General features: G+C 42.4%; 1 protein-coding gene across 2 annotated transcripts; it reads right to left on the reverse strand.

Moving 5' to 3' along the window:
• Nucleotides 1-2,493: 2,493 nt before the first annotated feature.
• LOC121166290 (THUMP domain-containing protein 2-like) lies at nt 2,494-38,866 on the reverse strand. Of its 2 annotated transcripts, none has more exons than XM_040995418.1 (10): nt 38,746-38,866; nt 34,647-34,782; nt 32,177-32,583; nt 31,159-31,236; nt 27,512-27,564; nt 20,026-20,113; nt 13,013-13,084; nt 12,405-12,519; nt 5,324-5,432; nt 2,494-3,202 (listed from the first exon to the last, which is right to left on the reverse strand). In XM_040995418.1, the coding sequence occupies exons 1-10, from the start codon at nt 38,779-38,781 to the stop codon at nt 2,878-2,880; spliced, it is 1,419 nt and encodes a 472-aa protein (XP_040851352.1). In that variant the 5' UTR covers nt 38,782-38,866; the 3' UTR covers nt 2,494-2,877. The 2 variants fall into 2 exon arrangements, with proteins under 2 accessions (XP_040851352.1, XP_040851350.1); XM_040995416.1 differs by having other exon boundaries at nt 34,641-34,782.
• Nucleotides 38,867-72,089: the final 33,223 nt, after the last annotated feature.

Here is a 72,089-nt window from a genome sequence, read left to right on the forward strand (position 1 = left end):
GGATTCTCTTCAACATGAAAATACAGGCTTGCTAAGAAAAACAAAACAGAAGCGTTCTCTCGATTCCTCCTCACTGCTCTCATTTCTCCGGGCCCCTGTCGCACAGAATGGCCCCCAGCTGCCTGGGTTCACTGTGTCCGGCTCTTTGTCCGGTTTCTTTTATAAGCCCACGTCAGCCAGTGTCAAGGCTTCCATAGTCTGTCTCATTACTAATCGCTCCATTTCCAGTCCCTGTCATGGTTGGCTGCTTAGCTGCAGTTACAGGGGGTGACCACTGGCCCCTGCATACCCTCCCAGGCTGTCACACCCTTGGTTTTCTTCCTACCTCGCTGGTTATTCTTTCTCCTTTGCAACGTCTGTCAGTGTTGCAGCAGAGTGGGAATCCAGGCCTCTACGCCGTCCTTTTCTTTATGACACTCAGTCCTTTGGAGGGCTCATCCTGCATAAACGCATGCCAATGCTGACAATTCCCCAAGAAGAGCTGAGCGCACCTTTGGCTTCAGCTGTAGCCTCATGCTTTCAATTGAGTACTTGACATCGCCTCTTTATGTTTAATGCACATTTCAAAATTAGCAAGTCTAAAACTGTCTAGCAAGTGACTCTCAACTAGACTTGCTATTTTAGTCTGTCTCAATTAGGCAGGTCTCTATTGGACTGTCTAGACGAGCAAGTCCAAATGTCAACTTCTGATATCTCCCCCAAAACTTCCCCCCACCACCACCCCACGCAGCTGATGGCAACCCCTCGGACTAGGTGCATGGTTAAAAACCCAACCCATTGCCATCTCTTCTTCCATCATAAGCAGATCCTGAGGGAGCTACGTAGAAAATACAACTGGAACATCCACTTGCCTCCTACCACCTGTACTGGAACCCCACCCAGCTGCTCAATTCTAGCAACTCCAGAACCTCTGCTGAAGGTACCCACATCAACAGATTCCCTCCGATGTAGCAGCACAGCTCTTTTCTCCTAGTATGATGTAATCCATCCTCTTAGATGTGCTGCGTGGATCAGTTGGCTGTGTTTGGAATTCTTCCTCCCAGGGCCTTAAGCCTTGCCAAGCACCGCCCTTAGCTGCAATGCTAGAAGCAATATAGAAAGGAACTGTGTCTGGCAGCATAGGAGGGTGAGTGGGGCTTGCAGCATGCGTCACCCAATCCCTTTCTGCTTCTGTTTCAGTGTTCCGGGTCCCCATTTCCTAATGAAACCCCAACATATCACAGGTACGCTGTGAGGTCTGGTGGTACACACACTCCACCACTCAGGCAGGCTCCGCCTCTGAGGTTGCTTTTCAGCCATCCCAGTCTTCTGTCTACCAGAGCTCCCCTGCTGTGGTCCTATCATCCCTGCTGGACCTTGACCCATCAGTAGCCCGGGTGCTGCTGGCATCCTGGACCCCGGTGATTCTTTGCTGCAGGGGCTGCCCCGCAAGGCCTTGCAGGACACTGGAGCAGTAACTGTGACCTTCACCCACTTGAAGTCAGTCACCTCACTCTTCTCCCCACAAGTTGCTGTAAACCAAACTGCCTGCAGGCATTGTCGGGCATTCCCTGGAGGACAGAAGAGCCCATGGCTGCAACCACTGCTTGAGCTCAAGGAGTGAGGACCGGGGAAACCGTGTTTTGTTCCAAGTTCTCGGAAGAGCACAGCCTGCCCCATAGTGCTCGTGTTCCAGGTTCTTGATGTATTTAGCATGACATAAATGCAGGAATAACCCATTGTTTCACTGTCATGTGCCATAGACTTTGTAAAATACAAGCTATACCCTTGCTGTCTTTAACCCAACTGAACAAAGCAGGCAATAAACAGATTCACATTTCTGGGGTGGCGGGAGGTTGCTTGAAACCTCTCTAAGTATCAATCAGACACAAGAGTTTCGGCTGCTGCTTAGCAGCCTCAATAGCAGAAATGGACCGTATTCAGAAATGACTTAAGCAGCTCTCTTGGCTGACAGGAAGGCCAGAGAGCAGGGCCTAGCTCCCCGGCCAGGGGCGCTGCTGCTCAGGCCAGCTGCTTTCTCGCTGGGTCTAGAGGATGCTCTGCTGCTGCCACTGGGCACAGTTGGCATAGCACACGCGGCTGAGTGCACCCTGACGCCAAGGACCCAGTTCCAGTCACACCCTGGCCGCATGGCAAGATTTCAGGCTTCTATGTCAGAGTGCCGAGATGCCTAAGAAGGGAGCAAGGGGGGTGTTCAGCTGGCCCCACGGCAGCCAGAGCCCCGAGCCACTCTGCCGGGCCACTGAAGGGAAGCAATTCGCAACTCGCACTTCCATCTTTTTCTCAGTGAACGTCAGAAACACACTGAGCTTCCTACATATGAAAGAGGTGACAGTGTATTAATGCTTTTAAGATAAAAGCAAATTCCGTTTTCTACCATGTTGAAACATACTGGCTTTACTCAAATTCCTCTTCTGATTGTTGCTCTATATAATGAGATATATAACCACAGACAGCAAATAAAAAATATTTTCATTCCAATGAAGGAGAAAATTAGGGGATCAAAAGTTAGGTTTAATATCAAAAGAAGTTCACATGTAAATTGTTCATCATTTCCAAACATCTGAAAGTTAAAATATCACCGAGCTGGTGTTGACCGTGACACGCTCATGTCAAGCCCTGAAAAGTTTAAAGTTGAAGTTTTGCAAAGGACCAATTTCTGGCCAAGCAGATCTTTCCACCTTGTGACAAAATACAAACTTCAGAGTCTCTTAAAATATTCAGTAACTCTTTTTTGTATGCATGTTATGCACTCGAGAGGAGAGATTCTAAGAACCTGTGTCAATCAGCCATGTCTCTGGGGAGTTTGCTCACTCAGAGCTCTGGGGCCGCCATGCCGCTGGCGTAGAGATGAGGACCTGGCTGGTGGCAGGCTTCCTACGAGCCGTAAGGATATGCCTTCTTATATTTACACAGGAAAGCGTCTGTTTTTCCAAGGCTAACTTTGTAGCATTCCGTCGGGACCAAAGAGCCAAATGGTGACATCTGATCTAAGTACTCCTGGTTACTGGTGTTGAAGGAGGATGCCACGGTCCCTGGGCTGTCCATCTTGTCTTCAGGCTTTAAGCACCTGCCAGTCCCAGGTCCGTCCATGTGGCTGCCCTTGGCATCCGGAGGAAGGCCGCTCTCCGCCTGGCTGGTGAGGCGCCTGTAGTGATTTTCACCAAGCAGCAGGACGATAGTCCCGCCAGCACGGAGCACTCTGTGGCAAAAAAGGAAAATGAGCACGAGTTCTTCTGTCTCCTTAGACAACAGCCCCACTTTACCTAAAATATTTGGTATTGCTGATTTGAAATCTCATGCTGTCCATTAAAATGCAAGGATGTTTGGCAGTTACGTAGCATCTGCCATAACGCACGTTCATTGGAATAATTATGAATTCTTAAGTACAAATCTCCTTTAATGATCTAGTTTTACTCAAAAGGCAGGCGTCAACGTAATTTCGACAACGTAATTTGTAGTTGCATCCTAATCCATGACTGTATAAAGGAAAAGGCACCTGGCAGAATCCTGAAGAATCTGCACATACTAAAGGCATAGGTCGATGGCAGGAGGAAGTCACGAGAGCTCGGGGCAAGGACGAAGGGAAGATGAGCAAAAAGCAGGCAGAGCTTGAGAGGGCAGCTCTCGGAGGAGAGTTCTCGGGCCGGCTCACTCAGCCCAGGGCTGCCCGGCTCTGCAGCTGAGGCAGTGAGCAACGCAACCCTGCACGTGGCTGAGAGCCTCCTAGGTGGGAGGAGGGGGCAAGTGACGGGTTTCTGGGCATACATACCACATGGCATGTGGAAGGAGGGTGGGGACACTCCCAGGAGAGGTGGGTCATTCCTAGAGGCTGGGATCTCAGTTCTGAGTCAAGGGACAAGCAGGAGGGATCCCAAAGGGACAGTGAGGGACTAGGGCAAGGTAGGGTGCAGGAAGCACAGCAAGGAGAGGAAGTCAAGGCACTGAATGTGGTCCATCGTGGCAGGTGATTCAGGGTGGCAGGAGGAGGGAGTGGTGGGCGGAACAGAGGGCAGGCTGGACGGGTCGATACCCTAAGTGTGGGTTCCAACAGACAGCCGGGTGTGCAGCCTGGAGTGGCTGAGCAAGACCAGTGTCCAGGGCACAGAGCGGATTTCCCAGGAGTAAAGGGTACACGCGGCTATGAGGGTGGATGGGATCACTGAGGTGGCAGAGAACAGGGACTGACGAACAGAGACTCCACATTTCAGGTGAGGACAGGAGGAGCAGCCTGAGCTGCTCAGATTTCCTAAGAGAAAAGTGGAACAGTCATTAATGTCACCGAGGCAGAGGGAGCCAGCCTCAAGCGGGGGAAGAAACAGGCTCCCCGGTGCCAGAGGCGGGGCAGTGGACATCCAGGTTTGTTATGAGCTCCGGTGATGACTGGAATGTGAAATCAAACAGAGCCCATCTGAGGGAACTGCGATCTTGGGCTGTGGGAGCAGAGAAGAGGTGTTTGACAGTTGTAGGAATCAGAAGTGTTGCTCAGAGAGAGGGGTCTCGGGTAATAAAATCAAGACTTAGGTCACTTAAACGCAGATGTGGGCGTGGCGGTATATAGGTTAATCCTCCACCTGTAAGTGTCAGCACCCCTAAGGAGCCAGATTATGTCTTAGCTGCTCCACTTCTGAGCCCGCTCCCTTCTCGTGGCGTGGGAAAGCAGGGGAGGATGGGCCAAGGCCTTGGAACCCTGTACCTACATGGAGGTCAGGAAGAAATTCCTGGCTCTTGGCTTCAGAGCAGCTCAGCTCTGGCCATTGCAGCCATTCGGGGAGTGAACCAGCAGACAGAGGAGCTCTTCCCTTGCCTCCTCTCCTCCCTCCTCTCTAAAAATCTGCCTTTCAAAAAAACTTAAAAAAAAAAAACAAAGGATAACCCCAAACAAGAATGAAGATCTGTCTCTGTCATTCTGCCTTTCAAGTAAGTGAAAACAGAAATACTGAAAAATACTGAAAAATGCAGCACAATGATCTTTTTTAATACGGGATATTCACTCAGCTAATAAGATGAAGTGAGGATCAGAAGCAAATATGCAAATTACCTAGCTCGGTGACTGAAATAATAGGTCACTGTTTCTTACATTCAAATGTCAGGCAGTACTGAAAAATAGTTTTTCTGAATCAAATTTAAAGAGTAAAAATGATAATGGCATAATTGTATCACAAGTATAAACTTCTCATATGAAATCTTAGAAAAATAAGCCACAAAAATCTGACATATTACTACGATGCAATCAGATCTTTAACTGAAGAATTATACGTTTTGGTTAAGTGTCCCAGAGCCAAAAAATTACAGAATTACAGAAATAAGTTCTATGACTCACCTCTCCATTTCTTGCAGAATTCTTTTAATGTCTTTTGCTAACTTAAACTTTTTCCCAAATGGAATGTCAGAAATAATAACATCAATGCTTTCTGATGGCAATGGCAAATCTGCAATATAGAAACCAGAGAGTCTGCTTACAATAAGGTTAAATATTTATAGCCTAAGTTATTAAAAATGGATTTTTTTTGCATTTTAAATAAAATTTAGGGCTGCCGGTTTTGTTTCTAAGCAATCACAGGATTCTCAAATGCTTTCAGAATTACTAATGATAAATACTAGTTACTATATTTTCTGTATTTTGTTACTGGGCAAATATTTTTTTCAGGTATGATAAAATATGTCGCAAGCAGAATTTAAATGAACCAGAAAACTCAACTGTCTAAACTGAATATGTGTATAGGAAGTTGCCAGGCCCACGAATATATTAAGTTACTTAGAAAAATACCATATTCTACAGATTCTATTCTGCTTTCCCAAATGACACAATTTTCAGTATTAGTATCTAATTCTGTAGGGATGTAATAATATTTAATAATCTTTCCTAAATACCACAAGAATTCCTGTTGACAAATTTTAAAATGAAACAATAAATTCTGTGTTTTGGCTAATGACCTCTCCTAGTTCAAACCCTGACGTGAAATTAGAGTGATAGTTAAATAAAACAAAACAGGGTCATTAATAGGTCTAAGCAGGAGTTTTTTCCCCCTAGAATTTAACTTTATGAACTTAATTGTAGAATTAACTTATGGGACACCCTAACTTACTTTAGAACTGAATTAGGACACAACTATGGCAGTCCTCTACAATTTTTCAGAATGACTGAAAACAGATAAGGAAATCATAGCACATCTTATTTATGACAAAGAATAATCTAATTGCAAGGTGTTTTTGCTTTATATAGCACATATACATACATAAAAAATACACTAGTTAGTTGACTAAAATAATTGCTTTGCTTGTCACCTTAATTGTAAAACAGTATTTCAAAAACTTTCCTGTGGGGAGGGTAGGTGCTATGGCTCAACAGGCTAATTCTCTTCCTGCCAGCGCCAGCATCCCGTATGATAATGGTTTGTGTCTTGGCTGTCTCGCTTCTGATTCCAGCTTCCTGCTTATGGCATGGGAAACCAGGCGAGGGTAGTTCAAGTTTTTGGAACCCTGAACCCATGTGCAAGATCGAGAGGACACTCCTGAGTTCAGGCTGGCTCAGCTTTGGCTGTTGCGGCCATTTAGGGAGTAGATTAGTGGATTAAAGATTTTTCTCTGTTTTTCCTTCTCTCTATTAATCTGCACTTCAAAATAAAAATTAGGTTTTTTTAAAAAAAGTTTTTTTTTAATAAAAATTCAGCATGTATAGATATTTATACACATATACTTTCAGGTTTACCATAAGAAGTTAAGAATTTAACTTATATTTCAAAATACCATACGCTGAATAATTTCTAGCACTTTCATTCTCAAAAATGTCCCTATTTGGATAATAACTCTACGATGATACACTCTAGATGGAGACTGCAGTTGGCGTGTGTAAGATTAAGCATTATGGATTTTTAGATTAGGAAGACATGGGAATTCCAAGGAAGGGTCTGGGACATCCCTGACCTTCTGGAATGAGAAAAAGAACAACAAAGACAGGAAAAACCTCAGCGGCAGCAGGCGAGTGCAGGAATGTCACACTCCAATGCAAAAACGTCCCAATGTGTTTAGATTGTGATGGAAACAAACAGAAAGTTACAGAGCCACTGTTGATAACTTACAAGGTGACATCGAAAAATATTATTGCCAACTGAGTGTCATTTTACCATAGACATTTTCAAATATGAAAAAGTTAAACATTTTACTAACCAGCCTTTTTTTGGGGGGAAATATAAATACAATCCAGACATTTAAGAGATGAATCAACTGAGGAATAAAAAAGTTAAGGCAATTTAACTCGAAGACCAACAGAAGTACTTTTAAATAATTGTGGACATTACTGTTGTGAGAGAGAATGTGAATTTTGTGAACTCGAATGCTACATGGAATGACAAGCAGCAGAAAGTGCCATGGGAAAGAGAGTAGATCTGATTTTGTTGTTGTTACTAACTTCAATTCTTCAAAAAAGCAAAGCTAATTCTTTCCACATCCCATCTGTCAGATCCTCCGCAGATTTTCAAAGAAGGCTGAAGAGCATGCAATCAAGGTTACACAACTAGTTCATGAAACAGAAGCGTTTATAACACCATTGTTGGACCCTGGTTGATACAGGGAGCAGTTATTTCAAAGTTCTTTCAACTGATAGCAGAAAAGCAGAGGTAATTTACTGCTATGTTGAGTTACTTAAAAAAAAAAAAGGAACTACTATTTATTTTTTTGAAAGACTTACAGAAAGGGAGAGTCAGAGAAAGAGATTTTCCATGTACTGCCTCACTCCCCAAATGATCACAATTGCCAGGACTGGGTCAGACCGAAGCCAGGACCAGGAGCTCCCTCTGGATTTGCAAAGTGGGTAGCAGAAGCCCAAACATTTGGATCATCATCCACAGCTTTTCCTAGGATATTAACCAGGAGTCAGATCAGAAGTGGAGCAGCCAGGCCCAGTGTGGTTTCCTGGGGTCTAAATCTTTGTCTTGCAAGCGCTAGGATCCCATATGGGTGCCAGTTCATGTCTAGGCTGCTCCACTTCCCATCCAACTCCCTGCTTGTGGTCTAGGAAAGCAGTCAAGGATGGCCCAAAGCCTTGGGACCCTGTGCCTGCATGGGAGACCTGGAAGAAGCTCCTGACTTTGGATTGACTCAGCTCCAGGTGTTGTGGCCACTTGGGGAGTGAACCAGCAGACAGATACTCTTTCTCTCTCTGTCTCCTTCTCTCTGTAAATCTGGCTTTCCAATAAAAATAAATGAATGTAAAAAAAGAAAGAAAGAGAGAAAGAAAGAAAGAAGAAAGAGAGAGAGAAAGAAAGAAAGAGCGAGCAGCAAGGACACGAAATGGCACCGGAGATACAGATGGTGGCTTTACTCACTAAGCCATCACATGCTGGCTCCTGAAACATTTTTTTGTATTCAACTGTCTTCATCACAGATTGAAATTTAGTGATGTTTTGTATATTATAAAAATATAAAAGGTGTTGGTTAAGTGCCTGCTTCACTTAACAAGCTGCCCCATGTTTCGGGGCAAGTATGATTGGCATGGGTGTCACATGAAATTCCAGGTACAGTTTTGCTCCAGGTTTAGTGATAATACTGAATTGTGTCAAAATGCTATAGTGGCCCAGATTCATGCCTAAATGGGCACTTGTACAGTGCTGGACTGAATTGACAATAGTACTCACTAGATGTTTCATCTCTGACTGAAAATGCTTTTCCTGAATTTCTAAGAATTGTGGGGGGTATGGGATGGGAAGGGGAGAGGAGGCTGAACTTGAACTGGAGTTGATGCAGCAGATTTCGTTTGCGAAGAAAGATGACAGTGATACAGAGTGGACAACATGTAACTGCCCACAAAGGCCTTCTGCTGACAACACCAGCCAGGTGTCAAGGCAGTAGGCAAGGTGGGCATCAGATAACATATTGTGTCTTAAGAAAAATGTACCCACTATGTTAGGGGATGCTTATTTAGCATGTCATCTTCACACATGGTGAAAAGAAGGGATGCTTGAGAACAAAGCACAATTGTTGCCAATAGTTTTGTTACAGAAATGAGAGGGTATCTTCAAAAATTTTATGAAAAATATATCCTATGAGAACACCATGCTTGGGTTAAAAAAATTATTTTGCACTAAAGTATACTTATCAGTGTACATTTTAAAAAATGTGTTTTTATGTTATTTGAAAGGCAGAGAGAAACGAGGACGGAAATGTCTTCCATCTACTGGTTCACTCCCCAGATGCCTGCCAACAGTCAGGGCTGGCCTAGGACCCTGAAACTCAGTGTAGATTTGCCATGTGGGTGGAAGAGATCCAAACATTTAAGCCATTGTCTGCTGGTAACCAGGGCACATATTGGCAGGAGCTGGATTGGAAGTAGGGGGGATAGGACTTGAATCACACATTTTGATAGGAGACATGAAAGTCCCAAGCAATGGTTTAACTGCATCAAACACTTGCCCCATTGACTTATTTTTCAATTCCATTTCTTCTATGAGAGGCTGAGTAGCTGAACTATCCTTGTTATCAAACAATGCGTGATAGACCACAGAAGATCTGACTGGAAGTAGTAAAAATATATCCTTTTACCTAGCTATCTCGCATTTTAATTCAATCCCCCTGAAATCTGCATGCCACAGTACCCATCTTCTACTAAGAATGTAAATATATCTGTAGATCAAAAACCAAAGGCCTAGCTAATAACTGTCACTTCCCAAGAGAACCCGCAACGTGACATTCATTTGATTCTGCATTTCCATGGTTACAATTTAAGAGTGCATTCATACAATTTCTGCATGTTAAGTGGTCATCTCTTCTTTTACACTAGCAGAGGGTGTACAACAAGTGGAGTGTTACCTTTAAGGAGACAGAAGTCACTACCGCACACAGAGGGAAAGAAGAGCATCACTGTGTAGAAACACAGCTCCTGTTGGGAACATGCCTAATTTCCTCACACTGTGGGAGCATTCTTAATTTTCCTATCCACTGTGAGAGGCATTAATTCATGCTGTGTGTCAACCACCATATTTGGTTTATGTAATAAACCTTCACTGTTGCCTTGGGAAGTGCATGTTAGCATCTCCATATTGTACGGCAGAAAATACAAAGATGTCTGTTCTTATTTTTTTTTTTTCTTGCAGGACACAGTGAAGACTCTATTCAGTCTGAGTGAGCCCATGGCATCCTGATGACTACATCCAAAGGTAGGAGACTCTCAAGCCCATCCATGTTGGAAAAGGGATTTGTGAGTGTCAACCCTCTAAGCCGCACTGATGACTACAGCCCTCCAGGCAAAACCCAGTTCATAAAGAAAATAAACACTCTTACGTAGCTATACTATCCACCCGTGCAAGAGATAAGCAATAGAGAAGTAATTATTCAATAGCTATATGGGTCCCTATTGTTCACAAGATGTAAAGTTTCCCCTGGTTGGAAATTCAGCCTGGAAAAATGTGGTAACCAAACACCTTAAAGTACACATGGTACTCTATTACACAAAGTTATCATAAAAATGGAGAACTCATCAAAGAGAAGACTTACAAATGACATCACATGAAAGACATTTAATCTCAGTAGTACAGAGGAAATTTTAAACCAATGTGCTGCATCTGTAATATTTTCAACAACTACAACAGAAAGAATCCACTCCGGTGCCAACATCGTTCTGGCATGTACACCATGGTGCCCTGCTGGCGTGGTGTGACCCACATCTGCTCTCCCCTCCACCTCCCCCTGTTCCCAGGGGGTACACGCTTCACACCCATGCCCTAGGTCTGGAATAGAGCACAGGAGTGATTCTCCCGTCTCCCGCAGTACCGAGTCCCTTCTGACATCATTCTCCAGTATTTAAACATACTGTAAAAAATTCTGTCAAAAAAGTCCCTGACTAATGCCCTAGATCTTTCCTTTTAGTTACTGACCCATTTCTCTCCTTCCTCCACCTTCCCAAGCAGAAGATTCTACCAGCTGCCACTATGTGAGTCCTGCCATGCTCTCAGGAACCCATTTGCAGTTGGCCTCTGCTCCCACCAGCCTCCAGACACAGCCTGACTTTGGCCATCACAAGGCAGAATATGCTATCAGTCTGGCCTAGGACGCCAGCGTTTCCTACTCGGATTACTGCAATACTCCCCTAGTTTGTCTCTTGTTCATTCTTCTCTCACTACATGTGCCTTTACCATGGCAGTTATGGTGTTCCTTTTGAATAGTAGGATTTAACTGGTTATCTGCTAACCAAAGGGAATGTTTAACAACCAAACAACAGTCAGGAACTTTGCCTGGTTTTTCAAAGTGAGCTCTTGTGGAGAATTCGATGAAAATGAAAACAGATAAAACTGCAGTTCAGTGTGTGGTAGAGGTCACACGGCCAAGTCAGGATTCTTCCCTTCACGCTCACAAGATGCCTGAGGATGGGAAGGCCGTGAAACCCACCAGAGTGGAACAACACACACCCAGTGTCAGTTTTCTTGATGGTGGTGGGGGGGTCTCATCCAATGGCTTTCTTACAGAAACCAGGGCTCCTGGAAGGCTTATTTCAGTGCAAGCACCGCTCTGAGTGCTTCAGGAACTTGTGTCACGTGCACATTCGCATTACAGAGTATGGCCTGGAGCCGCGAGAGGCCAACCGTGAGCACAGCTTCCTCTTCGGAGGAACCTTACTGTGCTTTTACATGGCGGTTCTTCTGGTATTTTCTTCTATGGAGACTCATCCTCACTGCTTCTCCCCTTTTGATTATACATCTCTACTATCCATTCACTTTGAAGACGGGCTAAGTTTTCACATTTTGCTTTTTTTTTTCTTTAAGAGAGACAGGCATAAGTAAACAGGAGGGAGAGAAAAAAAAAAAGGAATGAGAGGCGTGTATTAAGCAGCTAAAACCACGGGCCTAAGGGGTATCGGTCTGAGCTCAGCAGACTCGACTCCCAGCCAGGTTTTTCACTGCTCATTTGCCATGGAGGGAAGGGGCATGCCCAGGTCTGCCTTGCTCCAGACTTGCCTGGCTTTAGCACTGGCAGCACTGGCTAAGCAAACGGGACAGTTGGTTACCTCACTCCAATATGAGGCAAGAACATAGAATAATTCCGAATGTTTCGTCTGGTCTCTGAAAGCAATGAAGAGTGTTTGTTTTCATGAAACAGCTCTCCACATTTATCTTATATTAACCAATCCGGGTTATGATGTGAGGACTGGTTTAGATGCAACCAACAGATCTTTAAAAAAGTCATGCTTCTATCTCAGTGCTTCTACAGAAACACTGCTTCTACACTACAGAAACGCTGCTTACCAATCAGGAACGTTTGGAGAAACAGACAAGTTATGATAACTGGAAGTAAACTGGTTATTAGTCCACAGAGGATATAAGCAAAAAGTATTAAGTTAATTATTTTTGTATTAAGTTTCTAAATGTATTGATGTGTTCACTTCCCTCAATTTCTGCATTTTAATTTCTTACCTAAAACAGAGAGCTTCAGTAACTCAATTTTATCCTCGAGTCCTGCAGCTTTGAGGTTGTCATAGGCGCCAAGCAACTGGGAGTCGCTGACATCCGCACCCACATAAAACCCACCCTGGGGAAGGAAAGCCGTATTTCAAGTCATTTGAATAGGACTGTTCTAAGTAGTTAAGAAAACCTACTTGTATTTCCTCCACAATAGTAAGAATTAATGTGAAATGAATGGAGTTTGAAAATTCAATTTAAAACATTTATATTATTCACTTTAAATAGTATTTAGTAGAAAAAATTGAAGTTTTTCACAAAATTTAAAAATCTGTTAATATTTTACAATTGCATACGTTTGGAGAGTCTGAAGATACGTATGATTTAGGTAGTGACTGCTTATTAGAATCCTCACATTCTCCAAAATTGATCAGAGTACTGAAAGAAATAACACAATTTAATTAGCCTTTCATAATCTATTTGAAAAACCTCATGATCTACTTGAAAATAAATATGATTAAAATAACAATCCTTAACTGGCTTATCTACTTGAAAACAATCAGTAAGTGGCTGTACTTGATACAGCAAACACACTGCTTGGTTCACCAAGGGTTAGGACTTACTGGCCACTCCTTAGCAGCTTCCAGAAGTATAGTTCCAAGTCCACACATGGGATCTAAAACGAACACTCCAGCCTGCAAACAGAAATGTTCAGTCAGTACTGCCCAGTCCAGCACACCAGGTATCACAAAAGGAAGCTGAAACTTGAGGACTACCATTCCAAGAGCAAAGATTCCTCTTTATGCTGAACTAGGAATGCAGGTCAGTTAAAGCCCTAAGGTCAGGAATGTGCTTGGCAAGGTTAAGGTGAGGAGAAGGCCACTGCTTCAGAACAATAGTGAGTAGGACAGAAATGTGGTGATGACCTCGCAGAAGGAGCCAGACCGAATGGTGTGCTGCTGGGCTGGGTTATACTGCATGGTGCCACACCCCACACTGCAGAAGTTTAAAACAAAATGGCAAAGGGCCTCTGCTTCTCTCTTTGGAGGCCTAGCTCATGTGCGAGGCTGATGCTGCGCTGGTCTGGAGGGTGTCACCTGGATGTGACTCACTTCCATTAGCACATGGGATTCAGTCCCCAGGGAAGTATATCCTACCCATCCCCAGAAGGCAAACAGGAAGCCTGGAGGAAGAGCATGCATTAATGCGTCCTCTGGGAATGCCATCATGTCAGACGTAAGTGCTTTAAGGATGCCGGTTCTGCACGGAAGGCTGGGAAGCTCTTGGAGCCCGAGTGTATGTAGATGGGGTAATGTGACATCACATTTCCAAAGGATCATTCTGGCTGCCGGGTGCTGAACAGACCACACAGAAGTGAGAGTGGACAAGGAGGCTGGTCAGAGAATCCTGGCAAGCGATGACGTAGCTTGAATGCAGAGCACTTTCGGGGGAAGTGCAGAGATGGGCTTGTATTCTAGGTATACTGTAAGAGGCAGAGCCCCCAGGATGGACTGAATATGCACTACTGAAAAAAGACAACATTTGCAGAGATCCTGTCTTGAGCAAACGGAAGAGCTGCCAGTCACTGAGATGGGGGGGAGCTGGGCAGGTGGAAGGTCGAGGGAGACTTCATTTTGAGAGCCCTGTGGACGTCAAGTGAGTGAAGGTGAAGGGAGATGATCAGCCTCCAGAGATGAATCTGGGAAGTCTGTATCAGTCAGTTCATCAATCTCATTTAAGCAGCAGAACGGGTGAGATTATGTAGGCAGCAAGGGGCGTCCCTGGACCAGGCCTCTGTGGCCTCCCTTGTGGATGTCTGAAAGGCACAGGTTCATCTGCATGGACTGAGAGAGAAGAACCAGAGCGGTGGGCCTGAAACAAGGAGAAAAAAGGCTGTTTCCAGAAGGGGAGTGAGCACAGCATGAAAACACCGAGTGTGCAGACTCGGGGGCTGCTGCTGCTGCAGCCGGAGGGGCAGAGCTGAGAGGGAGGGAGGGAGAACATGCAGACCACTGCTCTGATTTTCTGCAAAGAGGAAGAGGCAGTGGTAGGTGAAAGAACATGTGAGTTTAGGAGATTTTTTTTTTTCCAAAGAGGTGTGTGCACTGACAGCTTTAGCCCAGCAGAAAAACAGACACAAGTGGATGGAACCCAGCACACAAAGGAAATAGAGTATTCACTTACTTTAATGACACAAAAGCAGAATATGTGGATCCAGGTTCCAATATGCTTGCAGATACAGCAGACAGAACATATTGAGGCTCTCTTGTGATTCTAGTGTTTAAGTCCAACATGGAGCAAAGGAGTTAAAAGTATGGGCCAGGAGCTGGGTGGAATGACATCAGGTGCAATCCACAATGTGTTTGACAGCTGAGGACAGGTGGAGGGTGACACACCGTGGTCAGAGCAGACACCTGATCTCCTGGGAGATGAGCTGTGCATTACGGGACTAGAAGAAGCAAGTAGGAACAGCAAAGTAATGAACAGGACTCCCGAACCTTGACATATACAGGAAAACCCTTCTGGGTATGACAAGGCCCAGGATACCACTAAGCCAGGAAGCTGAGAGGCAGATTCTTCGTGGCCATGGAAGTCAGGAAGAATGACAACAGGGCTAATGGCCCAAGTGCTTGCTGTGGTGACAGCCTGACATCATGGGATGGCCTGTGCGTCAACAACACGGAGAGGCTCTGGGAAACAGGAGGGAGCCACTGTCTAGAAGGCGCAGTGAGGGCACGCAGGTCACCTACCCCATGTGCAGACCCAGCGGCACTCAGGGTGTGGGAGCCAAGACCTCTCCATCGCCCGATCTGCCTACGGGGCAGGCAGCGAGCTCACTGGCCGGCTGGTTGCTGTCAGGGCCAGGGGATACCTAATGGAAAGAAACAAGGTGTTCTTGAGGAGACAGACTCTTCCCCTGACACTACATTCTCAGGAGAGCATCACACAGAGCCTCCCCCAGGAAGGGCCATGAGGGCAAAAGGAATAATGATTGCAAACATGGTCATTTGCTTCCAAATGAATGCTAAGCTCATGAAGTGGGCCAAATAAGTAGTTTTTGCAAGCTGTGACCCTGGTCTATGACAACAACAAGTATCCTTAAATGTCGTTATTTTGCCACAGACCTTTTTGAGTCATGGCACGTGTGGACATGGACCAAGGCAGAGCAGTGTTTGTATGCTTCTCACGACAAATGTGATGTATGGAGCTGGATTTTCCTTGCTATGATGGGAGGAAGTAGAATTCATAGCAAACATGACAAATATGCAACAGGTGCATGTGATGGCTTCACTATCGCTGACACTGGCCCGCTCAAGGTGGAGCTGCCTACACGCTGCTCTGGGCATCGAATGCCAAAAAGGGCCCTGGGTCACGCTGGACAGTTGGACTGCAGGGCTGCCCACACTGTGGGTCACCACTGCACCCCCGGGGGAGAGCCCCGCTAAGCATGTATTGGGACTTTAAGTTTCTCCTTGGCCAGGGAATCACATTTTGAGAGACATTTCCTACTCTTGGTATTAGCAGGGCACATGCCCAAGAAAACAGTTTTACTGAATGTTACCTTTGGTCCTGAATCATAAACTTCTGACTTTTCTGAAAAATGCTTGTTTAAAATCAAGACCAAGGTAACATTTCAAATTTGTAGGTGGTTATAGAAAACCGTGGTTACACCAATGGCAGTTTGAAAAAAAAAATCATAAGCATACCTCTCTCTTTATATGAAATGACATTTGGAATAGAGGTTTAAATCAAACCAAAAAGGAAATAGTGGACTCTGGAGGCATGATAACCTACAAACAGTGCCCCCCTTGAATCTCAGCTCTGTGCTAGGTGCCTGGCTGGGTGAATGGTGCTCAGAACCTGACCAAAGCCCCCAAGGGAAGAACTGGCTGGCAGGGGCCTGCAGAAGCTACAGATGGCTGCTGGATCCCAGTTGGTGAGCCCGTGGAACCCAGGAGGAGTCTGGTCTGCAGAGACCCATGCCCAAAGGCGCAGGCAGTGAGCAGGCAGGTGGCCACCACGATGTCAGCGGGAGGACAGATTCTCCCGCCCCTGCCAAGCCCAGGGGTGCAGGCGATCTACTGGCCTCTTCCCAGATACAGGGTCCTGGCTATTTAAAAAGGCTTTGAGAACCACACTTTACCTCCATTAAGTCAACGAAGAAAAATAACAATACATCTGAGGCGGGGTCCCTTCACAGCTGGCCAAACACTCAGCACACACACTCCCAGGGAAAACACAGCTCTCCACTATTACAGCAGAGACAAGAGCTTTCAGATACTTTCAAATACAACACACATGCTTTCCTAGAAACAAGTAAAAAACAAAGAAACACACACACACACACATACAGCAACCTGTGGTTTTATAAGCTGAAAGTCTCCATCAGTGATTTAAAGTAGAGCATAGCAAATCTCTGCCACTCTTGTTAGTAGGAAGAGAATGTTTAAGAACAGCTTCAAAGGCGCAGTCAGTCCTAGGAAAGGAAAGGAAGAGAGCTGCAGGGTAAGCCAGGGAGCCGAAGGACATCAGCCAGAATCTCAGAATAGGAAACAAATGGAGATGAGCTTACATTTAAATCTGTTACATCATTGAAGAGAAATAAATGACGGAAGAAAAAGTTCCTGGGCTGGAGAAGTAATCATGTTATAGATTTAATACTATAGATTTAATAACTATTCTGACAACATCGGAAATACAGAATTCAAGTTATTTTGGTGAAAAATTGAGAAATTTGTGCATTGTTTTTATATAATACACAATTTCCGTCAAATTTTGGGAAACTTAACATACAGAATTTCAGTTCTTTTGCACCAAAATTAACTTTTTTAACTCCAGCTCCACAACTCTTTTTTTTTCTTTCATTCAAATTTGTACATATTTGTAAGGCAAAAAGATAGAAAGAGACAGACATAGATTTTTCACTGGCTTGGGCCCGAATTCAACCACAGGCTCCCACAGCGGTGGCAAGGACCCCAGTCAAGTGGCTGAGCCATCACCGGCTTCCTCCAGGGTCTGCACCAGCAGAAAGCTGGAATCAGACGCAGAACCAGGACTCACTCCCATACCCTCCAACGTAGGCTGCAGCTTCCCAAGTACCGTCTTAACCACTGTGCCCAGAGGCTGCCCCCACAACCTTCAGAAGGACCTTTGTATACTGACCAAGGTTCCCACACAAGGAAGTGGAAGAGCCAGAATTAGACATTTGGACTAAAGATTTTAAAGAAAATGAAAATGGAAATCCTAGGTTCTGGGGCTATAACAACCTACAAGTAGCTCCCTGCTTCCCTCTGCTTGCAGCTCGATGCTCTGCAGTCTCAAGCAAGAAGCAGAACAGAACACACACACACACACACACACCCGGTAATACCACTGAGCTCTAAGGTTAAAGAGAAATCCCTTATAACATCCAAACAAACAAACAAACAAAAAACAGAGTAGCTATAAAGCAAGAGAAATCCAACTGGTATAGGCTGCTCACATCCAAGACTAAAGGACAATGGAACAGCTTCCACGGGTCCCCAAGGGCAAGGGACTACAAAGGCAAGATTCCTACCCCTGCAGGATGAGGACCCCGCATTCAAAGGGAAACATTTCAGGATATAAAGGGGTTCAGACAGTGCAAGATTCACATGCTACATTTGAGGAAAATGCCTAACAACAGACTTTAACCAAGCAACAAATGAACCGTATCAGAGGCCTCAGTGGGGAAAGACAGGGTGGGAAAAACCAAAGAGAGATACGTACACCTTGCAATGTGTTTTGTCTATAGGCATGTGTGACACACAGATCTACCTTAATGGCTAAAGAACAGGATGTGTAACATTAGTGCCAAGAACTTCTGGAAAAGAAGGGGTATCCCCTAAGGGAAGCTCTGATGCGCAATATTTCAGCTCAGTTTAACATTCAGGGGTTACGAGAGGACGGGGTAAAAATGGTCCCCTCGTACCAGGGGGCATAGCAGTATGGAAGGAAGAGAAGAGAATTGTGACAGGGTAGGGGGGCAGCTGGGGAGGACCAGAGGGCTTCATGGTAGACACAGTACTGCCTGTAGTTATAGCCATATGTGTTGAAGAGGAGAGCTGGGAACGGAATAAGAAAAAAATCCCCAATCCCAGATAGAATAATGGAATCACTAGTTATTAACCAAATGAACAACAGCAAAAAGCAAACAGCGTCAGGAGGGAGAAGGAGAGAAGGGATACCTCAAGTGTTTCTGTCATACACAGACCTGAATTCTCCCGCCGACAGGGACAACTGTGGCTAGTAAGAAAATAAAGCTGACGGTGAAACAGTGGCAGAGACCTCAGGCAGCAACACACCCTAACCAGGACTGAAGATTACAAAGGAAATTTAAGTTTAAACTGATGAATCAAGAGAACGGGGACTCTAAGCAGCAGTGAAAAGACATGGCTCACAATGGGAGCGTCAGAACTCTACATCTAGGTATACCAGACTGCCGAGCACTGACAAAAAAACACACAGCAATAGGAGATTTTGAAATAGTTCCTCCAGGATGCAACAGAGAGTAATATAATAAAGCTAGTGGGGAACGTTTTTTGACTAGATAATAAAATTCTTGCATGTCTCTAGAACATCTGCAAAACTGATCAAGCTCCTAGCCACAGGAAGAAACTTGTGACTGTTTTTGAGGGACTAAGCTATTGTTACAATATAGGGAAAACCAGTGTGTGTGGGGAGGTTAGATGGGGAAGTTCCTGAGCCTAAGGAAAAACTTAAAAATAAATAAATCTACCATTAACAAAATAAAAAAGGAAAGAGGTAGATTTGGGGCCAGCTAGGTGACAGAGCCCACCAGTTCACCACTTGTGATGCTGCTATTCAGTTTGGGTACCGGGTCTAGTCCTGGCTGCTCCATCTACTGGTGACCTGGGAAGGGAGCAGAGGATGGGGCCCCTGCACCAGAGTAGGAGACCAGGAGAAGCTCTGATTTCTGGATTTGGCATTGTGGCCATTTTGCGGTGAATCTCAGTAAATGGAAGATCTCCCCTGTCTCTCCCTCTCTCTGTAACAACAACAAAAATGTAAAGGTTTGGGAGTGTTCAGCATCATAGCATGGTATGTTAGGCCTCTGCCTGTAGGGCTGGCATCCCATATAGCTGCTCCACTTCCGATCCAGATTCTTGCTTATGGCCTGGGAAAGCGAAAGGATGGTTCACAGCCTTGGGACCCTGCATCCAAGTAGGAAACCTGGAAGAAGCTCCTGGCTCTGATGGGCTCAGACATGGTCATTGTGGCCATTTTCAGAGTAAACTAGCAATGGAAGCTTTCTCTCTGTCCTCTCTGAAACTCTGTTTTTCAATAAAAGTAAATCTTTAAAAAAAACTAAAAGCAGAGTTTCTATAGGTCATATATTTTTTTTTAAAATCATGACACCAAAAAACTAGAAATAATAAAATGTAGCCAATGTCTTATTTGGTTTCTTCATAGTCAAAATAGTCTCAACACACTGGAATATATTACTGCAGCAGCAATTTCAACAAAACAAAAAGTGGAAAAGAATAAGGAAAAAGGAGGAAGGGAAGAGAGAAAAAGTCAGCAGGTCATCAATATATATGTATAAGCTTTTTGTGGAAAGGGCTTTGTTATTAAAGGAATGAAACGTTCTCCTTACTTTAATTTCAGCGAGGGAGGCCATTGCCCAAGCTATGGTAGACCGCAGTCCAGCTGTCTTAATGTAAGCTCGGCTGGCTAAAGGCACCCTAGGGAGAAAACAGCCTGGTTGTAGACCAACTATTACTGTACACCAAACAACAAGACAGAAATATCAAACAGGGAACCTGTCTGCATCCGAGAATCATTTTAACACTTCCATCTCTAACTCTGAATGCTTTGACTCTATTATTAAAACACCTTCTTTAATTGGGCACCCTAATGAGCCAGCGTGATATTTCAGGCAGTTACGTTTTTTTAGATAACTGAAATTTAAACTTTCATGTGTTTCGCTTATTCAAGTTGCATCACCCATGGGAGCAGGCTGTTTTAGCCTCCTCTGTTGTCTCCAGGGAAGAGAGCATTTCCTGCGATCGATGCTCACCTGGGCCACAAGGCCTGGTGGTTTTGCAAGGACAGAGGACTGCGTGGCTGCTCGTCCTTGACGTCTGTTTTCTGTCAGTGTCACCCTTGGGTGTGTACTTCCGTACGTGTGCGCCTTTCTCAAAAGCAGCAGCACGACCCTGCACTAAGATCTGATGCAGACGGCTCCCCCGCGAGCCACCACTCCACTCACACAGCACTTCTGACTATAACCCCCATCCCATATTTCTTAGGCTTTAACTTATCCTGTTTGGACCCACAGCTCTGGTAAACTTTGCAAAATCTTGGAGGCCATATCCCTTTTAAACAGCCTGTGGCTTACCACGTAGAACTTCTTTGCATTTTTTTTTTTTAAAACTAAGTGTACAACTGTTTCATTTTTGCAATAACTTTAAAAATTTTTAAACATTCATTTTCATTTTATTTGTAAGGCAGAGAGAGTGCAAGAAAAAAATATCTTTCATTTGTTGGTTCACTTCTGACATACCTGCAACAGCCAGAGTTCTGGAACTTCAACCAATCAAGTATTGGAGCCACGCACATTAGCAAACTGGATCAGGCCTGGGATGGCAACTGGATTCAGGCTCTCTAATATGGGAGGGGGGTGCCTTAAACGGTGACTTAACCACTGTCCCAAATACTGGCCTTGGAAATTTGTCTTCTAGATAAAGTTTTTGTCAGGATACAGCAACTTGCATTTTACATCCTACTGTATCCACAGATTTGGAATCAGGGATGTAAAGCGTCATGCAGGAAGACCATGATATATTTTGTCTGACGAATGGTTTCTATAGGGTGAACTCATCTTACCACAAAACACAGTTTACCCTCAAGATACCTTGGCCATGTACAGTACACATTGCTCCTCTAAGTAGCAGATTTATGATTTATCTGGAACCTCTGGGAGTTTTGACAGGCATGTATACACACACACTGAGTTTTATTTAGTGAGTGTCACTGTTAACATGTGACACTGGTGGATTGGTTCTTATTTTGCTTAAACCTGAACTGATTTATTGCTTAACACAAGGGCCCCATTATATCAATGTACCAAAAAAAAAAAAAAAGGATTTAAGGGAAGACTGTTCAAAAATAAACTCCTTTGGAATAAAAAATCAGGCTCTACTTTCGTAGGATCCAATGTTATATATCAGATTTGAGCTGGCTTTGAAAAATCCAAGGATAAATAGGTTTTTTTTTTTTGACCGTCTTTTCCATTTGCCAAGTCTTCTCATTCTCCTTTCCTCTTCTGCACATTAGTTATCACCAAGACACAGACATGCTAATCTGTCCCTCTAGGGCAGACTTGTCACCTGAAACTCAAATCTTTATCTTGAAAACACACGTGGAGCTATTCTCACCCGGAAGTTAAGTAGGACAAATTCAAGTTTTAAACAGGTATAAACACTTTCCAGTCCCTGAATCGAACATCTCCACATATTCCTTCCTTTTCTTTCTTCTTTAAGTTTATTCTATTTATATGAAAGAAAGAGGTACAAAAAGGGACAAACAGAAATGGAGCTCTGCCGTCTGCTCTGCAAAGACCTGAGATAACCAGGGCTGGGCCAGGCGGAAGCCAGGAGCCTCCAGCTCCATCCGGCTGCGGCACAGGTGGCAGGGGCCCAAGAGCCTGGGCCATCATCTGCTTCCTTCCCAAGCACACGAGCTCCTGCTGTTGATGGCATGTGGGTTCTCAGAATAGCATCTCTACCTGCTATGATACAAGCAGTTCCTTCTTTTCTTATGCCACTTTTTACCCTCCCCTCAACCAAAAAATAAATAAAATAAAAACTAGGATACTACTGGGTATTCTAACCTGCGCTTGAGGCAACTTAGGGTTTTTTTTTTTTTAACTGAAAAGTTTCCTTTCCCTACAATTTTGCATCTCAGTGACTAATGTGGAAGCTATTGTAGACTCCTTAGCATGTTCTTGAATTCATGGCTTTTGTCACTCCTACTCTGCCTTAGCTCAGTCCCTCATCCATTCTTTGCTTAGGATATTTTAACCATTTCTAAGAGGGCTCACTTTTCTTGACTTTCATTTTTATATACAATCTGCTTGGTAATTGTTTTTTGAAATCACAGATCTGATCATCACACACTCCTGCTTAAAACTTCTTCCAGCTTTTAGAATAAAATCCAAGCTGACATGGCTTACAAAAACTTAATGACCTGTCACAAATTTCTAATTTTAGTGTGATTTCTCCCATTTCCCCAAATCATTTTTTATTGTTTTCTTTTTATTTTTCACATTAGAAAATTGTTTTATGATAGTTCTATAGGCTCTGGGATTTTCCTGCCCAAATCCCTTCCCCCTAGTGACTCCCTCCATATTATTACAGTAGCACAGTCCTTCATAAACAGTCTTAAGCCAATCTGTTCTGAAGTGTATCCTGACATCGTTGGTATAGACAATGGCAGAGAATTCATCATCCGATTATCAAGCTATAGTTAAGTTTCATTGGGAGTCCATCTTTGATTTGGAAGTAGAGATGCATATTGCATTGTATCTTCACATCTGGATATGATAGTCCCTATTACACAGTTACTATACATCCCCTTAAATGAAAAGCTATAAAACAAGTTCATTCTTTGCTCCATCTATACTGAAACTCTTGCCATTCATAGATCAAGACTCCTCACATCTCCGTGCTTTGCCCACGTCATTTCTAGCCTATTCCTCTTCTTGGCTGCTGACTCCCTTCATGTCAGTTGGTTAGATATGTTCCTGTACATTTTTGTGTTCACCTCCTTTATCAGAGTCAGAGCTCCTTTCCATCAAATGTTGGTCTTAACCATTAGGCTTCATTCCCTAAACATAACAGCCATCTTACTCATCTGTCAACAGCAGGTGGCTAGTACAGTATGTTGCACATACCGAGTACACAATAGATGCTTCAACTGAAACCAACTGAATGAATCTCTAGTGAATGCTTCTCTGCTTCCCTCTTCAGTTGCTAAGTTGTTGCAAACATAAAGCAGTTGCAATGTATTCAATATTTACTGCATCCTAGAAATGACACTGAGCATTGTTCACATGGGCTGTTTTATTTACTTCCAATACAAAACTAAAAAAGTGGGGATTATTATTTTCCTGATTTTAGAACAAAAGGGTTTTAATGAGTTATCCACACCTGAAGAGTTCATCTGTGGATAACAGAGAATTCAAGTCCATTTCTTAGTCATCATTCAGACTGTTCTAGGTGATGGGCACAGCAGGACAAGGCTGCACTGACAGTTCACGTCCTGTGCTCTGCTGACGTGCAAGTGTTCTTTTCTTAAAGGAAAGTAGAGCTCTGCTATGAACCAGGTCATCAGGGACTACAAAGATTCAGATTTATGGAGGGCTGTTCTATGGTCTGTGCTGTCATTTCTGATTTTCTTTGGTCCTCATGGTCTCCAGGTTGTCAATCCTCTGGTTCTCCCCTCCTTGCTATTCAAGGCACCATGCCTGTGTTTTCCTCATACACCAGAAAGCCATTCCTTTTCAGTCATCATGGATCAGTGCGTCTGCTTACTTCCATACAGAGGTGGTCCAAGCAGCTGTTCAGAGAGCATCTACTGCCATCTCACTGCCAATCACTGCTCATCAAGGACTGAATCCTACACACCTTTTATGGATGCAGCCAATGATTACTGAAATGCCATAAACATGACTTTGAACGTTTATGGCAAACAAATTTGATAAAATGTAATGCCTTAAAAACAGAAATATAATTTTCTCTATGTACATTTGATAGAAGCATAGAATTTTACCTTTAATATAAAGGTTCTTCAACTTGTTGCTAAGAATTTCTGTATATTAACACTACCCAGTCAGTACTACTAAAGGTGAGATGCTCCTTGTTAAGTGAATTTTCTAGACATGCATTTATGGGGTGAAAGGTCTCCAAGATCCAATGGCTGAAGAGGATGTTGAGCCTAGGGCTGAAGATGCCCAGATCCCAGTCCCAGTCCGGAGCGGGCTCCTCAGCTCTCGCTCGTGAGTCTAGCTTCCTGCCAAGGTAGACCCAGTGTCTGAGTTCCTGCCACCCGCAAGTAACCAGTTTTCAGTTTCTGACTTTTGCCTTGGTTGTTGCAAGCATGCAGGGAGCAATGCAGCAAGGATAGCTATCTCTCTCTCTCTCTCAAACACGTAAATCTAAAAATAAAATGTAAAAATAATGGCCTCAAGAATTCTTGAAAAAATTCATCTCTTGTTTTCGTTTGTTTTATTAATCTTACTCTTGCTATTTATGGGGACCAGATTGGAATCTGGCCATCTTTCACTTTCTTCCAGCCTTAAAAAAAAAAAAAAAAAAAAAGATTTATTTTGTTATTTTTGTACTGGAAAGTTAGATATACAGAGAGGAAGATCTTCTGTCTATTGATTCAATCCCCAAGAGACTGCAATGGCCAGAGCTGAGCCGATCCAAAGCCAGGAGCCAGGAACTTCCTTCAGGTCTCCCACACGGGTGCAGGGTCCCAAGGCTTTGGGCTATCCTCGACTGCTTTCCCAGGCCACAAGCAGGGAGCTGCATGGGAAGTGGAGCTGCTGGGATTAGAACTCCTGCCCATATGGGATCCCAGGGCATGCAAAGAGAGGACTTTAGCCACTAGGCTACTGTGTTGGGCCCTCTTCCAGCCTTTTTGCAGCTATTACAGAATTTTAAAAGTTCAGATAGAAAATATCATTCAAACTGAAGTTAATCACTTTAGGCTCCAACAGGGATGGGGGTAGAACAGTCTGGAAACCTTTGGTGTTACAGAACATGTAAAGCACGGAGACACAGGAGATCACTAAAGCACTGAGGCATGTGGTAATGAGCGTAATGGTGACAAGAAATTTTATTTAGCGCATGACTTTTATAATAAGATGCTAGTGCAGCCTACCATATGTATTAGCACACAGCAAGAATTCAATCATTAAGCAGTTGTTAAACACCTACAATGGTTTCAGCAGTGTGCTAGTAAACTGCTAAGACAAAAGGCTAGTGTAAGAATCTGAAGAGTTGGTTCGTCCTTTCTTTTTTTAATTACTTGTTTGAAAGGCAGAATGATAGAGAGAGAGAGAAAGAGAGAGGAGAGAGAGAACACACACGTGCCTTCTTCCATTGGTTGGCTCACTCCTCAAATGGTCCCAGCAAATAGATGGTGACCAGACCAAAGGCAGAAGCCAGGCACTCCAGCGTGCCCTCCCACAGGTGTGCCAGGGCCCACTTCCACTGCCTTTCAGGAACAGAAACAGGAAACGGTCTCAGAAACAGAGCAGCCAGGATTGAACTGTAGTGCCAGCCAAGTGGTGGCTGTGCCACCGTGCAGAACTCCTAATGTCAAGCATTTAAAAATACATCCTGATTGAGGCTTGCAGGTAGATCCTCAATGTGGACTTCAAGCAAACATGATATTCTCATAGGACTTTTATGACCATTTCTTTAAAAATTATTTACTTGAAAGTCAGAGAAACAGGAAGAGCTCTCCCCTTTGCTGGTTCACTCCCCAGACGTCACCTCTTGTGGGGCCGGGACAGGCTAGAGCTAGCAGCCGTGAACTTGATCTGTGTCGCCCATGCAGATGGCATGGACTCAACCACTCATGCCCTTATTTGCTGCCCAGGGCCCAGATCAGCAGTGAGCTGTACTGGGGAACAAAGCAGGTGTTGCGATATGGGATGCACACATCCCAAGTGGGGTCTTAGCAGCTATGCCAAATGGTCGGCCCAGATTTTTAAAACATTCCATGCCTAGAATGGCTTAGAAAAAATGTCATATGAATTATTTTTGTCACATAAGCAGGGAGATTTTAGATATATAAAATATTTTGAGATGCCACTATATATTAGTTCTCAGGAATAGAAAAATCACTGTTTCATCTATCCAGCTCTTCTACGAAAGCATCTAGAAAAAGTACCAGGAGTACAATGAGAATCCAGTAGACAACTGAATAAAGAAACAAATCATGGTTGATATTGTGGCATGGAGGGTTAAGCTGCACCTGCAATGCCGGCATCCCCATGGGTGCAAATTTGTGTCCCGGCTGTTCCATTAGCTCCCTGCTAATGGTCTGGGAAAAGCAGAAGATGGCCCAAGAGTTTGGGCCCATGGCATGCACATGTGAGACCTGGATAAAGCTCTTGGCTCCTGGCTTCAGCCTGGCCCAGTCTCAGCAACTGTGGCCATCCTGAAGTGACCCAGTAAGAAGGAAGATCTGTCTCTCTTTCTGTAACTCTGATTTTCAAGATAGAGAAATCAATCTTTAAAAAGATCATTTGTGTTTATTAATTAGTCTTCTACATGACTGGGGAGACATGTAAAGATTTTTAGTTCTGTCAATAAACAACTTTCCACAATAAACGAAGAATGGCAATAAAATGCAGAGAACGCTCCAGATGAATCTGAAGAATTGTGCTATATTTTCTATTTTAGCTAAAACTCCAAGATGCTGATAGATTAAAATTTTAGCTTAAACATGAACCCGTGGGGCCTGGCCTATCACCTAAAATCCTCTCCTTGAATGCACCAGGATCCCATATGGGTGCTGGTTCTAATCCCAGCAGCTCCACTTCCCATGCAGCTCCCTGCTTGTGGCCTGGGAAAGCAGTCGAGGACGGCCCAAAGCCTTGGGACCCTGCACCCGTGTGGGAGACCTGAAGGAAGTTCCTGGCTCCTGGCTTTGGATCGGCACAGCTCCAGCTGTTGCAGTCACTTGGGGAGTGAATCATCAGATGGAAAATCTTCCTCATTGTTTCTCCTCCTCTCTGTATATCTGACTTTGCAATAAAAATTAATAAATCTTTCCAAAAAAAACATGAACCAGTGAAAATCATTTTGCAGAAATAAATGGTCATAATATACAAGATCAATTATGTTGTCAATGGACTACTATGATGATATCGTTCACAGCTCTAACCCTTATAGCAACTCACGTGGTATGAAAACGTGCTAATGGCTCCAGCAATGAACCTCAATGCCTGGTCTTTAGCCTTCTCTGCTTTATCGAAGTTTCATACAATAACTAAAAACAATGAAGTTCTTAATTTCACATATCCTTGCAAGCAAACCTCAAATGTAGAATTTCCTATCTACCTGAGGACAGGGATCCCAACCACGGAGTAAATGTCATTGAGATGGATAAATACCTGAAACAACAAACACATTAGTTAGGGTGGAACACAAAACTGCATCGCCAAAGCACCGACCATCTGAAAGCTGCTGCTTTCAACTTACGTGATTATAGCGTAGTAAATCCTAAAGTTTTCTTTGTCACATCTGGAAAAAATATTTTTATCTTATATGTACAAGTCATAGAAGAACCCTAAGGTCAATTTGGGTACACAAGTTATACAGAAAATCATGTTACAAAGAACTCAAGAACAACTTTTCTACCCAAGAGAGTCTGTAAAATGTCTTAACAGAATCTCACTTTGCGGCATTTGGGGTTAGAGATTTCAGAAAGCGATCCTAACTCAAACATCAGGGAAGACTCAGAGCCACAACAGCACTTCCACAGGCTACAAATAATTGCACATTAACAGAAAAGTTTCTTTGTTCAAATATATGGTAACTCAGATGTGCTTTGAGTTCTCTACTACTTCTAGGAGAATTTGTGTCTCTCTGTCTTTTCTTCTTTTAGGCCATAAAAAGGATTTAAGTGCCTCAAGTTACTACTGGTAGCTCATATTAATTTTAAACTTAAGACGATTCTTACTTTGCAGCCTAATAAGGTTTATAGAATATTCTACTTTGAAATATTTTAATTACCCTTCATACATTCATCTCAAGGTTATTTTTAACATAAGCAATTTAATCAGAATTATTCCAGCATTAATAAATTTTTCATAAAGAAATGATCTGGAATGTCTTCATTTAGCCCATTTAATTGGCTGATCAATCAATGATGTACCAGGTTACACTTTGGAAATTCACATATAAAACATTTTAACCAAGTTATTCCTGCCCATAAATAATTTAAAGATATACATCAATATTGAATTCTTTTTCCAATTTTCAAAAATGTATTTATTCTTTAAAGACAGAATTGCATGAAAAGGAGAGACAGAGAGAATCTTCCATCTGCTGATTTACTCCTCATATGGCCGCAACACCCAGAGCTGAGCTGACTGGAAGCCAGGAGCTTCCTCCGGGTCTCCCACGTGAGTGCAGAGTGCAAAGTGTCTGCTGCTTTTCCAGGTCCTAAGTAGGGAGCTGCACCAGAAGTAGAGCATCCAGGACATGAGCCAATGGCTGCACAGCATGCTTGTGCTGCAGGTGAAACTAACCAGGGTGCTGGACTCAGATCTTTGCTTCGTATCAAAGTTATTAACAGCTTCCCCCACTATGCAATTTCTTTCCTATCAATTGTGTAGAACATTTATTATTGAATTCATTCCTCTGTCAATTTTTAGTTACAAATTTAATGATATGATTTTAGTGTTGTTATTTTTTTGTTACTATTACTTAATTCTATTGCACTAAATAGGTGATAGGAATTAAATGTGGAATATTTATTTATGAACAAGTCTATGAGAGAACAGTAATTCTGACAGTGGGATGGAGTTGGGGAGATGCAGAGAAGAGATGAGGGAACCGGGAAAGATGCAAGACATACCCTCATGTGAAAATACTCCCTGGTTCAAAATGTTCTGCATGGAAAGCAAAACAGGATACACACCAGGTATTTCATTTTAAAGTAAAATCACCAAGTGAAAGAAAAATGTCCCTGGGGGGTTACTCTACAAACTCTTGTCATTTATTTGGACAGTTATTATCCCACATGTGTCATAGTGATACAGCAGGGTTGGCACTGTGCCATAGTGCGTCATGATGTCCAGAATCCCATAAGGAAACCAGTTTGAGTCCCAACTATGCCACTTAGGATCCAGCTTCCTGCCATCGAACCTGGAAAAGCAGCAGAAGACAGCCTAAGTACTTGGCTCCCAGCACCCACACTGGAGACCCAGATGCAGCTCTTGGCTCTGGCTTTGACCCTGCCCAGCCTTAGCCATTTTGAAAATGAGAAAGTAGGTGGAAGATGCATTTGTCTCTGTCTCTCCCTCTCTGGGTAGTTCAGCCTTTCAAATAAATAATTCCTTTAAAAATGCTCTTAAAAAAAAGTCTATATAAGAATATATATAAGAATCTACAAGAATTCATGAAATATGAGAATGGCTAGTCTACAGAACTCATTTCTTTATGTGAGAGGCTGAAAGAGTCAGACAGACAAGAGAAGGTTGGTTTATTCCTTGTATTAGTGAACTTTACATTACTAAACTAAAACACTAAAGAGGGGCCACCTAGACTGAGGAAGGCAGCTTAATTCGGAGGTTCATAGGCCATGATTGAGTGGCCCCTCAAGGGCTGATCTTGCAACGGGTGAAGGGTGTGCAGAGGACCAATCACTCGGTCAGTCAGAAAGCAGAGGAAACCCGTTCCCCCTCGACCCTCTACCTGGCTTCTCCTTAGACAGCCACCATCACTCTCAAAGGCTCCATCTTCAGAAGCCATTAACTGAATCAAGCCTCCCCCCATACTCATCAATGCTGAGCCTTCATCCACTAACCCTTAGCATAAAACTGTGTGGGTATGGGGAGCCAAATCCTCTTCAGCCCTAACACTCTCCATTTGCCTGCAGTTGCTGGGGTTGTTCGGGACCTCGAGCCAGGCACTGTGAATGCACCCAAAAGATGGCAGACACCCAAATACTTGAGCCATCACTGCTCTCTAGGTCCATGTGGACAGCAAGCTCGAGTGAGGAGCTGGTGAGGGAGAACTGAGGGTGAGAATCCAGAGGGTCTGACAGGGGATACAGGTGTCCTAACCACTCAACTCAACGTAAAATATAAAAGGAGGTGTTCAAAATGTAGTGGAGAACACTGAAGACTCATTTGTTTTTATTAGAGAGAAAGAAATCTTCCATTTTCTGGTTTGCTCTCCAAATGGCCACAACAGCCAGATCCAAGCCAGGAGCCAGGAAGTGAGAATATTTTTTGTTTCTCTATGTATGTGCGAAAATTATAAATAGTGCAATTCTATTAAAAATAATTTTGAAAACAGAGAAAGAGGGAAGCAGACCTTTAGCCTACTGGTTAAGACACCCATATCCCATACCCTCTGGAGTCCAGCTTCTGGCCAATACAGATCCTGGGAGCCGCAGGAGATAGCTCAAGTCATTGAGTTTCTCCCACCCATAGGAGACCTGGCTTATGTTTCCAGTTCCTGGCTCTGGCCCCAGCCCTGGCATTTATGGATGTCACGGGGTGAACCAGTGCGTAGGAGCGCTCTCTGCCTGTCCTTGTCTCCTTCCTTCTCAAAATAAAAATATAACCCTCCAAAATCTAAAAAAGCCACCATTAATCTACTACTGATTCATGTAGGTCTTATTGTTGCCAAGTTTCTTAAACATCAACTAGAAGTTATTAGAGACTTGTTATGTATTATGGAGCTTTTCTGTTGTACCCCTGCTACCTCTTAATAAAGATCTTCTTAATTATGGCAAAACAATGCCACTTAAAACAGACTTATTTTTTTCCCATTTGGATAAGAACCTTTCACAGTGCAAATGACTAGTAAAACTCTGTGCACAATTTCCCTGCTAGAGAAGAGAGTGTTGTATCTGTGTGAACATGCTTTTGAAAACTCTATAAGGTAAAACTAAAAAGTATGATAATAGACAATTGTAAGAATAGCTTTTAAAGAATTATTCTACTGGGATACAAAATAAAAGGATACATTACCTCTAGGTCTGGATTCCTTAAATCTGCTTTCCATCCAAACTGTCTCATAAGAGCAACTCCAATTACTCTTCCTACCTCCTAAAAAAATAGCAAATCATAGAGAAAACATAAGTAAAAATAAAAAAATTTAAATACAAGCATAAACCAACAGAATCAGGAAGAAAATACAGTCAGATGATTTGATGATATTTTAGGATTACATTAATTGTGTAATAAACATTGCACATTAATTAAAATAAATACACATTATTACAATGTAATTAAAATAGTGCCCTGAAGCATTTTCTATTCAAAGCAAGAAGGTGTCATTTTTACCTCCCGCACCTTAAAAACACTTCTTGGCATTACTATCTAACTCATACGTCAGCTCTAATCTTCTGATTTGAGGTAGATGAAACAACCAGATCAGGATCTGATCATGACAGTGATTTCAGATTTTAGGAGATGGATGCAAGCTCAGACACATTATGTTACATATCATAAGCCTATGCTTAAAAATGCCTACATCACTATCATTAGAATCAGTCTTTGGGGTCTGTGTGACTCCAAGGCAGGCTAAAGGACCCAGGCGAATGTCCTTGACATCACTGAATTCTGGAATGGTTCACTGGTGACCTTTTGTGCCGGAAACAGCGTGGTGACCACTCTCTCCTCGGTTCACCTTGTGAACATCTGTGGATTGTGGTCCAGGTCCCGCTGACACTTCCAACATGGGGCCTGATAGAAAGGACTCATTGCGTAAACCCAGAATGCAAGTGGAAGGATTCCCCAGGAGATCCATCATTATACTTCCAGATGCAAATGGCATCTACGAGCTTCAGGAAACTTTTTGGCAGAAAGTAAAGCGAGGTCATCACAAGGAGCAGCATACCATTTCTCTGCAGCATCTGAGGTGAAGGCAAGAAACAAACTGCTCCTTTCAGGATAAGACACTTGGTCTATCTGTTCTGGCATTGTCAATCCAAAGACTGATGAAGTCTTAGAATATGGACCCCTGCACTTTGGGAGGTAGGCATACCTGGGCAGTCACTGCCTTTCCAATTGTTCCACTGCAGCGACAGGAGACTCTGAATGTCAAGCCACTCTGGTGACGGGTTTCGGCTGCATTTTCTCCCTGGTCCTGGGAGCCTGCCTCTGGAAGCTCTTCCCTCACAGTGACAGATTCCCTTTGCTGAGTTTCTTCTCTTTGTTTTTCCAGCTGGCATTCCGTGTTCTCTTTGACCTCTTCCGTTTGTTCCATCTTTGGTTTCTTAGCAACAATGGTTCCTTTTTCTCCCACTTTTCTTTTCAGTGGGTTAGCATCTCTTTGAGAAAGTTTCTCATTTTCAATATTGAGCTCAAGAAGATCTTTCCAAATTGAAATGATGTTCAACCAGTTTCCTGGGTCATCATTTATAAGTCTTTGTATTTCACTTAGTATTTTTCCTAGACAAATCAAAGCCCAGATTATTCCTTACTGAAGCTCGAAAGATTATCTATTACACTTATCACCCCACATCCTATTACTTTTATTTCTTGAAATTCTATTATTAAATTGCCACATAAATAATTGGACTTCCATTTGGAATTTATATAATTTTTTATAAAAAATTATTTTTATTTGAAAGGCAGATTTTTTCTTTCTTTCTTTTTTTTTTTTTTACAGAAGACGCAGAGAGCAAGTGAGGTCTTCCATCCTCTGGTTGAGGCCCAGACAGCTGCAATGGCCAGTGCTGAGCTGATCCGAAGCTAGAAGCTTCCTCTGGGTTTCCCATGTGAGTTCAGGGGCCCAAGGATTTGAGCCATCCTCTGCTACTTTCCCAGTCCATAAGAAGGGAGCTGGATGGGAACAGCCTGGACTGGAAACAGTGGCTACATGGGATGCTCGTATCACAGAAAGAGTGTTAGTGCTATGCCACTGCACTGGCCCCTACAATATATAATTTAATCTAAGAATTTTATGAAGTATAAATTTCATTCTTATGGTGTATATCTGACATCAAAATGGCATTAAAATTCCAGCAAAATTATAAAAATGTTATGTAAGCAAGATCATTTGTCTCATAATATATGTAGCACTTTGGTATAAGCATAGGCCTAAGGCGTATATGAATTTGAAATAATGGTGATCTTCCCTATAAAAGCTAAATTGCTTTTTCTTTCAAAGAGGAAACTGCAAAAGAGAGTTCAGAAGCCAAGCATCTGAATCTTGGCCTATTTCGTTTTAGGCCATATGAAATTATCAGGCATCCATAAAGTGACACTTCAGATAAGACAACCCATTTGTAACTTAGCAATTCTCAACATCCTTGGCAAAATCTAATCTTTTCTTGACGAACAAGGGTCACCACAATGATCCAAGAGTAATTATGCAAGTTCCCTAAGGATGAGAATATATGGAATAATGGTATGAAATTATACTCACTTATGGTGCAATACCTTGAGATTTGCTTTGAAATAGTTCTGCCCAATCTTGACTTCTTGCTCTCTGAATATTTTTTGAAATAGTTTATTATAGATTATATCATCATATGGCCTCTTGTGCACAATCAGTAATAAACTCTAGTTTAAAGCACTGTTTAATCCTAGAATCTGACCCTACATTTAAAAAATTTATTTATTTCTATTTGAAAAGGCAGATTTATAGTGAGAAGGAGAGATAGAGTTCTTTATGATGGTTCACTCTGATGGCTGCCCTGACCAGAGGTGAGCTAATCCAAAGCCAGGAGCCAAGAGCTTTTTCTGTATCTCCTACGTAGGTGCAGGGGCCCAAGGACTTTAACCATCTTCTGCCGCTTTCCCAGTCCACCAGTAGGAACCTGGATTGAAAGTGGAGCAGTAAGGACTAAAACCAGTGTCCATATGGGATGCCAGTGATGTAGGTGGAGAATCAGCTTGCTGAGCCACTCTGCCTTCCCTCTGACCTTGTTTCTGTTTTGTTGCTTTAATCAAGAGCCTTAAATTACTGCAGCAGCATATTTATAAAATAATTAAATTAAACTTATAATATTAAAATTATACAAAATATAAAATTAAGGAATCTCTTAAAATCCTTTTAGCTCTAAGGTTTTATAAATGGTTGCAATTTTATTGAAAACATTTAGGGTTCCATACTTTAAAAAAACCTGTGTAGTATTTTTCCAATTATATCCCTCAGTTACATTTTATAAGATGACAGGGTTTTTTTTGTCTATTTATTATGAAAACAATGCATTTTGGGGGCGCATATGCTTCCAAATCCAAATAAATACAATATATATGTGAAGAAGACATGTACCTTATGATTATAAAATCTTGAAATCTAAGCAGCAAGCTACAGGGAGAAAATTCAAATTCCACTATAATGAAGTGATAATATTCAGAAAACACATAAACATATCATTAACAAGCCCACATGTATGATTGAGTCTGGTGACATGACCGCATCCTCATTATCATGCAGACAACTCTGGAGATGTACTTATGGATCAAAGAGTATATTCAGGTAAAAGCAACACACTTACCTGTACCTTTTCTTGTAGAAGAAACAGTGAATGGAAGCTGCTTTGTAATCAGTAAAAACAACCTTTCTGCGGACTTTAATGTCTTCAGCATATTCAAACTGGCACTGGTGGTGAAGAAAACCTTCCCTGAAATATATTCAACCTAGAGACAGAAAAAGAGATAGCAGTGTAGCAGCATCAGGCTAAGAAGGATTTCCTCCACAGCCTCCTTCATCATTAACATCTGAAGCGTGGGTTAACAATTAAAAGGCAGCATTCCCATCGGTTAGGCGCTCTGAATGCCTATTCCGCCTCCTACCCCAATCATTGTAAAAATCCTTATCTCTCAGTCATTACCTGCAGAAACCACACATACTGCATCCAAGTGGGCAAAAGTAAAGAATAATGTGTGAGACACACAAGGTTGAGTCCAAGGTGGATATCCCAGGAAGCATAGAGCATACACATGCTAAATGATGATGCAGTAGTCATTTACTGATACACTAATTAAGATGTAAGCATCTTAATACAATAGCCTAAATTAAACCCAGAGGAAGACAAAGACATTTTAATATTAAAATGCACTGATAAGCTATACATAAAATAAGTATCGGCAAATATGGGAGGCAACATTATACAAAGTTTTAAGAATCTTTTAAGATTTGGGAAGAGGAATTCTAATGCAAGAACAGGGGATAGAAGCAGAAGTGGAAGTGAAAACCTAGCTGAAATGAACTGTAAGTTAGCTTGGCACCCTTTGCTGTGTTAACCCTGATTGATGGTGTCAGGGGATGGTTAGGCTAGTTCAGGCTGGCCTGATAAATGGTCATCAAAGTTTGAGTTCTGCAGATGCTAACGGTCAAGCACGGTAGACTTCTGATGAAAGTCGTGACAGCACAGAATTGGTTGGCAGAAAAAATTACTTCAGAAGAGACATAAAAGACTTGGTACAGAATGGGATGCTAGAGGGAGACATAGATTACTAAGGTAGCAGTGATGAGAAACTTGGCTGCGGGAATCGGAATTGGATGGAAGCAAGATATATGCATCAAACAGAAACAGACTTGGGACATGCGTGGGTATGTAGTACCAATCAGGAAAGAAAGGCAAGAGCACTGATTCCAGAATCCTAATGGGGAGTGGGTAAATGATGCCTATTGTTTTCAGGTAGCCAGCCCTCTTTATGCTCAGGATGTGTGTGAACTGTCCTCAAATGCTTTCAGTGGTCATCATGGGCTGATATCATGATCTGAAGCTGAACCAGGACCAGGACATAAGTGAACTTGGATAGTCCATGTGTTTAGGCAGCGACCGTTCATGGAACATGCTCTCCGGAGGACTGTGGGTGTGGGTGTGCATGCACCTGTGTGTGTTGGGGGCTCTAGCTGAAATGGTCTAGCTAGGCTGTTAGGATGATAACTTCTGGGGTTTCTGTTCCAGGTTGATGTGTGAGACTGTTGAGGGAGCCCCAGAGTAGCACCGATTAAAACCTAAGTAGCTCGGGTTCCAGCAGGGCAGCGCATCAGGACAGATGGAGGAACAGACAACGACATTACAGAGCATTCAGGGCAGGCAAGAAATGTTCCAGAACCAACACTGAAGGGGGGCAGTGAAGTCATCAAAACAAGAACTTCTGGTTTCTAGAATTTCCTTATTTCTCCTTTACATAAGTGATCTTTCCCCAAACCTAGACCTTAAAATGCCTACAACTCCAAAAGCAACGTTTTCAAAAGTAAACGTCAGATCAATTTAGTAGATATTAAATATTTGACTGAAAATGTCTGGCTTTAAAATTCAAGTCCTAAACCAGTAAAATGATACAAACACCATAATCACTGATTTTAGTCTTATATAGTCAGTGATTTTTGACATTCATTCATAGTAGTTAATTACCTTTCTCTCTGGGGGGCGGTAGGGGTAAGCCAGCATAGGACATTTCCACCAAGAACAGGACCAAGCAACAAGAGGTCTTAATAACTTATTCAGGTGTCAAATCGAAGAACAATATGTGTGGATACATGAAGACACCAAATGCAATCTCAATACAAAAGCAGCAGCATAGTTCCAAGGCCTGCATTCCTTTCACAAGTGACAGGCATGTCATCAGTAGTTTACTGGCTTACATGAGCCTGTAACAATCGAAGTCTCATGTATGTGCAAGCACTGATTGGCTTATCCTTGGTGAGGACAGCAATTACATCTTAAAGCATCAGGCAGACAGGAATTTGGTGTTTATGATCATACTTGTTTCCCCTTTTATCAGTTTACTGCCTATAACTAGTCAAACACAACGCTATGTGAACATGTGTGCGTTTTTTCTAACACATCTGCCATGCTACTAAAAAAAAAATCTCCTTCTATTGGAGGGGTAAAGGCAAGTATTTCCATCTATAGTGGTTGTACCACGGGTTAATCTCTGCGGGAGCTGTTGATGAGGACGAAGGCTCCAGCTCACTGCTGACCGTGTCTGAAACTCCATGATGGAAAAGCCAAGGTGATGCACAGCGGGTTTTATTAGAAAACGTGTGCTGGGAGTGTCACAGTGTATATGTTTGGGGGTGGGGTGGGGATCGAGGTACGTAATTCCACGTGGAAAAGCAAACCCCTGAACTTCTCAGTTAACCCAAAGGAAACCAAAGAAAACAGGGTGGGGAGGTGCTGAATTGTGAACAAGCTCCCCTGAGATTCTGTGTTCTCGAAAATTGGGGAAAAAAAATTAAAAAGAAAAAAGACTGGAGTGATTACTTCCTAACAAGTAAACAATGACTTCTGAATGAATGTGTTTTGTAAAGTCAGATTACAGACTATTCATTTTTTGGCAGTGAGTCGAGGTTTCTAGTAAGCTCTCTCGTCATTGCAGGCAGGATTCTAAGTATCCCTGAGTAATTTATTTTTACTTCAAGAACTGTATTATCTCTTAAAGTAAGTACTAGCAGCTTTAGTTTACAACTAAGGAAAGTGGAGCTCAAAAAATTTGGGGGATATACCCAAAATTACATATTTATTTTTCAGAGATTTATTTAGTTATTTGAAAGAGTGATAAAACCAAGAGAGAGAAACAGAGAAGATGGTCTTCTCTTCGCTGGTTCCCAAACAGTGGCAGTTCCAGGCAGGAGCTTGGAATTCCATCCGGGCCTCAGGAGGGTGGGAAGCGCCCAGGCACTTGGGTCATTTTCTGTGGTTCTTCTAGACGTGCTGGCAGGGCAGTCATGGCGAAGGTGACAGCACTCCAAATGGCATGCCAGTAAGCGCTGCCAGTGTTACAGGTGGCAGCTTAACCTGGCAATGCCACCTCGCTAGCTCCTAGAAGTTTATTTAAGCAAGAATTTCTTGCTGTTAAAGCTTCCCAAATCTCTGTGTATCTTTAAAGATGAAAAATAAGCCAAGAGGAAGAGGGTCTTTCTTTCTACTAATAAACCTACATATCCAGATTGGGTCAAGGCCCCCGTTTTTTATATTATGCATCCTACATGGCAGTGACCACGAAGCCGGCCTGGGCTGAGCGTGATGATAATATTCATATACGGTGACAGGCAGCTTGGGTTCAAATCCCAGGTCTGCCACTTTCTAGAGGCATTACTGAAATAAAACAGCAGATTTCCCCAAGCGCCACTGTCCTCACCTGCTAAATGCACAACACCTCTCTCGTGGGCGTGTTGCAAACATTTAAATAAATACAGTATCGATCAGGAACTATGCGTGACGCATGTGAAGTGCTTAGCAACCATCAGCAATCGCTATTACAGTCTTGTTACATTAACACTATTAAATTCTTGGAACCGAACTGCAAACGGCAGGTGTATTCTTAAGACTCAGGAGCCTCTGTCAGTCCCTTGCTACTCCCTAGAAACTCCTGGGTGGGAGCTGCCAGCGGGCAGCGCTGTTCCAGTATACAAGCTCCCCCTTTCCTACCAGGCACTTGCACTGGTCGTCCAGCAGCTACTGAGGACTAAGTTTGTACGCACTCTTTGAAGCAAAGACTAACCGGCAGACTGGGTCTAAGGGCAGGTGCGGAGCACAACTTTGTCCGCAGCAGGACGCCTGAGCGGACCGTCCCAGCCGTGGGCGGGGAGCGCGGGTTCGGCGTCGCCCATCGGCGAACGGGAACCGGGCGAGGCCGACTCACCTGCGTGGCCGCCAGCCGCGCCTGCACCTCCCGCATCAGGAACGACTCCAGGCCGCGGCCCGCGGTGCAGAAGAACCGGGCGTCCGCGCCAGGCCACAGCCCGGGTCGTGCCGCCTCAGACGCCATGACGGCCGGGTCGCGAACCTGCGGCCGGGTCACGTGGCCTCGGGCGCGCACGCGCGGCTCGCTCCCGTGCTTCCCGGGGGCAGCGCGCAGGGGACGGCGGAGCCCAGGGCCAGGCCGGATTCGATCCGTTTGCCTGAGTGTTCAGGCCGAGGAAATAGACGCCTCGGTCAGCACAGCTGGGGCCGGAGCCTGGGAGTCTCCATTTCTAGTTTACGACTTCCTCCATGCCGCCCCACTCCTTCCGGGCTTTTCTTCTTCCCGCCACTCTCCAAGGAGCACCCTTCCTGTTCTTCCACTAAGTGCTTCTAGGTGTGTGGGACAGGTCCCGTCTGTCATAGTACTTTGTTAATGAATGTGCCATCTGATTAGTGTGTCCCTCCTGACAGTTTTTGAGGGCTTTTTGTTTAGTGCTCCGAATTTTAAAAAGTCAATGAAAACATGACTTGGGAAGAATAAACTCCATATCACAAAATGAGGAGTGTTAAAGTAACCTGAATGACATGTGCACATTTGCTTTGGCTGTGTCTCACAAGAGCTTCGCGATGGGACACCAAGGTGAATCACCTGAAACTGCATTTCCCTGTTGTCTTCTGGGACGGTAGTGTCAACATTCTGCTTGGTGTCTTGAAATGTGAGCTTACAGAAGGTTCTATTCTGAATTTTTCAGATCCTTCCATTTGAGATATATCGAGAGCCAGAGAGAGAGAGAGAGAGAGAGATTAACCTCCAAGCTGAAGCTCTCTTTCTCTTGGCTATTGTTCTAACTCAATTTCTGTACACTTTGGGGAGGACTTGGCACACCCTGTTTTGGAGCTGAGATGGTAAGTACCTACACATTCCATTTAAGTCCCTACACTAAACTCCAGGCTGGAGCCTGAGGTCCCAAAGACCAGTAAGGGAGGGTGTAGACTTAACGCGGGCCTACAGAATGGCCTGACTGAGTAACTGAGGAAGCTGTGAAAGCATGGAGAAAGAAAAAGGCTGGGAGGAAAACTTGCTGGATAAAAATCGCAGCTGAGACAAGCGTCGATGGCCATTTGGTAGGAAGCAATGGATGCGAGTATCTGAAATCATGAGGGGGTGGGGGCCAGGCAGGCAGTTGGGCATTGTTAGAGGATAAATGGGTGATTTGAGAACTGGATCGAGGCAGGAACGGATGAAGGTGTCAGTGCTGTCCACAGCAGCTGAGAAAGTGGCCCGGCCAGCCCAACACTGACCGATCATCTTCCTGCTGTCCTGGACAGAACCGTAGCCAAGCTGGGTCTGTTGTCTTGCAAAGCCATCTTCTTACCTTCCCCCTTTTCCTCTTCTGATGTCTTCCTGCCTTCATGGGTGTTCTGCAATGTCACGTGTTCGTGTTCTAGTTGGGCATTATGCATGTTTACTCACCTGTGGACCCTGCCTAATGAAGCCCATCACCTTCATCCCACTCCACATCAGGGCTTAGGGTGGGCTGCAGTAGGTGGGGTTCTGTCTCTTTAGGGAGACGTAATTGTGCTTTCTAAAGAAGTTGCCTGGAATTACTTAGATGCTTTTTCTACCGTTATTTTTTTTTTCCCCATTTAAAAAAGTTTCTGTGTAAGAGAATCACCAGTCTCTATAGATGAACTTAACATCATTACCTGCAATTTTCTGTTTCAATATTACATGTTGATCATGCAGGAGGCTAGAATACAGTAGAAGCAATTTGGAACAGAGAGACTTTGGCCATTGGTTTCAAGCAACCTCCCTATTCTGATGCCGTGGGCAGTTCCTTTAATTCTTGTTTTTATTTAAAAGACAGAGTTACAGAGAGAGAAGGAAAGGGAGAGGGAGAGGGAGAGAGATCTTCCACTTGCTGGTTCACTCCACAAATGCCTGCAACAACTGGAGCTGGGCTGATCTGAAGCCAGGAGCCTGGAGCTCCTTCTGGGTCTCAGAAGGCCTTGGGCCATCCTCTACTTTCCGCCCCCACATTAGGTCTTTGGCAAGAAGTTGAATAGGAATTAGAACAGCTGGGACATGAACCATTGCTCATATGGGATGCCAGCCTGTGAGTGGAGGCTTAGCTTACTAGACCATGGTGGAAGCTCTTCAAATTAATTTTCTGACATGCTGAGCAATTGAGTCACACTTAAAAAACAAATAAATAAAGCTCCTTTGCTTGAGCAGTTATGGTCAACATCCATCTTGTGTAGCATAATACCTCAATTGATACCTGCCTCTACTTTTTTCTTGATAGTGGCATCTAGTTTGGTTTGCTTTTCTCGTTATGATTTCTGTTAGCCCATGTCCCTTCCCCCATTCATTTGTAAGTGCCATGGTGGTATGATAGACTTCTGTTCATACAACCCTCAGAATAACTGTGAAAAGTAAGATTTGTAAAGAGTCAGGTTTTGAGTGTAACTGCATATCATTTGGGAAAAAGCTATTGGTCACCTGCTGATGTTTTAAATAACTTTTATGCTCAGTAAAAACCTTGAATTGTACTTTTTTGAACTTACAATCAAAAAAGAAAATTCTGCAGAAAATTATGGCATAGCATGCATAAATGTTATCTTTAAGACAATTTTTTGACTGGTGTTTATATCACAATTTTTTTAATGTAGCATCAGAATTCAAAAGATGCACACTTCATGCTTGCATCTAGAGATAATTCTTTTCTATGTGTTATGTTGACCTGAGTTATGCAGCATGAAATTATTTTGATGTGCAAATAGAGTCAAGAATTTCCAGTGCCTATTCAGTAAAGTGTGTCATGTATTTAATGCATATTTCAAAACACTCAGCTATTTGACATGAGTTTATTTGTTTAAATATATTTTGTGTGCATAATACTGTATCCTTATCTGATAGGCACTTAAAATGCCTTGGTTGGAAGAATGCATGAAAATTGTTTCTTCAGTACATTTGCTGAATGAACAAATGACTGAATCTGCAATTTTCTTCAATGTATTTGCGCAAACTATATTGCTTAAACAGGATAAAGCCGTTTTCTTCTTGCACTGCTTATAAATATTTTTACGTCTTTGGATCATTGTGGTAATATTCCTTTTTCTCTTTGTAGCATTATGATTATACCTGCTGTGGGATATTTTTCTGTAAAGGTTTGCTATAACCCATTTTTTTCCCCCTATTTCTTCGTCCAAAGAAAACTCTAGAATTGTCCAGAGCTGTCAAGGATACTTACAATTTTATATTTCTTTTCATTTTCTTTCAAGTCTTACTCCTCTTTAGTAGATGTTTGTTATGTTTTCTTAAAAAACACCTTTAAGTTCAATCTGGTATGATCTGAAAATACAAACAACCAAAGGAAAAATGTTCTTTAAAAATCTATCTATCTGTATGAATAGAATTTTATGTTCTATTGTAAGCAGTATTTAGCAGAATAGAATCTAGAGTTTATTGTAATGTTGGCTTAATTCAGTCCATGTTTCTCCCGTTGCCAGCATGCGGAGTTGTGAGGAGGCTAGAGAACAAGCAAATTCATTCATCATGTATTCATTTCTTTATTTTTCTGTTTGTTGGAGGATGATAATTAATTGCTGCTCACAGAAATTTTGTGCTGTTCCAAAACATGAATTTTAGCACCTTCGAGAAAAATTTCTTAGCTTTTTCACTACCAGGCTTGTTGTCTAATACTATTTTTTAAAAAAAAACTTTGAGATTTAGTAACCAAGAATGTACTATTCAGGCCCAGTGCAGTAACCTAGTAGCTAAAGGCCTCGCCTTGCATGTGCCAGGCTCCCATATGGGCGCCGGTTCATGTCACAGTGTCCCGCTCCCTGCCTGTGACCTGGGAAGCAATTGAGGATGGCCCAAAGCCTTGGGACTCTACACCTGTGTGGGAGACCCAGAAAGAAGCTTCTGGTTCCTGGCTTTGGATCGGTACAACTCTAGCCATTGCGGCCTCTTGGGGTAGTGAATCAGTGGATGGAAGATCTTTCTCTCTGTCTCTCCTTCTTTCTGTATATCAGGCTGTCCAAAAAAAGTGAGTAAATAAATAATAAAAAGGAATGCACTATTCATATATTTAATGTTATAAATTTAAAATGCATATCGACTTGCTGACTAACCAGAAAAGTGATAAGTAAGACAGATGCAAAATAAAAGTGTATCCCATGCATGCTAGCATTAAGCAATCATTTGATGCTCTCATCAGATGCCTTTAGGATAGGCCATAAAGCCTGGAGGTATTTTCTATTACTGAACTTCGAGATCCGTGGCTTTATTGGTAGGAGGGTCTAAGAAGAAGGATATTCACTATGTGCTCACGTTTGCTTCTGACACTGCCGAGTTACGCTCTAGTGGCCCAAACCTGTAATCAAGGAAGCGAATTAGTAAAACCAGAGCTGTTTGCATCAGACCGAGGTCATGAAAGCCCCAGAGTGATGCTCAAAATAAGGTGGTACAATGTGGAGAAAGGAGTAAACCCCCAAATTTAAGTGGGGCTCTTTAAATCGGGAAGTCAAGGCCAAAGTAGATAAGGGGCTCACGTGTGTTTGTGTGGGAGGAGGGGATCTGTAAAGAAGGAATTTGCAGAGAAGGATGCTGGGGGCAGCACCTCTGTAAGATGAAAATGCAACCCGATTTCAAGTGAAGATAACCCGGTGATACTTGGATTCAGCTGAATTCATCTGTCATCTGGGACAATCAAAAAATCTGTATGTTTAGTGTTTAAGTGCTTATTATTTTTTTTGTTGACAGACATGGACAAAATAATCTTGGGCTAATTCAAAGCAGGTTAATTAATGAGGCTTATAATCAGGGCTTGGATCTAGCACCTCAATTTTATATTTTGGATGATTGTTTCTTCTATTTTTAAAATAAATCCAAATTGCTCTAACTTCATTTAAACTTATTACCTGATCATTGTAGATTTTGGTATTGATTTTCTAGACTTCTTAGACTGGGCTTACAAATGCTTAATAACAACTATTCCCATTATGAATGGGTGGAGGATGCTTAAAGACATTGGGTCCTTTTGTCTGTGGACTGAGAACAGCGGAAGAATTTGGAGGACATATTTCCTAGAATATAAATTTTACCTGAGCATGCAGTGAAGACAGTAGTAAGACAGAGGATTTTAAGAAATGTCAAAAAGTCATTTTTAATCCAAACAATTTCAGATACTTTTGACACCCGTATGTTGCTACTTTTAAAAAGTCATGTATGCAACATTATTGAAAACTGTGCTAGGTGAAAAATTGATTTGGAATTGCTTTGCTTTTCTTCTTTAAGTTAGAGTTGGGTCTCTTTCAAGACAGCGTCAAAGCAAAATTTGAAAGCTTCATGAAGAAAATTCTCAATATAAGATAAATCTGAGGGGCGAAAATGAAAGGGAAAAATGGAGGAGTTTTTGGCTAAATACAAGAATAGTCCAAATTCAGCTGTTTTAAGCCTGAATACTAAAAATGGGTCAAATTGATTACAGGTTACAACGTTTTTAACTGTTATGTAACTTAGTCTTTAAAGTTATATTTATTATAATAATGTTATTTTTATCATGGATACAAATGAAAAGTTCCAGGAAAAACTAAAAGGAATAATAAATTTTATGTGAAAGGATGGAGAGATGAGATTGTTCAGCTTGCTGAAGCGAGGGCTAAAAAAAAGTCTTAGATTCTGATATGAATAGGGTCATTAGTGGGAAACGGAACTGTTTATAAAAAGAATGGAAAAATCACACAGGATCATCCCATCCAAGTCATCTGAGAAGTCTGCTGTTCCAACCATCTGGTCTGCTGATGCCTTTTCCATTAAGACATCTTCCTGGTGTCACAAAATGCAGCCACTGCTTGCTACCCATTTGTTTATCACACACATAGGAAGCTAAGTGTTCCCAGAATATCAACAGTTCAAGTGTTCTGGGCTCGTAAAGCCGTTACATTCAAAGGTAAAGATAGCTGGTTACTGAAAGGGCTAGCTGACTGCTTAACTATTTCCAAGAAATTTTCGTCCCAATTATTTTTGTTGTCATTCTTAAATTTTTTAAAAAAATTTTACATTTAATCTTAGAGAGACCCATCTATTGACTCACTCCCCAAATGCTCATAAAATCCAGAGAGAGCCCAAGCCCAAGCCCAAGCCACAAGTCCAGAGCTCCGTTTGAACCAGCCACGTGGTCAGGTGATAAGCGACTATGTGCTGTTTCCCAGAACATATGTCAGAAGGAAGCAGAATTGGAAGCTGAGTCGCCAGTACCTGTGCAAGGCACTCTGATTTGGTGTGTGAGCATCCAAAGCAGTGAGGGAAGTTGTTGTCCCATTCACTCCTCCTACTTCCTGAGGCTTTACGAATTGGAAACTGTCTTTTACTCTCTCATAAACCGCTTGGACTTCTTGCTCTCTTAGGACTTACTGTGTTTGCTGAGGTTTGGCTATGATTTCAAGCTCAAAGTCATGTTTATGGAAGTTAGAGGTTGGGCATAGCATGAAGTCATGAGTTCAGAGAGAGTGTGCCATCAAAAGGTAGTTCTCTCACTAGAGGCTCAGTCTCTGCCTCCTGGTTCCCTGTAGGATCTTCTGAGTGTGTTCCATCATTAACATCTACTGCTATGGCAGATACCAGACCAATGGGGTTGCCTGATCTTTTTTTTTTTTATTGTTAGTAACATTGTATTATGTGATACAGTCTTACAGGCACTGGGATTCCCCCCACCCCTCCCAGGGGTTGCCTGATCTTGTCTTTGAACCTCCAAAGCTGTGAACTACACAAGTCCTTTCTCTGTACAAAGTTAACTGTCTCTGCTGTCTAACTACAGTAACTGGTAGCCATGTGGATCACAAAACAACCAGGAAATGCATAAGTGATTTAGTGATGGTAACCAGGCCCTACCAGCAAAGCTGGTTCTTGGAGCATCAGAGAGCTGCAGCCTGCCAGTAAAGGATGAAACTGATATGAATGATGGAGAGAGAGAGAGAGAATCTTTTAGTTCAGGTAAAGAGTTTTATTAATCAGGGGGCAGAGTCTGACGGACTGCTGCCTGGTGGGAGATAGCCTGGGACCACTTCCACATGGCAGGGTGACCATGTGAGGGAAATGGCTGCCCAGGATTTACAACACTGGACTTTTATTTATTTTTTTTTTAAGATTTATTTTATTTTTATCGGAAAGGCGGATATACAGAGAGGAGAGACAGAGAGGAAGATCCTCCGTCCGATGATTCACTCCCCAGGCGGCTGCGACGGCTGGAGCTGAGCCAATCCGAAGCCAGGAGCCTCTTCCGGGTCTCCCACAACACTGGGCTTTTATACACCGTAGGCACAGGGGATGGGAGAAGGCAGCAGCTCCTCAGTGTCATCATGGCAGGTGTTGACCTTCTGCCCAGACAAGGGGGATTCCAAACATTCCTGGAGGGGAATGTCTGATGACTTCAGCAGAGTGCTGGAATCACTTCTCTTCTGCCTAATCTAACAGTAACAAAAAAAGCTGATCAATACAATACTGCTTTTTTGTCATTATGTTTTTTAAAGTGCCAAAAACCATATAATATAAAGCGTGCTATGCTGAGGCAGGCGTTCAGCACTGGTTAAGAACAGGTTGAGGTGCCTTCATTCTGCATTAGAGTGCCTGGATTTGAGTCCTTGCTCCAGCTCTTGATTCTATCTTCCTACTGATAGAGACTATGGGAGGCAGCAGCGATGGCTGCAGTCACTGGATCCCTGTCATCCTTGAGGGAGACCAGGCTGAGTTCTGGGATCCTGGCTTTGATCCTGTCCAACCCCAGCTGTTGTGGACTTTTGGGCAGTGCATCAGTGGAGAGGAGATCACTATTCTGTGTCATCAATAAATAATTTCTAAACCATCCGTTTATAGGTGTGTCCCAGCTGGGCAAGGCCACTGTTCCTACGAGGTCAGAAGGTGGACTAAGTCAGGTTGGGCCAAGGACCTACCCATGTGCCCAAGATCTGCCCCTGGGAGGAGCTTGGGGGGAACTCCTCTGACAGCACATATTTCCTTCAGGTGAGCACAAAAACCAAGGCTGGGAGCAGCCCAGCCTTGGCCAGGTATGCCAGCATATGTGTGGACCAGGTCTGGAGGTGGGATAGACTGGGCCAGTTCATAACACCCATTGGCAGATCTGAGAACCAGGTGGGGTGTAGGACAAGCTGATTCAGGCTTCAACAGCAGCCAGTTCACATTAGGGCTGCGACTGGGAGCTGGCTGGACTGGGCTGTGCTGTAGCATCCAACAGCATGAGCTGGATCCAGATGCAGATTGAGAACGGCCAGGTTACAGCACCTGCCAGCAAATGCTGATGAGGGCAGGTCATGCTGGACTGGGCCAAGGCACCCACCAGCACACATGAGACACGGAGGGTTGGGAGTGAGCCTGGTAGGGGGTGGGGAGCATTGCTCCCACCAGCGAGCATGAGAACTGGGATTGGGGGCGATCACATCGGGAGGGCTACAATGCCTGTCGGCCTACATGTGGGCTATGTTAGGACGAGGGCCATGCTGGGCTAACTGATTGTGTTCACTGCATGTGTTGGCAGAGTAGATGCAGGCTGGTTGGGCTTTGCCACAGCATCAGCTAGCAAGTGCTGGGACTGGGGGCAAATCCTGTCAAGCTAGACTGCAGAACCACCTGGAGAGTGCAAGATCCCAGACTGGGCATGAGCCTAGTAGGAAACTGTGGGCACCTCTCTAATGGGCTGCAAATCCCACTGGTGAGCAAGACCACCAGGGCTAGGGGAGGGCCTGACCAGACAGGCAGTAGCACCCACCAGCATGTTTGTGATCTGGATAGTGGGGTCAGTTAGGTTGAACTAGGCTCCAATGCCCATTGATGTGTATGAAAACTGAATGGGATGTGGGACAGACTGGACCAGTCTGCTGCACATATAGGCAAGCACAGGAACCAGGACTGGGGGCAGGCCTTGTGGGGGTAACTGGGGGTTGCTCCAACTAGGCTGCAGCTCCCACTGTTGTACATGAGGGCCAAGTGTGTAGTGGCAGCGTTGGGCATGTCTGTGGCACTCATTGATTTGCATAAGAGATGGGGCTGGAGATAGAAATGACCCAACAATTGCAACTACCGGTGTGTGCAAAGGCAGATATGGATGATGACTGAGCCAGAACCTATACTGTTAAGAACACACACGAATCAAGTCTGGGATCACTTCAGACAAGATTTCTTTGGGGATCTCCTCAACTGAACCACTGGACTCAGAACTCCAACCATGGGGAGAATTGCAGGATCTGTGGACTGACCATGGAGTACATGTGTCAGAACTGAGCATCCTCAATGACTAAATGGAGCAGAGGATGGCGTGCCCAGATGCACATGCAAGATATGGCATTTCATTGGGTTCTGCAGAGGGCATCTGGTACCACAGCAGAGGAAGGAGGGCAGAACAAATTGATCAACTATCCCAACCAAGCATTGGCAGCAAATATCTGGGCAGTGGAGACTCTAAGGCTAATTATGTTAGCCAGTAGACCTTGGAAGGAGTTCCTTATCCTACGAGCGGTGAGATCAACAGTATTTCAGAAGTATTGAACTGTTGAAACCACTTAAGCAGAACCTTCGGACCATGTTCCACATTGTGGACCCTGGGATGGCATCAGATGGCCATTCCCCATCCCTGGGTATTGAGGCATGAGAAGGCTGGGTGTAGCATCTCTCCTTATCTCCACCCTTCCCCAAGATACAGAAGGAAGAATTTGGAGACAATACTCTCACCTACCCTAATCCTCAACATGTCTCATCCAGATCAACTATATAAACATCATCAAGAATAAAATTTTTTTCTTTTAAAAAAAAGAACAAGAATCAAGAAACTTCCAAACATGCAAATAAACTGACAAAATAAAAAACAAAACAAAAAACCATCCATTTTTTCATTGACTATTTATTGTGAACTCTGCAACAGGCATGATTTGAGTAAAAATGTAGAAAGCATTAGCGAACAAAACATATATTCCCCTCCTTCCAAACATGCCTCCCTTAGCCTGTACATGTTGCTGGAATAATAACAGGCTAGGTAATCTATAAGGACAATGAATTTATTCCTGGGCATGTAAGATTTGGGACTAGAGCTAATGAAGACCTTCTTGCTGAGGCACAACATCGTAGAAGGCATCACGTGGCAAGTGAGAGCGAGGGAGCCGGAGGTTCAGGTCTCTCGGCCAGCACCATGGAGACCACCCTTTAAGACTTCATTTACAGATGATCACCCCCCCAGAGGCTCCACCTGCAAGTACCATCAACATACACATTTGGGAATTAAATCTCCAAACCAGGAGCTTTGGAGGCCGCATTCAAATCACAGCAGTACTCCAGTGGCATTTATACTCTGGCTGGGGGCAAGGGACCTAAGAGAGTCATCCTTGTCATCATGCTTAAGATGCATTGAATCTGCCAAGATAAAAACATGCTTTAAAAGTGCAAGTCAGTATGGAGAGTCACAATGCAGGACGGAGAGCACTTGATAGCTTACAGTCAGGCAGGGAATGGAAGCCTTTCTCCTAAGATTTTATTTGTGGCACCTGTTGGATCTCTGAATACTTAGATAAAAATTTGATTATGGGGGGATGAAATGATATCTGAGTACTAGTTTCACTTTGTGCATGGATAATACAGCTGGCATAGGTTCTTCAAAGGGCAAATGAAGTCTGAATCTGTTAAACACAGATAAGAGAAAAAGTTGATCCTTGATTGTAATACGTCTTATGATCATCACATATTCTCATTTCACATTTTATCGTATATAGTCTTTATAATTCAAAAGTTGGCATTGTTTTAGGCAGTTGAATCTGCAAAATTACAAAAATATATTTTAAAAACTTGTAATAATGTGTATTATAGGTGATGGAGATATGATAGTGAATTTGAATATGATGATAGCTTTTTTTAAAAAAAAAAGATTTATTTATTTTTATTGGAAAGGCAGCTATACAGAGAGGAGGAGAGACAGAGAGAAAGATCTTCCATCTGATGGTTCACTCCTCAAGTGGCCACAAGGAAGGAGCCAATCCAAACTCAGGATCTACGAGCTTCTCCCAGGTCTCCCATGCAGGTGCAGGGTCCCAAGGTTTTGGGCTGTCCTGGACTGCTTTCCCAGGCCACAAGCAGGGAGCTGGATGGGAAGAGGGGCCACTGGGATTAGAACTGACACCCATATGGGATCCCGGCGTGTGCAAGGTGAGGACTTTAACCACTATGCTATAGTGCCAGGCCCAAAGATAGCTTTTTAAAAAGAAGTTCTTTAAATAGGTAAGCACATGAGAAGTTCCTCAGTGCTTGTGGTGTGCGTGTGTGTATTTGTGTATTTATAGCACTCAGTAGCTATTTAGTACCTACCTTTGGTGGTTGAATGCTTTGAGCAAACTGGTCATGAAGAAGGAATAGATTTAATAACTTTCCCTCTCTTAGCATGTTTAATAATAGTGCTGGCTGCACTCTGGTTTTCCGATTTAACTCAGTTCTCTTTTTCCTCCTTTTTCCCTTTAAAATTATGATAATAACACTTAACATGAGATATGCCAACTTAACACATTATTCAGTGCACAACCCAGGGCTGTTAACCATAGGCGTGGTGTTGTGGAGCAGATTTCTAGAACTTGTCCTGCATAATTGAGCCCCTCTGTCCACTAATTCACAACTCTTCATTTTCTGCTTGCCCCTGACAGTCATTACTCTCTTCTGGTTTTCCGTGAGTTTGACCATTTTAGATAGCTTGTGTAAATGGGATCATGTGTCATTTATTGCTATGTTGAAGTGCATGTTTCACTCGGCACCATGTCTTACGGATTTACTCACTGCTGCGCCTGTACGATGGCTCAGTGACTAAATTCTCGCCTTGCACAGGCCAGGAGTGCATATAGGTGCTGGTTCTAATCCCAGCTGCTCCACTTCCTATCTAGCTCCCTGCTTGTGGCCTGTGAAAGCAGTAGAACATAGCCTAAAGCCTTGAGACCCTGCACTCGTGTGGGAGACCTGGAGAATGCTCCTGACTTCGCATTGGCTCATCCTTGGCTGTTATGGAGTGAACCAGCAGATGGAAGATCTTTCTTTCTGTCTCTCCTTCTCTGTAAATCTTCCTTTCCAATAAAAAAATAAATAAACCTTTTTTTAAAAAAAAAACAAATCTTTAAAAAAAAAACAGCTTTACTCACTGTTGTGGATATGGTAGAATTTCTTTTTAAGGATAGCTTGGACTTCAGTGTGTTTTAGTTGGACTTGACATTGTTTCTCTATTTTGGGAATGGGAAAGGGATTCAACCAGTGGTGGGTATTCCTCCAGCTTGTGGCGAGAGTCACTTTTGTCATTGTGATTCTCTGCTTGTCTTGGGAATGTCAAAGCAGCATTGTGTGTTCCAAGGAACCTTGCTATCCATAAATGTCAAGAGGTAGAAGAGGTACAGGCACGGGGCATTCCTTGGAACTTTCCTCCAGTTTTCCCTCATTGCTTGAGATGGTTATTAAAAATTATCTACATATGTCATGATTTCTTTGTAAAGCATTTAAAAAGTTTTTAAAGAAATAACTCTTGAAGCAACGGTAGACAGCTCTGTAAGCAAATATCAAGATGTTTATATTTCTGGGCTCAGATGTTGCTAGCATTTAGTGATTGTCACTGAGACAAAAGTTCTTGAAGGGGACTCAGTGGGGAAAATGCTTCACTGACTACTTCTTGGCTTGTCTTTCTAGAGAAAAGCCTTTTCTTAAGGGGTGACTTATTTTGTAAAACTAGCTACAGAGATGTACCATCACCTTCAGCCAAACCACAGTTGTGTGTGGGGATCCTTGTGTCTTCTCCAGGGCAACCGAAGGTCAACAAAGATGGGGACAAATGTGAGTCTCTGGGGGTCAGGACCTTCAAGGGACATGGTATAGGGCTGGTTGCTGTTTCATGGCAGTATTTTCAATTCATCTGGTTGAAAGGAGCAAGCCAATGACAAATGCTTTGTTGGCACTGATCTGTGGCCTGCTCTCATCCCTGAGTTATTACAAGGGCCTTCTGGTCTAAAGTTTTATGGCACAAAATGCAAACTGTTTATTTCATCTGGGCTTCAGCATCTAACAGAGGCAAATCATCCAATCTTACATCCTGGATAAAGTATAAACAGAAGTGTGATAAGATACAACCTGAGGAACCAGTTTAAAAAGGAATAATCACCCCTGGAAACAGTTTTATAATCTTTCCTGTTTATTCCATTTGATTGCATCAGCACAAGCATTGCCTCCCAAGATGGGATTTTATGATGCGATTTTCTTTTTTGCTGTTTGGCAAATATCAGAAGAAACTCTGCATCAAATTTCAAGTTACTTAGTTTTGCTCCTGTGATTTTGAAGGTAAACACAGATATATATTTGTGCATAGTTAGACCTAAATTAACAAATATGTTCAGAAAAATGAATCTTTTTCCTGAATACCTGAGAAGAAGGTACATCAATAGATGGAATTTAAAAAATAGTTTTAACGATTTTTCTTGTAATATTGTAGTTCATTAAAATATAGGATTCAGTATAAGCAATGTGATGTGACAAAAATGACACATCCTCAGTTTGCTCTTCAAAATTTATTTCTGGGAGTACTTTATTGTGTGAATTAGAGTTATCAATTTCAATAATTACACACTAGGTCTGCTGAGTTATTAGAACAAATCATTCCATAAGGACTTAAGAAGCATAAGGAGGGGAAAAACACCTTTAGACAAAGAGGGATCCTGGAGGACAGTGTCCAGTCACATGAAATCTATGACACAATGTCAGCCTTAAGTCAGGAAGCCCTATTTTTATTGATAGTAGTATTCCCAATTAAAGATATTTCACAGGAGTCCATAACCTCGTAAGAGAGTTCATGTGGAATGATGAATTACCTCCACCCCTGCACCCTCCCAAGCTTTCTTTGTTACAGAGGTTATGATCATGCCTTTAGCATCAATGTTGAAGTCAAATCTTTATCCAAAGACACGTGAGGTTAAACTTTTCCTCCAGGCATCATTCATTACATATTCTGAAATCTAAGTTCTGCTCTTCCTGAGCCAGACCTTTGAATAATTAGCTTTGCTCATTTTTTTTTTTGCTTTTTTTTCTTAAAAGTATTTATATAATAAGAAATGGATCCCCTAAATGTTGAATCTTATTACTTTTGAAGCCTACTATCCCTGTTTCTGTATCTTTTCATTCTTGGTCAGAATGAGATAGAACTTTTGGATCCACAGCATCATGCCTAGAGTTAAACGATTCTTTGCTTTCCTGTTCATAGAATTGATTTCCTAACAGAGAAGACCTTTGAATGAACACTTTCCTTTCTAGAGTACTGATTATAAAACATTCCTGCCTTATCCTATGGAACAGTTGCTATTTGAAAATACCCACAAAGCTAAACAAAAGATGGTTCCTAAAACTTGGGTCTTTTTTTCATTGCCAGTTTACCACAGATATCAAACTCCTTCCCTTTCCTCCTCCTCTTGTGTTCTTATTTCTGTTTATGGAAATGGATGAGTGGGTGAGGAAGAAAGAGCGGGCAGTAGTAATTGCTCCTCTCAAAATCTAGCTGGCCCAGCTGCTACAGCCAGAAAAAGATGATAAAGGAAAATGACATGTAACACTGTTTCTAGTTCCATTGATTTCAAAAATCTTTGCCATTTTCCTAATGATATTATTTAATAGTGTCTATTGAAAGTGTCCTGTACACTAAGTCTACTTGCTGCTTTTCCTTTGCATCATCTCCTTTACTCTTTGCAATGACTCTATAATCAAGCGGCTGCTACTGTTAGCCATCATTTGCTGAGACACAGAATTGTCATGTGATTTCCCCCCAGAAATACGCTGCATGGGATTCGTGCTCCTGAGTTCCAAAGGCCAACCTCCCATCTGCTGTAATTCACTCTTTCTCCTACAAGGGATGTACAGTAGATGCTCCAGGTAGCCACAATAAATGTTTATTAAAGATCTGTTGACAGGGCCCAGTGTGGTAGCCTAAGTGGCTAAAGTCCTCACCTTGTACACACCAGCATCCCATATGGGCACTGGTTCTAATCCCGGGAGCCCTACTTCCTATCCAACTCCCTGATTGTGGCCTGTGAAAGCAGTCAAGGACGGCCCAAAGCCTTGGGACCCTGCACCCACATGGGAGACCCGGAAGAGCTTCTGGCTCCTGATGTACAATCAGCTCAGCTCCAGCCACTGTGGCTGCTTGGGGAATGAACCATCAGATTGAAGATCTTCCTCTCTGTCTGTCTTCATCTCTGTATATCTGACTTTGCAATAAAAATAATAAATCTTAAAAAAAATCTGTTGACAAATATTCACAGTTGCATTGAGCTATTTAACTTAGACCTCCACACCCCTTTAATTTAGCATTGAAGATTTATGCATTTAATTGTCACACTTAAATGCTTTTTCTTAGGTTGTTGGTTTTCATCTTTTTTTTTTTTAACCTGATCTGTCTCTTTTTTCATTCCTTGCATTTTGGGTGGCTGTGGCACTGTGCACAGAAGTTGGAATTAGAGCATTATATGATGAAGTTGATGTACTTTTTAGGACATGGGCAGACTCTGATCTGGGTGAAAATGCTCTATCAATGCTTGAGCTGGTGAATTTTGTTGTGTAAATACTCCACAGCAGGTTCTTCAAAACTTCCCTTGAAGGGCAGATAGTAAATATCTCAGGCTTTACATTCCATGTATTTTCTGTCATAGTTACTCAAGTCTGCTGTTGGAATGGAAAAGAAGCTTTTGAAATTATGTAAATGAGTGAGTATGACTATCTTTCATGGACAGTTTAATTATAAACCAGACAGTGAACTTGCAGGCTGCAATTTGTTCTAATAATTTATTTGTTATGTTTCTGATCTCTCAGTTTCTCTAAGGTGAGCTAAGATTTCCAAATATATCTGTGACTTCTTGACTTATCTCCTTTAAAATCTGTCCATTGCCATGATGCTATAACTCAGAATAGTGGCCAGAAAGCTAAAATATGGGCCTGAATCAGACAGTGTGTTTGTGAGTGTGTTTCTGCAATTCCCCAAGCTTACACTGCCTCAGTTCCCTCTGTAAAACAGAAGTTAATGATGTTTACTTCCCAGGGCTGTTGAGGGTAAAATGAGTTAATGTGATGCTCTTTGGAACGGTGTTTGGAATGTGGCAGGCATCAATGCAGGTGAATTAGTATTATTTGAAATGATGTTGTTAGATACACTTAGGTGTATAGACTTTTTAAATCTGCATATGATATATTTTCCACTGCCATTTTTGGCTTTGAATTCATTTTCATGTGACATTAAAATTGCCCCTCAGGTTTTCTTTTGGTTCATACTTACCTATCATGTCTTTTCTGTTTCTATTCATTTTCAGCTTTTCTCTAAGTGGGTTTCTGCAGACCCTTTGATTATTTCATTTGAAAGGTAGAGACAGATAGCTGTAAGACAGACATAGAGATGGTATCTCACAGTTGCTGCTTAACTCCCCCAGTTCTCTGCAGAAGCTGACGCGGAGGCAAGCTGAAGCCAGGAGCCAGGAGCTAGGAACTCAATCTATATCTTTTACATGGGGTTCAGGGACCAGAGTACTTGAGCTGGCACCTGTTGTCTTCCAAGCACTGCATCAGGAGGAAGCTGGAATTGAAGGAGTGAAGACTCCTTGAAGGAGTACTCTTACATGGGATGTGGGAGTAGCATCCTACCTGCTGTACTAAAGACCTACCCCAACAATTAGTTTCTTTGGCCTTTGCCTTTAAGTCTGTTTTTTTTAAGCCGGGGTGAATCTTACTGCTTTTTATTGGTTTGTTTCACCATTTACATTTATTTTAATTATTAGAGTTAATGAGGGCATTTAATTCATATCAGGCTTTTGTTTGTTTTCACTTTCCTTTTATGTGATAAATCAAATGTGCTGCTGGTTAGATAGTAACATAATTTATTTTTTTAGGCCTTTTGTTTTGTTTTCATTTGTCTGGTGGCTACCTAAAACTTACCAGGAGCTACCTTTATGTTTATTTTACTTTACACACATCTTGATTTTGTAAATGTATTTCTCCCTGGAGATTGAAATATAGGTCAAACTGAATTTGAATGCATTTTCTAAGACTTACATATCTTAAAGAGTGATGATTAGAGAAAGAGAGAAAGAATCTTCCATTATCTGTTGATTCACTCCTCAGATAGTTAAAACAGCCAGAGCCGTGCCTATCCAGAGCCAGGAACTTCTTCCCAATTCTCTTTGTGGGTGCAGGGGCCCAAGCACTTGGGATATCTTCTGCTGCTTTTTCAGGTGCAATAGCAGGGAGCTGGATGGAAAGTGGAGCAGCTGGGTCTCCGAGGAGCAATGGGACCCATAAGCAATGCTACTGCAGCAGGTGGCAGCTTTACACACTACACTCTGGCTCCACTGTTGACCCTCTTCTCTCCTTGTTGGCTCTTGGTACTCAATGAACCTTTGCAATTCAATGCGTTTCATTGTTAATCCTAGCAAATTGTCAGTCTTAGCCTACTTGTTGTCTTAGTCTGTGACTTCATTATTATAAGAATGATAGCGTTGTTCCTCTCTTACATATATTCATTATGTCTCACATATGTTCCATCTGCTAATGCATTCCTCAGTCCTCAGTTACTTTCCGTGAGTATATCCATGCTGCCTTTCATGATTCTCTGCCAGTTCTTGAAAAATTCTTGTTTCTACATTATGCAAGATCATTAATTTTATGCTTACCTTAAATTCATAATGTTCCAGCCATTCATCAGAGCCTATTGTATGGTAATGTTTGTTTCCTTTTGTTTGATAGCACTATGCCCCTCAAATGGCATTCTTCACTTTAGGCTCACATCCACCTGAGGATATTTGCAACCTTGGCTTCTAAAGAGTGTCTGTGGGGACGAATCCAAACTTGAGCTCAGGCCCTAGTTTGTTTGACCTCCTGTGTTGCCATTTCCCCTCTGCCTTCTGAACCTTCAGGAGTCTCTTGTGGGCTTTATGTTAGTTTCTAAAATGCTTGGGATGCTTCGTTTGGCTTTGTTTGGGGTTTTGATTCTTTGGGATTGAGTCCAGGAGAGCCAGCAGCATAGGCCAGTTTAGTGTTGGGCTGCAGGTGCACACTCTCTGACATTGCCAATTCTCAAGTTCCATCACTGTGCTTGAATTGGGGAGTACTCAACACTAGAGCTGCCCAGATTTCAGCAATTTTGATAATTGAGGTATATTACTGTATAATTGACTTGCCAAACCAACCACTATCTCTAGGGAAAGCTGACATAAACAGAAGGCTATCCCGCAGTTCCATCTGCCTGGAGAATATGGACTTGGCTCAAGTTTGCTTTTCTGATGGACCCAAAGGAGCCTGACCGTTTACTTGCAAGGCCATTATTCATTTGCTTGAATGATGGTTTTAGCTCTAGTCATCTTTACCAATCCTGATGATTTACAACAACAGGAAAGTCACATCTCATCATTTATGTTGTTTTATTAAACTGTTTAAATTGAATTTTACTTTCATTGATTTCTGGAAAGTCAGGCAATTCACTTCAGGATTATAAATCCTATACTTGATGATGAGGAAGGAGGCTAGAGTGCCTTTCCCGACTCCCCTCTTTGGTGAGCCTTCCTGCGGGGAGATCAGCCCGAGGGCTTGACAGGCTCTGTTAGCACCAGCCTCCTAGAGCTCTTATAATTAATGTCTTCTTGGAGAAAGAAAAAAATTAGATTAAAGCTATAGGTTAACTTGCTTTTCTGGTTTAAAAATAAATTTAAAGAAACTCTTGCATGGATCCTGAATGATAGTTAAATTAGTTGACAAAAACAGGTCATGTTAAAAGTGCAGAAATTAATTACTGAGATGGCATGTAAAATCTTTCCCTGGAGGTCTTTAAATATGGAATGTATTTTTATCCTTCTCAGGTGTCTGAGTCTGACTTTAGAGTATTTTTAAAGAGGAAAATATTGAGATGATATCTTTACTGTCTTTATCTTAGCTCTTTGATTGAAACTCTCCAAATTTAACTGAAAAAAAACACACCCTTCTAAAAACAGCTTTTGTGAAACTGCTATTTCTCAAGGGAGCAAAGAGCTGGAAATACAATCCAGGGCTTGATGTGAATGAGGGAGACTCTATCAGATGAACTGGCGCTGCTGTCTCATAGGGTCTACATTGGTGGGTGATGGGAGTCGGTAGCTGGGACCAGGAGTTAAACACTGGCACATCAATATGGGATGCCGCCCCATCTTAACTGCGAGGCCAAACACCTTCCTCAAACATAAGAAACACATAGTTTTTTTTTAAATGTGCTTAATAAATTCAACATATAAAATGGAAGTATTAGTGAATCATTCCAGTTATTTTTTTACTTACATGATTTTTTGTTTAGGTGTTCTGTTTCCTTGTGTGCTTGTTTATATTTAAATCTGTCCTGGGAATTGTGTTTAGACCTTTAGGAAGGGCCTGCCCTTGTTGCTCCATGTCTGAGTGCTGCATGGAGCTCCAGCTGCTCTGCTTCCAAGGCAGCGTTCTGCTAATGTGCCTGAAAGGTGGTAGATGATAGCTCAACAATTCAAGTCCTGCTAAACATACAGGAGACCAAGATGGAGCTCCTGGATCCTGGCTTCAGACTTGGCTGTTGGTGGCCGTGTAAGGCATGAAGCAGAGGGTGGAAAATCTTTAGCTCTCTCTCTGTTTCACTCTGAATTTCAAGTAAATAAAAAGACAAACACATACATCTTTGAAAGAAAATATATTTAGGGAGATGTTTTGCTTGCCAAATGATGTTTTTTATTCTTGCAGAGGACACTTTCATTTTTTTCTCTAGTTGTTTGGGAATGCTATCATTCTATAAGCCTCCATTTTATTTTTTTACAGATTTAGTCATTTTTTTGAAAGATTTACAGAGATAGAGGTAGAGGAGAGAGACCATCATTTCTCACTCATTTCTTCCTTAAAGATTTGATTTTATTTTTATTGGAAAGTAAGTTATACAGAGAGGAGGAGAGACAGAGAAGATCTTCCATCCATTGATTCATTCCCGAAGCGGCAGTGGCTGCAACTGCTGGAGCTTAGCCAATCCGAAGCAAGAAGCCCAGAGCCTCTTGCAGGTCTCCCTCCCATGTGAGGCTACAAGGCTTTCTTCTCCCCTCCTACCACCAGGACCACAAGCATCAGAGAGCATGGAGCCTGGAAAACAGGTCTGCCGGGATTAGTACCAGCGCCCATATGGGATGCTGGTGTTCAAGGTGAGGACTTTAGCTGTTAGGCTGCCATGCTGGGCACAGGGGCCCACACACCTGAGCCATCCTGCACTGTTGGGCTTATCTCTCCTGGTTCTTGTCTTCTAATCTTGGCCTATCAAGATCTTTAATACTTTAGATTTATTGTTATAGCTTTCTTACTTTTTTCAATGAGATAATTTATTTAAACAACCAATTTTGACATTTGTCTCTTACTTGAAAATTGCTTGCTTATGGTGATCAGGAACTTTGGTCTTCTCATGGCCATGAACTTCACTTTGAAACAAAGGGTCTAATAAGGCTGATACATATGCCACATGATTCTTAAGTCATATTTTGTCAATTGGTTGGTTGGTTAAATATGATTGAGGGGAAGTTCCCTGTGTTATATCCTTACCTGTATTTATCTAGATATTGTTTCTCTCTTGTTTTTTATTGGAAAGACAGATTTTTATAGAGAGAAGGAGAGACAGAGAGGGAAAGATCTTGCATCTGCTGGTTAACTCCCCAAATGGTAATAATGGCCAGAGCTGAGCTGATCTGAAGTCAGGAGCCAGGAGCATCTTCCAGGTATCCCATATGGTATCCATATCTACTGCCTTCCCAGACCGTAAGCAGGGAACTGCCTTGGAAGTGGAGCAGCTGGGACACAAACCTGTGCCCACAGGGGATGCTCATGCTTGAAGGTGGAGGAGTAGCCTGTTGGCCGCAGCACCATCCCCCAAACATTTTTTTTCTGAAATAAAAGTAAATCTCACTAACTTAATTGTCATATGCCATACTATCAGCATGGCATTTTATAATGAAGCAATGAAGAGTTAGTCAAATACTAAGAATTAAAGAAGGAAGTAGAGACGTCACATCGAGATGCAGAAAGATATTAATTAAATTTATCAGTTGAAGTTCATTGACTTTCTTGGTAAGAGTAATTATTCATGAAATGATAAAAAGAAAGAATGGGAGCTTGGAGAGCAAAGAGCATATCATATTTTATATTTAAAAAAAGCTTGATTGTAAAGGGGAGGAGAGAAGTGAGGTGATAGAAGAAGTCATGGGAACAGGAGATAACTGAAAGGTGGGAGAAATAAATAGAAGTCTGTGTTGGGAAGAAAGGGATCCTATGAACAAAATGTGGCAGGTATAAAATATAATTAATAAAATTAACTATGTTCATCGTTGAGTGGTGATGGCCTCAAGAGTAGGTGAGGGCTGATACTCTGACCAGAAGTTGACCATGGCTTTGACTGAGTTTCCACGAATCACTTCCTAGGGAGCCCTAATGTCATCACTTTGGGTGCTACAGTTTACATGAACGGTGGAGGAGACATTCAGTCCTTGTCAGTATGTCAAAGTTGGATACCTTCCTTGTTCTCATTGTCCTATTGAAATCCAGTGCAGGATGACTTTCCTTTAGACTCATTGGAATCTAAAAACTTGGAGTGTGCTTATCTTTATACCACATGCTGCTTGATTTGTCATTGGGTTAGAGTCTAATAAACCTAGTTGAAAGCATCATTTAAGTTAAAAATACACTTTATACACTTACTATATCAAATTGCATTGCCCAGGAGAGCCCATCTAAAATCTTTTACATTAGCCTTCAATTGAACAAAAATTGTCTAGCCCAAAGCCTATTTGATATAATAAAGTGAATGTCTTATATGGTTTGCTGAACGTGTATTGAAAGTGAAAACCAGAATGGTTGTCTGGGTTTGCTTCCACACCGTTGTAAAGTTGACAAAATCCTAAGCTGAACTATCATAAGTTGGGGAGCAGTGTTTACCAGTAGAAATGTCTACTCAGTAGTTTATGATAGCTGTGATCCCTTTTGCATTAGTTCATGGAGCTAAAGGATAAGTAGGAAGGACATTTTTCAGTTTCTCCATGTTGCAAAGAATTTAAGTGCCTTGTTGAACCCAACTATTTAGTATATAAATGGGTAGCCCTGGAGTGATTTGCCAACTGATTTTTACTTTAATTTTGAGTTTTACTTATGGTAATATGTCCTTTGGGGGGTCTCTTTGCTATTGAAATAACTGCATAAACAATGAATCTAGCTACTTATACTAACACATTTATTCTGGCATTGAAAACTTGCTGAAAGGTGTGATAAAAATAAAATGACATCTCACTTCCAATTTTATTTTTGAAACAGCCAAAGCAAATCTATGTAAGTTAATGTATTTTTTGTTATTTGAATTGCTAATGTATTCCCATGTTTAAAATTTGTATAACACAAAGCTTCTTCAATAAAGCTCTCTTCATTCCATCCGCAGCCACCTAATTACATCCACCAGACAACAGATGTACATAAAAATGTGTGTGTGCCTGTGTTTATCCGTAGGTATTTTATGCACTTGCCATAATATGTAGGCATCATTTACCCCATTTTTATGTAGCTGACGGTTTGCTTTATACACAGTAGGGCATCTTTTTCCTTTTACATTGTGTGTTTTCATAATAGGAGGACTTTTTTGTTTTCAGATTATAGCACCTTGACTTAGGCAAGGCTTGCATTTGGTGGTCTCTTAGTCAATGTTGGTAACCAAGGTCATGCTGCAGTCATTGGCTCCAGGTGGGAACAGACAGCTGCAACTCCTGACACTTCTTGCACAGACCAAAGAAAACCCATTTGGAAGAAATGTGAGGCCCAGCACTTATCTGAAAGTCTCCACCTTCCTACTTCTAGTCAAAAATGAGGCTCTTAGCATCAGAACTAGCATGACATGTTTCAGCAATTTTGAAACAGATCTGGGAGGTGATGACAGCTGAACACAGATAATGAAATTCCACGATAACATTTGGATTTCCGTGATGCTGAGTCTAAAAGTGATTTAGGAAAGTTGGAGTCTGAATGAGGATGTTTTAGGAATCCCTTTCCAATTGGTTTTATTTACTGTTTCCTTTTTAGGGTGCTCAATGATGATAAGTAAAATCTACAAGCAAATCTGAAAAAGCACCCTCAGTTTAGAATTAAACTTATAACTGGTAATAAGGGATGTCGTAGTTTGAGAGCTGTGTAATACTTTGCTTTTAATAAATGGTACAGTATTTCACTGAGTTAGTATGAAGTTATTTAACTCTTCCCCTTCTCCGTGATGTTTTCCCTCCTTCCAAACCCCCCTCCCATTGATGACCACTCAGGTTGTTTGTAATCCTTGGCTTTGATAAACAATCTTCAGCAAATGACCTTGAATGTAGATCAGAATGCTAGTATATTTGTGAGAGAATCCCTAGAATGAGGATTTTATGAGCATTTAAAATTTTAATATGGTCTTCCTAATTTAGCTTCCAAAGACATGGTTATTAATTTTGTCTGAGCTGGTCTCAGATGTATACATTAACTTGGAGGAAAATTACCACCATTATTGATAGTAATTTTTCATATTTCCAGTTTCTCTTTTTTTAGAATGTAATATATGCATGTTTATAATTGATGCATCATTGTACACACATATGAGGTATAGCCTAGTATTTCAATGCATGTATACAACATGCAATGATCAGATTAATTAGCTTATTAATCACCTCAAACGTGTCACCTTGTTGGGAACATTCAGAATACTCTTTATTAGCTACATTGAGATACCCAATTAACTGTTTCAATCAGTGACCTCACTGTGTTGCACAGTATTACAAGTTACTCTTTCCCACCCAACTGTATCATCCACACTCCCTTCATTCTCTCTTCCCATTTCTAGTCTCTAATAATCTCTGTGCTAGCTTGTTTCATTTAGCCCACTGTACATAGGTAACCATGTGCTTTTTATCCATTCGTTTGTCATATGAGCTCCTGGGTTGACCCACGTCCTTGCACTTGAGAACAGTGTTGCAATAAACGTGGGACTACCGGTATTTCTTTGATGTCCTGGTGTCCTTTCCTTACCTCTCCTGGTCATTTGGGTACTTCCCAGTAGCTTGGTCCCCTCCTCCCCCTGCCTGCCCCTGCCCATGTCCCTCTTGTGGTGATCTTGTGATAGTTTTGTAATGAACAGCTCCAGGATGCAGGTGGGTTGCATAAGTTGTGGTGGTCTACACGGAGCCACCTGGCAAAGTACATGACAGTTGTCCTGGGGACAAATAATAGGGGGGAAAGTAGAGAAAGTCAAGGGAGAAGGGGAGTGTTGATTACCTATGCTTATGAATCTATATTATGGGAAAAATTAGAAAATGCTAAAAGTGAATAAAAATGTACTTTGTAGCCATGTGAAGAAGTAACCTGCAGATATTAAATCCATTTGTCCTGTAGCACAGTTTAACTTCAATGTTTCATTATTGATTTTCTGTCTAAATTTCCTCTCTGTTGACAAGTGGTATGTAGGAATCCCCATCTACTGTTGTTTCGCCTCTACCTTTCTTTACATGTAGGCATATCTGATTTACACACCTAGATGTTACAGTGGCAAAAAATGTGTTTATAATGGTTATATCCTCTGTGTGAACTGATTTTTATCATTAATGTGAGGCTGAAGTGAGTTCTTGCAGGCAGCATACAATTGAGTCTCACTTCCCATCTATGCAGTCATTCCATATCCTTTAATTTGGGCATTTAACATGTTTACATTCAAGGTTATTATTAATAAGTAACAACTTAACTTGTGTCATTCTATTCATTGTTTTCTGGCCATCTTGCATATCATAACACAATCATCTTCTCTTACTGTTAATTTTGTCGCTTGGTACCTGGAATGATAAGATTTAATTCCTTTCTGTTTTTCATTTGTGTATCTTCTCTGTTTAATGAGTTAATACTTTGTGGGCTTTCATTGCTATCCTGCTTCTGGAGGATAGAAGGATGGAGGGCTTCCTTAAGCACTTCTTGTAAGCCTGGTCTAGTGGTGATGGTCTGTGTTCTGACTTTTCTGAGAGACTTGATTTTCCTTCCTTAAGGTTAATCTTGCAGGGTACAAAATTCATGGCTGCTGGTTTTTCTCCTTATATCACTCTGATTTTATCATTCCATCCTTTCTGGTGTGAAATCTCTGTCGAACAATGGGAATTCCATCCTATGTGACTTGAGTGATCCTCTTGCTGCTTTAAGAATTCTCTTTGAGGCCAATTCTTTGTTGTAGCAAGTTAAGCTTCTGCCTATGGCACTGGCATACCATATGGGTACCAACTACAGTCTCAGTTGCTCCACGTTTATTCCAGCTCTCTGCCAATGTGCCTGAGAAAAGAAAGTGGCCCAGTGTTTGGGCTCCTTCATTCACATGGGGGACCCGGAAGAAGCTACTAGTTTTCTGGCTTCTGGCTTTGGCCTGACCCAGATCCAGCTTTTGCCATCATTTGGGGGGTAAATCAGTGGGTGGAAAATACTCTCTCTGATAGCTACTGTTTGTGTGGCATATTCCTCAGTGGATAGGGCCACAGCCTGTCTGGCTCCTGCTCTGGGCTCTGACACCCTTGGGTGCTGTGGACAAGGTGGCAGTGCAGCAGCAGCAGGTTCAGGCTGCTGCTTGGCCGCCTATCTGATTTGATGCAGGCACATGCAGGTGTGACAGATCACTGGCTGTGTGTCAGCTTCACACAGTGAAGTTTACCTGCTGCCTAGGAATTTGGAACCTGGAATCTCAACTATTCTGATACACCTCGGTTTTGAGCAGCGGAGATAATGGTGCAACAGACCCCTGGGTGGCTCCTAGCCCTAGAGTGAGAGATGTTCTAGAAGTGGGCCTAGTTTTAGGATGGCACTGAACTGCAGCAGTGCATGAGGTGGGAGTACATGATCTGGGCTGCGATTCTGGCGACAGAGCTGTGCAAACTCCAGCCAACTCTCCAAATTATGGCCCACGACTCTGAGGGCCGAGAGAATCCTGTGCAGCAGCACGAAGAATAAAAAGCTGGGTTGTTCTGTCCCTTAGTGTAAGGGAATGCCGTGACTGGCACTTTTCTTGACAAGTATCTAATGTCTTCGTTAGGTTTAATTATGAGAATTTGACACGATCATTTGCAGTTTCCCACAGTGCTCTAGAAATTTCAGTGGTTTATCTGATTTGGTCATGGGTAGCCCAAGCACTCTGAAACTGTGTATACTTCCAAATGTTTTTAAAAGACAAAGGAAGGCACTGCCTTGTTCTCCGCTGTTGGTGACAGGCATTTCCAGATGGGGGTGTTGGCTTGCTGGTGGTAGACTAGAGCTCCTGAGTTCCCAGCTGTCCACATCAATAGTTTGGAAAGAGAGCAAAGCAAGTGAAACAAACTTGCGATGCTCCTGATGTGGCGCTGAGGCTGCAGGCAAGGTGCCTTTGCAGGGCGATGCTCGGGACGTGCATTGTGAGGCTCCAGCTCTGGGCGATGCAGCGAGCATTCATCTCATTTCCGGTTCTCTTGTGTTTCCACGTGGTGAGCATCTTTCTGTCTGTGGGAGGAAGAGTCCATCAGCATGAGAAAACTTGAATTCTTGTCTTTCCTGTGGTTGTGTGTTGTTAAGTATGGTAGTTTGTAAGCTGTTGTCTTTGAAACAAATTATAGAATTCTTCAGTGTTGGCAAAGCAAGGAGCTACTTGCTGTTAATGGAAGAGAAGTTCAGGAACATTTTGTATTTGGATACAATTTGCCATGTTCTGCTATTTTTTTTTGTATGTTTGGAATGCTCAAGTGTTTTGAAGTTAAATAATATTACATTGAGAAAATAAGTAGTAAAGCAAAAAAAAAAAAGAGGCCTTTAATCTCACTATTTTGCTTACCCTCATTAAACAACAAAGTAACACAAGTGTGGTCAGAAGATTTGAAGAGATAAGCAACCTTATTATCTTTCTTTTCCTTTCAGATATTTTCTCTAATTTCAAGAACTATGAAAATTTTCCTACATATCATTTTCCTCAGAGTCTTTGCACATATATGTACAATTATGCAGGAACATACATGCATCTTTCTTTTTTAAAAAAAAGTTGCAAAAAGTCACATTACAAAGAATTTGGCTTTTTTTTTTTAGCATTTTCACTTATGTCTTAGGTCTCTTCATATGAAAACATTCAGCTTTAGCATTTTTTAAAAATTTATTTATTTATTTAATTGGAAAGTCAGATACACAGAGAGGAGAAGAGACAGAGAGGAAGATCTTCCATCCGCTGATTCACTCCCCAAGTGGCTGCAGTGGCCAAAGCTGAGATGATCTGAAGCCAGGAGCCTGGAGCTTCTTCCGGGTCTCTCATGCAGGTACAGGGTCCCAAGGCTTTTGGACCATCTTTGATTTTTTTCCCAGGCCACAGGCAGGGAATTGGATGGGAAGCAGGGTCATCAGGTGCTCATATGGGATCCTGGCACGTGCAAGGCGAGGACTTTAGCTGTTAGGCTACCGCGCTGGGCCCAGATTTAGCTTGTTCTTTATGGATATCAAACATCTGGGCATATGGAAAGCTGTTAGTGGACACTTAGATTAATAGCAGTTGTTTTTTTTCCTGTTTAAATAATGCTGTAATAAATATTAAATGTTTGGAACACGTTTTAGAGTATATCTGTAGATCGTAGCAGGAGAGAGTTTCATAGTGATTAATAGCATGGCTTCTGGTGCCAGACTGCTTGGAATTTGAATTCATTATTTTCTTGTTATTAGCTATGTGACCTTGGACAGATTGTGGAATTTCTCTATACTTCCCTCCTGGCCAGATCAACGTGCAGGAAGAACATATCTGAGGTGATGTCTGAGTCTGTTTTGTACTCTGTAGAAGACCCCCTATAAACTGAGTAATCTATAAAGAACAAGAATTTTTATACTTCAAGGAAAGTCCAGGATCAAGGTTCAGAGAGGTTCAATTGTCTGGTGATGGCTGCTCTCTGCTCCAGGATGGTACCTTGCTGCCGAGTCCTCGGAGCGAGAGGCACCGTGCCTCCCTTGATGGAAGGCGGAAGGGCACGGGAGCAAGGTTGCCTGAAGTCTCTTCATCTTTGAAATATGCCTCTGTGGCTTCGGGCCTGCTGCTTTGGTGGCTATCCAGAAACCTGTGCTGGGTGGCGCTCCGGTCAGTGCCTGAGGATCGGGTAAGGGACCTGGGTGACACCCAGGTTGGGCATGACGGATCTCTGTTCTCAGCAGTGGGGGGGGGGGATATGTTCATGCATGCTGGTGTGATCGCAGCCTCACCTTCTCTCACAGGCTTTAATCCTACTCATGAAGGAAAAGGCTTCAAGGTCTGAGTCATCCCTTCAAATCTCCACCTCTTAACGCCTTCACTTTGGCAACACCCAGACTTTGGCGGGGATAGGGGACAGATTCAAATCACAGTGGTTGGTAGATCAATGACATGTAAAGGCTTTGGATTTGTGTTAGGCATATAGGCTATAGTTGACACGTGCTGCATATTATTGTTCTGGTGGTAAAATTTTGTGATCGTTACATATTACAAACCTTTGTCCCAGGAGATATTTCTTTTCACAACACTCCGTTTAACTCCTCTGTCTCTGTCTACACTGTTAGACACTGGTGATTACCCTAGATCTACATAGATGATTCAGCATAACTGTGTCATTCTAAATCGAGCTCATTAGCAACATTCATTCCTTCTGCAGTCTTCATTCCCCTTTGCCAAGGATCCCAGCCACAAATTCTGGGAACCTGGGTATGTGTATTTTGAGATTAATGTGTGAGCCCCTTAGTTGGGTCCTGTGCTAGAACATCATGGTCCTGGGTAGGCAATAGTTTCAAAGTGATTGAGGGGCTTTTCTAGGTGAATAAGCTAGTGGGAGTTTTACACAGCCCTGTAAGGTGTTGGAATAACAGTCTTGAGTTTTCAAACCAGCCAGGAGGGAACAGAGGTGCTGGAAGAAGCAGGAGACCAGAGAGGCCAGGCCTCAGCAGGGAGAGGCTGTAATGAGTAGGACTTCAGGGAGGCCAGAGGAGTGGGTACACCCAAGTCCACGCCAGCACTCAGGAGAGCATGACAGGGTGATGGTCAGAGCAGCAGGTGAGTTGAGGGCTTTCCTCATTTCCTGAGCATGTACAACATCTACCTGATCCACCTTGCCGTCTTGGTAAAGAGGACGGAGAGGGTGGAAATCTGGGATTGTTGAACAATAGCCGCCAAAGAGTTAGGCTACAATTAGGCTTCAGTTTAAAAAAAAAATTGTGAATACTGGCCTCGATGTGATAGCCTGGTGGCTAAATCCTCACGTTGTATGCACTGGGATCCCATATGGGTGCCAGTTTGAGTCCCAGCTGCTCTGTTTCCCTTCCAGCTCTCTGCTTGTGGCCTGGGAAAGCAGTAGAGGGTGGCCAAAGGCCTTGGGACCCTGCACCCGCGTGGGAGACCTGGAAGAAGCTCCTGGCTCTTGGCTTCAGATTGGCTCAGCTGTGGCCATTGTGGCCATTTGGGGAGTGTACAGATTTTTCTCTCTGTAGATCTGCCTTTGCAATAATAATAATAATATCTTTTAAAAAGGGCATCTTTTCCACCTGCAGGAGGAATGGGGAACTGGAGAACAGTGGAATTCATTGTGTATACTGTGAACTTTTTGTTTCTCCTCCATTACATGTGACATGCTCTGTGAGTGTGTTATATATGGGCATGTGTGTGTTTTACTTAGCTTGTACTTTTATTTGGTGTAGGGCACTGTAAAACACACACGTGCACACACACGTGCACACACACACACACATTTAAATAATTCGTGAGGCAGAGATACGTAAGCACCAATAGAGCTCTCACCTGCTGGCTGTGACTTCAAATGTCTGCAATGGCCAAGATTGGGCTGGAGCTGGGATTGGAGCTGGGACTGGGTGACAAGGGCCCAATGACTGGGCCAACAACCTCCCAGGGTTTGCATTAGCAGGAAGTTGGAGTCGGAAGCTAGAGCAAAGGAGTACATCCAGTCATTCTGATGACAAATGCAGGCAGCTTAACCACTAGATGACATGCCTGCTCTTCCTCCCCCTACACCCCCAGAAGCATAATTTTTGCTGCAGATCAACAATTCAGAAATTTCTGAAAGTTTATTTTTAATGTGACAACTTAGAGTTAAGATAATTAGAAGTTCACACTTGGAAAATGTGTTTATTTCGCACCTCTAGCAACGGGTTGATTGTGAAACATACGTTTATAAAAATTCTGGGCCTAGTAAGTATTCCAATATAGTAAGATGTTGATTTTGAAAGTATAGGTAGTAAAATTAGCATTTGATAAAAATGTCTTGGAAATAAGTTTCTAAAAAATAATTATACGCAAAACAACTGAATTAAAAGATATCAGAAAATTAACGTCTGCCATTATCTTATGAATTGGTCACCCAAGAATAGCTGTCAAACTCCCCATTTTCAAGATAGAATATGGTTAGTATTCATGTTGAGAAAATTGCTAATGGAAAGATATTTGCTGTTTTTCTTTTGTCACTTACTATGTTTCTTCTTTTCTTTTAATGTGCCCTTGAAGCTGGATTTAGTGTTCCAGACAATCTACGGGGTGAAACTCATTTTGGGAACTGTGGAGCAACTACTCTGTGGTGGGCCACGCCCTGGAGGGGAAGATTTGGCCCTCCCTGGCTAAGACAGGAACACAGCAGAAGGCTCAGCTGCCTCAAACGACAGAGGAAAAGGCATTTGAAGGCCTCCCAGAGGAATAAGAGAGCGTGTATGGGTGTCAATCAGGTGGGTACCGTGGGAGATGTGGAAGGTCAAACTGCATGCAGGGAGTAGTGAATGCTAAGGTAAAGGGATGGGAGAGGTTTTTGTGGTGGGAGACAGGCAGAGTGAGCACTTACTGGCATAGAGCTTATAAAATACAAGTTCTATAAGATATTCTATTTAATGAGAAAAGTAGTGCAAAAAACATCATGGAACTGTCAACAGAATAAAATCCTTAAAATGGATCAAAAGCAATGGGGCTGGCACTGTGGCTTGAAAGGCTAATCTTCTACCTTCTAGTACCGGCATCCCTGTGGGTGTTGATTTATGTCTCGGCTGCTCTGTTTCTGATCCAGCTCCCTGCTTATGGCCAGAGAAAGCAGTGGAGGATGGCTCAAGTCCTTTGGACCCGGCACCCGCATTAGAGACCTAGGGGAGGCTTCTGGCTCTAGGCTTTGGATTGGCTCAACACTGGCTATTACAACCATGTGAGGAATGAACCAGTAGGAGGAAGAACTCTCTCTGCCTCGCCTCTGTCTATAAATCTGCCTTTCAGATATAAACTAATGTCTTTAAAAAATGCATTGAAAGTAGTTATTTTGGTGATGATTTTTAAGCTGCTAGAATCTTTCCCTTGGCTGCAGAGAGAAGGCTTTGTCATCATATTGCAGTGTAGGACAGGGAACCTTCACAAGTGCAGTCTGGGGAAGCTGGGCCGTCGCTAAACGAAGAGGAGGTGACTCACTGTAGAGCTTCGAGAAGGGCCAGAGATCTAATAAGTATCACATTCCCCAAGAGGTGTCAGTTTAGAATGAATGTCGTGTCCCTCTGAGAATATGGATGTGTATGCAGGGACTGGTAGCAATGGTGTTCTGCTTCACATTGCGTTTTGGTTGCATCATTGTAATGAATTATGCTCAACATGGATCCAAACTCTCTGTATTTGATGTCTCTCTCTTTTTTTAAAAAAAATTTTATTTATTTTATTGCAAAGTTAGCTATACAGAGAGGAGAAGAGACAGAGAAGATCTTCCGTCCGATGATTCACTCCCCAAGTGACTGCCAAGAGCCAGGAGCTTCTTCTGGGTCTCCCACACGGATGCAGGGTCCCCAGGCTTTGGGCCGTCCTCGATTGCTTTCCCAGGACACAAGCAGGGAGCTGGGTGGGAAGTGGGACTGCTGGGATTAGAACTGGTGTCCATATGGGAATCCTGGCGCATTCAAGGTGAGGACTTTAGCCGCTATGCTTTGGCTAACTTGGTAAAGTTCTCTGAAATTTCCTTTACCCTTTACCCCTTACCAGATGAGGCCTTTTTTCTACAAATCACATCTTTCTTATTTGTTTCTTCTGCATTCTCAACCCTGTCTTCACTAACAGTTACAAACTCTGTCTTGTGTTTTGGGGCTTCTGAGTCGTTGACAGTGGAATCAACGTCTCCCTTTTGCATCCACACAGCATCTGAGAATGTGTTATTTACTGATATATTTGTGGAACTGATGTTTTTTTTGTCACATATCAGTGACAATATTCTGCTGTTGGGGGAATTTTCTACCAGCAGTCAATACATCTTGTAGGCTATTTATTTTATAATTGGTAGTCATGCTTTTGTTTCTCATTTGTACTGTCATTGACTAATGTTTTCCTGTTTAAAATTAAAGCTATGATGCTTCTAATTCATTCTCAAATTGTTAGATATATTATTTATTTTTACAAATGTATCCATTATTCTAAGGCATTCTTTGGCCTAAAAGGTAACCATTCATCTATCTTAAATAGTAAAATGCAAGTGATTTTATGGAAGTTAATAATTTTCTACTTATTTTCTATGCAATTATCTGTTGTGAACATTTGAAATAGCCTGAAATGAGCATTGAAAAAGGAAACCAAACATTTTATAACAAATCCTTGTGAAGGTATATTGAATAATAACATGGCCTTTTCCGTTACTGCCAAATAGCGTTTGATTAAATTCCACAAACGTTAATTGGACACCTGCTAGTCACAAGCTACTGTGGACAAAGCAGAATGTGCCACACACAATCCCTGCCAAGTGGGGACTTCATTCTGTGCAGCCATGTGGAACGGCTCATAGAACCCCTTTCCTTTTATGTTTCCTCCATGTGAAGGTGAAAGGTGGACAGTAACAGATGGGCCTGTTCATTTTATTCATTGTGCAGCTTTGGTAATCATTAACTGTGATAATTCTATTTTACATTAAAATTGTTTCTCTGTACCAATTCTTATGAAACTATGATTGACTTGTTTTACACAGTGGGTAGCATTGTATAATAGGTTGACCATATTAAAATGCAAATCTGGCTCACAAATTGTATTTGCATAAGGTCTTTAATTTTTCTAATTATTTTTAGCCAACTAGTTAAAGTAACTGAGTCATATAAGGAACTTATTGATCCAATCTCAAGGCATGAGATAGTAGTTAAAAATGAATGCTTTTAAGTGATCCTATTAATTGCAGCATTTTGGTGATCAATGTCAAGCAGATAACTCAGACTCAATA

The sequence above is a fragment of the Ochotona curzoniae genome, unplaced genomic scaffold (assembly GCF_017591425.1).
Source record: "Ochotona curzoniae isolate NIBS_2020 unplaced genomic scaffold, NIBS_Ocur_1.0 patch107, whole genome shotgun sequence".
NCBI classification, from domain to species: Eukaryota; Metazoa; Chordata; class Mammalia; order Lagomorpha; family Ochotonidae; genus Ochotona; species Ochotona curzoniae.

What these genes read in the sequence shown, in the direction of transcription:
- LOC121166290 (XM_040995416.1), bottom strand. Translation starts at nt 38,781, where the DNA reads ATGCGGGAGGTGCAGGCGCGGCTGGCGGCCACGCAG. An exon ending in GTTGGGATCCCTGTCCTCAG is followed by an intron (nt 20,114 to 27,511) that starts GTAGATAGGAAA and finishes TTTTCTCCCTAG; the next exon opens with GGTGCCTTTAGCCAGCCGAG. An exon ending in ATTCTGCAAGAAATGGAGAG is followed by an intron (nt 3,203 to 5,323) that starts GTGAGTCATAGA and finishes TTTTTGCCACAG; the next exon opens with AGTGCTCCGTGCTGGCGGGA.